Source organism: Rattus norvegicus, chromosome 14 (assembly GCF_036323735.1).
Source record: "Rattus norvegicus strain BN/NHsdMcwi chromosome 14, GRCr8, whole genome shotgun sequence".
NCBI classification, from domain to species: Eukaryota; Metazoa; Chordata; class Mammalia; order Rodentia; family Muridae; genus Rattus; species Rattus norvegicus.
The window spans coordinates 4,230,757-4,302,092 of record NC_086032.1 but is presented as its reverse complement, the minus strand read 5'-3'; the positions used below and the strand labels follow the sequence as shown (position 1 = coordinate 4,302,092).

The 71,336-nt window shown below is 44.4% G+C and overlaps 1 protein-coding gene across 5 annotated transcripts; it reads left to right on the top strand.

Moving 5' to 3' along the window:
* Positions 1 to 15,287: 15,287 nt before the first annotated feature.
* Positions 15,288 to 56,012, top strand: Zfp326 (zinc finger protein 326). Of its 5 annotated transcripts, XM_039092633.2 has the most exons (12): positions 16,835 to 16,999; positions 19,028 to 19,072; positions 25,651 to 25,686; positions 25,781 to 25,892; positions 27,925 to 28,330; positions 30,671 to 30,869; positions 35,160 to 35,271; positions 45,595 to 45,742; positions 46,874 to 46,973; positions 50,187 to 50,317; positions 51,442 to 51,537; positions 54,819 to 56,012. In XM_039092633.2, exons 1-12 carry the CDS (start codon positions 16,984 to 16,986, stop codon positions 55,212 to 55,214), a joined length of 1,797 nt encoding a protein of 598 aa, XP_038948561.1. In that variant the 5' UTR covers positions 16,835 to 16,983; the 3' UTR covers positions 55,215 to 56,012. The 5 variants fall into 5 exon arrangements, with proteins under 5 accessions (XP_063129802.1, XP_038948562.1, XP_038948561.1 ...); XM_039092634.2 differs by lacking the exon at positions 19,028 to 19,072 and having other exon boundaries at positions 16,834 to 16,999; XM_039092635.2 differs by lacking the exons at positions 50,187 to 50,317; positions 51,442 to 51,537 and having other exon boundaries at positions 16,836 to 16,999; positions 54,819 to 54,890.
* Positions 56,013 to 71,336: the final 15,324 nt, after the last annotated feature.

Sequence of the window (71,336 nt, the reverse complement as noted above, 5' to 3'; positions counted from 1 at the left end):
CACAGCTCTCGGATTAAGAGGGAAGTGAGAGCAGCAAGCAGAACAGAACTCTGTAACACGTGGTCCTCAGGGCTGTGTCACACTGAGACTCACCCGTGTGGCTGTGGTAACCCTTGGGCCGGAATCCATTTTGTCCCTCCTCCTGCGTGGCCCTCAGCAGAAGCCGTAGGCTGGAGAAGCAATGCTACCGACACCTTAACCAAGGTTCAGTACCCAGAAGAGAGAACCCACGGTGCGATCCACCCAGAATTTGGCACTTTGTCATGGAGCCCTGGGAGTCTGCTATGCCTTCCCTTCTCTCCTCGTGGCTTTTTTTACTTTTATTTTTTTTTAAATTAGGGCTCCTGGGACTAAATCCCATCTAAGTTTCTTTAATTCCCCCATCCTTTCTCAAATCCTTTTAGGAAAATCCCAAAACCTCGGTCTATAAGGATCACAGCGAGGAGGGAAAGAGTGAGCGCGTATTGAAAAATCTTGGCTCGGGGCTGGAGAGATGGCTCAGTGGTTAAGAGCTCTGACTGCTCTTCCAGAGGTCCTGAGTTCAAATCCCAGCAACCACATGGTGGCTCACAGCCATCTGTAATGAAATCTGATGCCCTCTTCTGGTGTGTCTGAAGACAGCTACAGTGTACTTATATATAATAAATAAATCTTAAGAAAAAAAAAAGAAAAATCTTGGCTCACACGGTGACTTGAGCCGCTGTCGTCACAGTGGCTTATTAGTGATTATCTATACAGATTAGGAAAATGAGGGCCAGGGGTTACACGTCGGCGAAAGTGATCAAGGCACTCAGCAAATGCTCATTAACCATCTACCAGGTTCACAGAGAGCCTGGTGGCTGGCACACGTCGTAATTCCAGCTCTCTGGGGGCAGACACCGAGATCATTACACATTCAAGGGAAGCCTGGTTTACAGAGCAAGTTCTGGGCCAGCCAGGGCTACACAGTAAGACCCTGTCTTCAAACAAGCAAACAAATAAAATAAAGTAAGAATCTTCCATGTCTAATAGGAAAAGAAGACATCGAGCAGCCCACAGATTAGAGAGGCTAGGAGAGGGTTACCTTTAGGCTTTTTGTAGGCGCTCTAAGCAAAGGCTCCTGTAGTCAGTGTGTCAAGTCAAGCAGGGGGCCAGGAGAAACCACCACGAATGCTAAACTGGACCTGGAAGAATCCCGTAGCAGGGAGCCAGGCAGAGGCGTGGAGGCCTTGCCCAGCCAGTGAGGCCCCCTCTTGTCTCGTAGGCTAAGCCTACAGTCCCGATCTTAGAGGGAGACTAGGCCATTTCTCATCCACTGTCCGTCAGCGGCACACACTGGCTTTAGATTACCAAAGCCCATTGTCTTTGTTTTCTAATGTACTTTTACTTCTGTGTTTGCCTCGAGTTTTCACGCAAGCATATCTTATATATATGAGGATCGTTTTTTCTTACCTGTCTTCTGCCCCAGAAGCCAGCACGTTCAAATGTTGGGAGAGGTTAGTACATCCCTCACTCTCAGGTCTCCCAGACTCTCGTTTATTTGTAATTGAACACATTCCTCACTGGGTTCCTTCATGGACCCACCTCCCTAGGGACAAACAGAAGCCAAAGCACTAAAACCCAGGGCTTGAACCATCGCACAGAGTGTTGGACAACTGTAGCTGCTGTCTGTCCTGGGTCCTCCTCTCTCTTGTTTTGTTTTGTCTCTGAGATGGGGTCTTGCTCAGATTAGCCTAGAACTCACTACATAGCTGAGGTTGGACTGGAACATGTAATCTCGTGCCTTGTCTTCCCGGTGTTGGACTGACGTAGTACACTACCACACCTCTCTCCCTTCTGGTTTGTGCTAAGCTGGTTGGAAGCCTCCAGGCTGTACTGCAAGATCAGGCTGAATCATGTTTGTAGACTCTCTATGTTTGGGATCACAGAGCCAGCAGCCTTTTGAAGAGCCCTAATTTAAACTCCCCCGGGGGCCGTCCTGTTGATGCTTCTTGTTAAAACAGGTAGAAAGTATTCAAGATGGCTTCTCCCCAGAGTCTAAACACAATAGAAATGACACAGATGAGCTTAAAACCTATGGCTGAAGCGGAGATTGGAAAAAGAGAGGAGGGGAGTTGACCACGTCTTTTTTGTGAGGCTTAGGAGAGCGGAAGGTACAGCCTCCTGAAGAAAACCTCTCTGACTTCCTCCTCCTGTAAAGCTTTAGTCCCACAGAGGTGTTTATGAAACAGATTTGCTCGCCCTGCAAGGTCTGTGTCCTCCTACTGTGAGAGGCTGCTCTGTCGTTTGCCCTTGGAGCATGCTCTGGGGGCTTTGTAGACCAAAACTACATATTTGCCTTATTATAAAAAAAATTTCTCTGAGTTGGACATTTTGATCTTCATAAAGCTGAGCCTCAAAAGGGCCAGATAAGTGCCCCCTAGGCTCAGTAGCCTGGGTGTCAGTTGCCTGGCCAGTGGACCTGGAGACATTTCAGGAAGCTAGACTGGCTGGCTTGGCCAAAGTCTCTCTGCCCAACTGGCCCCAGGTGGAGCACGGTGAGCTTTTTGGACTTGAGAACGGGAGGCTGAGTGAGAGAGCTTCACTTGGCTGCACGGTTGCAGCTGGGAAGTTCCTCAGGGCTGGACGGAGACAGCCGTAGGGAAGGCTCTGTCTCTCTCATGGTCAGTATAAAGCCTTTTTGGTCATCTCTCTGCCTTTCTCTGTCATACGTCTGCTTATTATTACGGCTTATTTTTATTAGCAGACTAATGTAATAGTTCCTTGGTCTGCATCCAGAGAGAGAGCCAGTGGGGATGACTTTGCTCTTTGAGTAGATCTTTCTGCACAAAGCCTCTTTATGAGCCGTCAGCAGGCCTGCCTCAGACTCGGTGCACACCTTTGACCCAGTCCCTAGTCGTGCTGGTCAACTTGCGCAGGCATGCGCCCATGTGACTCCTCTGAGCCTGGGGGCTGTGGATTTGGCTCTTCCTATTGGAAGCATCCGTAGCATAGCATGGTCCCTGGGACTTCTGGCCGGCCAGCGGGTGCCTCATTTGCCTGAGTAGTATCACTCCTTATCTATAATAAAGGACCACAGTTCAGTTTCTTTCACGGGACTGCAATGAATCTTAAGCGGAGTAAAGGCACAGGCACAGGCACAGGCGCCTTTAACCTGTCAAACATTTTACCAACGATAACGTTATCGAAAGGGATCGCCTCTGGAGCCATTTCTATCTGTTCCTCTTTGTACAGAGGTTGCCTGCACATCTAAGGAGGGAACAATGGCAGGTAACAATGGTAGGTGCTTGGAAAGGGGGTCTCCTGTCTACTAAGGAAGGGCAGTCACATGACTGGCCAGGAGCTCTGTGCTCGGGTTCTCACGTGGTCCAAGTACTTGGGATAATGTGTGCGGGTGTCAAATTAGTGACCCAGAACTGAAGGGCCTGTTCCATGTTGTCTTTCTCCCCTCTCCTCGTGCCTGCACTTTGCTAGTAACGCCCCTACCTCGCCCCCAAATGTTTATAAAGACAGGGAGAAAAGGCACGCAGGAAATACAATGAGCTCTGAGAAGGGAGCGGCCACAGTGAGCCGGCTGAAGTAAGGAGACACTGGATGTGAGTTCCAAGAAGGGCTGGGCCGTTCGGCCCACACAAACGAGCTGCTCCGGAATTTTGGCTTAAAGCTAAACATCCTGTAGCTGCCAGGAAATGTCAGGCCCTTTGCATGGAAAGTGCCTCTGACCTTGGGCAAAGCTGCAATTGGACGCCCCTGGATCCCCTGACTCACTCCTTGAGGGAGCCACTGAGGTCAGAGCCTTGATAAGTACAGTGTGTTTGCTATTAACTTTACCAGGTTCCTCCTCACTGAGAAGAGAAGGTAACTACACAGATACAACTTTAATGATCCCTTACCCCAAACTCAAACCCGGATCCGGACCCGGACCTGGACCCAGATCCCGAAGATAAGGTGTTCAAAGCTAACCTCTGCTACATAGTTGAGTCTGAAACCAGCCTGGGGTTCCACGGAAGCTGGTCTTTAAAAGCCTAAACAAGCAGCAGCAAACCAGGGTCCTGCCTGAATGGGCTCAAGTTGCTTACATTCAATTAAACTGTGACCGTTCCTAATTTATCCGTAAAGGCAAATGTTCAAAAGTACACGATGATCTAAAATGTCTTGGTCCGGCACAGTCTCTACTAAATTCTGACGGCTAAAATGGGCCTGGGTGGTGGCGTGTGGGATGGGAAGATTGAATGAGGGACAGCACAAGCGGAAGCGAACTTTTGACATCTTCCTTCACAAAGGATACCGGAAGGCCAGTGGAGGGGAGAAAGGGAAGGGAGGAAGAAGATGAATCTCCCTCCTTGTTCTAGGCTACTTTCCTGTGGGCTTTGGCAGATATCAGTGCTTGGGGGTCCTGGCTTTCTTCACCAAGAATTTTGAGTTCTCTGCTAATTAGGGCATTGGAGAAATCACCATGATAATTATAGCGTCTAGTCTTGGGGAGCTTCAGAAGGCAGTAAGAGAATATTTAATTGCAGAGCTAAGAAGCATGAGAAGATGACAGGATTTTGAGTCTTCCTTGAGAACAATGCTGTGCCGAATCGTGCTTCTCAGAATTATCCAGATGCTGTCTGTACCGTCAAGGGGAGTCTGGGGTATTTTGTCTGAGCGTTCGGGACTGTCAGAGTTCTCATCCTGCTGGAATTTGACAGAATGACCGTGAAAGGTCCCCGGATCCGATGGTTAGCCCTGTATCCGATGGTTAGTGCTACGAACAGGACACAGGCCGGGAGTACAGGTCAGCTGCAGAGTGCTGGCATGGTATGCAGGAGCTCTGGGCTGGATATCCGGCACCGAGTAAAATGGAGATTCGCTCCTGTCATCCAAATACCTGGGATGCAGGAGGACCAGAAATTCAAAGTCATCCTCAACTCCACAGCAAATTTAAGGCCTATGATGGATGATACACAATCTTAAAAGAACAAAGCCTTTGCCCACTGTGGTGTGGCAAGCCTTTAGGCCCAGCCCTGGGGAGGCAGAGGCAGGAGGATTTCTGTGAGTTCGAGGCCAGCTTGGTCTACAAAGCAAGTTCCAGAACAACCAGGGAGGGGTGTTACCCAGAGAAACACAGTCAAACCAAAAAACACAAACCCCAAACAACAATGTCAAAAACAAAACATAAACTGAAGCCTTCATCTCTTCAATGCTTTCCAAGGGTCTGCAGAGAAAGCTGTGGCCTGCCACCATGGTCTCCATCACGTTCCCCTGTGGCCTGCCACCATGGTCTCCATCACGTTCTCCTGTGGCGTGTCATCGTAAAGGGTGTGGGGCCAGACACTCCGGGGCTTTCACTTCTAATTCGTTTTCTTTTGAGGCAGGGTTATCTGTAGACCAGGCTGACATCAAACTCACTATGTGGCTGAGGAAGATCCTGACCTTCCCATCCTCCTGCCTCTACGTCCCAAGTGCTGGAATCGCAGGCCACCAAACTCGGTTTTATGTTTCTTTCATATTAAGCAGACAACCAACTAAGCCAGCTAAACCGTTCTGTTTCCTGCCCAGATTAAAAAGACATTGGCCGGGTCTTTTATATGAGAAAAGTGAAGAGGCAAGGAGAGCTCCTGTCGTACCAGACTTGGTCGCCATGTTTCCTCTTTCTCAATGAAATCACCCGTGTTTCTTTTTTCTTTTTCTTTTTTTTTTTTTAAAGATTTTTATTTATTTTATGTATGTGAGTACAGTGTTGGCTGTCTTCAGACACACCGGAAGAGGTCATCAGATCTCATTACAGATGGTTGTGAGCCACCATGTGGTTGCTGGGAATTGAACTCAGGACCTCTGGAAGAGCAGTCAGTGCTCTTAACCACTGAGCCATCTCTCCAAGCCCAACCCCTTATTTTTGATTTTTTTTTTACGTGCACTGGTGTTTTGCCTGCCTGTGTGTCTGTGCGAGGGCGTCGGCTCTCCTGGAACTGAAGTTAGGGTTGAGAGCTGCCAAGCGAGTGTTGAGACTTGAACTTAGATCCCAGCGAAGAGAGAACTGCTGAGCCGTCTCTCCATGCCCTACCTTAACATCCTAACCACTTCCATGACTTCACTTTTTTAAAAGATACACTTTAGCTTCAAAAATCAGCTTTATTGAAAATATATCCCAGGGTTGGGGATTTAGCTCAGCGGTAGAGGGCTTGCCTATCAGGCGCAAGGCCCTGGGTTCGATCCCCAGCTCCGGAAAAAACTAAAAAAAAAAAAAAAGAAAAAAAAAAAGAAAATATATCCCGTGTGTGACAAAGTAAAACCAATAAATATAAGCAGCGTGGATTCTTGTCTTCTTTTCTCCTCTGCTTCCAGGAAGCCATGGAGTGAGCCGTTTCTGCTCACTCCTGCGCTTCCTGCTGTGATGTTTTGCTCACCGTGGGTCCAGAGCTTAAAGACCTGAAATCATGAACCAAAGACTGAAGAGCAAACACGCCCAGTGCCTCAGGAAGAGGAGGAGGAGGTGCTGGTACTGATGCGTCCTCTGCAAGCCCACCATGGAGCAGGTGGAGGGAGTTGATATATATATTATTCCATGGATGTGCTTCCTGACCGGCTGAAAGACAATGACTACTTGCTACGTACCACTCGTGCCTTCCGATTGGGCTGGCTTCAAAAGCATCTTCGCACCCACATAGAAAAGGTAGCATGTCAGATATCCTGCCGACCAGATATTTATATTACAATTCGTATAAGTAACACAATTACAGTTATGGAGTAGCAATGGATGATTTTATGGTTGGGGTTGCCACAACACAAGGAACTGCATCAAGAAGTTGCAGCATGGGGGAGGCCGAAGAACCACTGGGCTAGGGCCCTCTACTTGGTTTCATGCGATTTCTCTCTTTGGGAATCTTGAGCATGCTCAGAGCAAATGCGTACTTGAGGGCTCTCCCACAGGAGAAAGTGATTTCGGGGATGTTCTTTCTGGGCGCAGGACTCTGCCTCAGCTTCTCCTAGGTCTTCCGCAAAGTCACTTTGACTTTTTCCAAGCTGGGCTATTCCAGGATCTCTCTCTACTAGATAAATAGAAGTTCCGTCTCCTGTCTATCCCCCCTTCGGCTGCCCCCTGATCCCCACACTGCCCACACCGGCTCCGCTGCATCTCCATCATGTGTCCTGGGCATTTCCGCCTTCACTGTGGCAAAGTGGGTGGGTTTGCCAATCCTAAGAATTAGCAGACGGGGTTGGGGATTTAGCTCAGTGGTAGACCGCTTGCCTAGCAAGTGCAAGGCCCTGGGTTCGGTCCCCAGCTCCGAAGAAAAAAATAAATAAATAAATAAAAGAATTAGCAGACAAGAGAAGGCACGCTTCTGGGACTCGGCTTGAGTGGTGCGGTGCCCAGCATGCACTTTACAACCGCTGAGGACTTTGTCAAGGCCACCACAGTGGGTCAGGTGGGCTGGCGTTTCCTCATCTAGCTGTGATGTATATCGCGGAGCCCGCCTTTATGCCGCTCGGATTCCTAAGCGCTTCTTTCTTGGAAAACTGAACATGGTTCCAGTCTCGTCAGATTTCCGTGTCCCATTGTGATAGCAGCTTTTGCCCAGTTCCATGGAGTCTCCAACTGTCAGGAATCCCACAGTGGCTTCGAAGGTGCTTCTAACGACCCCCTCTCTGAGCGCACCATCGGAGGGGTGGAAAGGAATTTCCCAAGTGTTTTCAAAACCAACTTCTTTGCTGAAGCAAGAGGAAGAGTCTAAGCTCTCTGTTTCTAGAAGGATCCTCCCTCTTAGAGAACTGAGTTCCTGTCAAGCTTCCGCTCACTGGCACAGCCAGCCAGCAGTTAACTTCACTTTTCCGTTCCCGGGCGGCAGGGCCGTCCCTGCTGGATTTAAACTCATGTCGATATTCTGCCCATTCCTCCAGCCATTTGGGGGAAAATTACCAACTGGGATTCTTCAGAAATTACGTTTTGTCTTTTCCTGAAATGTCCGTCTCATGTGTAAGCTGGTTGCTAACAGGCCACTCATTTCTATAGCACACTTTTCAAAAACAATGATAATCTGGTCTCATCTTTCTAGATCTGCTTATAGGGGAGGACAAGGAAAGCTGCTGCCTTGCTCTCCCCCAACTAATGACGGAAGTGTGTCCCAGCTCCAAGTAACTTGAGTTTAACAACATTTCTGCCTTGACAAAGTAATGTAAAATTTAAATGGGGGAAGGCATTTAATATTTAATACTAAGCTTTAAAAAGAAACCTGCTGCTAGCATGGTGGCACACGCCTTTGATCCCAGCACTCAGGAGGCATAGGCAGGTAGATCTCTGAGTTTAAGGCCAGCCTGGTCTACAAAGTGAATTCCAGGATAGCCACCGCTATACAGAGAAATCCTGTCTCAGAAAAGAAAGAAATTAAGAAAGAAAGAAACCCCTGCTACCATTGCAATGGGCCTTGACACAGAAACTATGATGATGATAATATTTTAAAAGGTGCAGATAAAAAAATCTCAAAAACAAAAACAAAACAATAAAAAAAATAGTGTAGACTGGTATCCATTTTCTCTTGGACCACCTAGTCTGTCCCTCTTTTGGGCGATACCTGACCCAGACTTCATAAAAAACAAAACAAAACAAAACAAAAACCAACTAACCAACCAACCAAACAAAAAACCCAGTAAAACCTGGCATTTTGTTGAAGCAAGAACTCCACTTCTGAAGTCATGAAAGAGGTAATTGTCTTAGGTCTTTGATTGGTAGGAGCACCATTAGAAACTCCTTTTGTTTTCCTCAGATGAAAGGTTGGAGAGATGTCAGTCGCAAAAGAGAAACTGGCTACGGGATGCATCAAATTGTCTGTGGCTGAGAAATATGGCCAAGAAACGCAAATCCTTTGTGCTTTTCCTGGACTTAGCATTTATACAACATATTTTGTGGTTAAAAGCCCTTTACTATAGTTACTAATTACCTCCCAAGGGCTTCGGGGCAGTTAGGAAAACCCTGGCACAGAGCCAGTATTCAGAGCTGTTGGAGGCACGGGTCTGTACCGGTTTTGACTCCTGGGCTTGCTATAGTTTCCCAGCACTGGGTCCCGTGTGCTTAGTCTCTACAAACTTTCCTTTTTCCCAGAGGACATTTCCTCAAATACAAGTTATGGAAACACAAAATAACAATTCTTTCAACCTTTAAAGGCTGGTGACAGGTTTAGGTTTGTCCTCAAGCCAGAGTCCCCGGAGAGACAGTTCGTACTGACTTCTAAAAATGCACAGACAAATCCAGAGCAGACCCGCTGTAAATAGCCAAGAGCCGCCTGCCTTTCATTGTATTTCCAGAGACACACAGAGAGCATTTGATTGAAGTAAGCTTCCCCTAAATATTGATAGGAGTAACATTGCGTCTTGTGTCAGATACATGTACATTCTGTCAGAGTGTACACCAAGTGTGCACAGTGTGCCCGTGCTTAATGAGAAGCCAGTACAAAAGCAGCCATTAGTCATACATTGGATCTTTCCTGTCTTATTCTGCGCTTTGGGGTTTCGAATGGTTTGTTAACAAGTAATTATCAAATCCCATGTGAAGTTTCACATCCTGAACTTCGAAGTTGTCACTTTAATATAGTTCGCAGGGTTGCAATTTATTTTTCTTAATACACTCTAAAAAATAGCATCTGACGAACTGCGGCATCTGTAATGCTTATGTCTCTGAGCACACTGAAAGAGAAAGGTTGTGGGAACACAGCCCACTGGACCAGTCTCTACCTGGTGGGTGTGGTGTTCTTGTGGTTTGCAGGAACCGGTGCTCCAAAACACAGCGCCTACGTTCACTACATCTGGTGTGTGGTGCCCTCTGCTGGCCACTATAGGGTAGTGCCTTTTCCTGTTCCTTGTATATTTTTAGGTGCTGTCTGTGTTTCTGTACTTACATTTCTGAGGGTGGCCTTAATGTATATTGAGGGCTGTGTGGATATAGAAACTGGTCCCGGGTCCCTTTTCGACTTGTTCAATACAAATATTACTCTCTCAAGAAGCCAAATATATCACCGTGGAACTGGAGATAGCAGGGAGCAATTTCCACTTCCAAGGGTCTCAGTGACAGAGCAAGGGGTAACCTCCTCGACAGGACTCGGACAATAGAGCAAATAAGTTGATTAGTTGGAGAGCCTCATCTATTCTTATCGTCACCGGGTTGACAGACATCACAGTTAATTTGCTACCAATTTGCCTGGTAAAAATCTGTGATGGAACGTCACATATCCGGAAGACAAAAAATGAGGGTATTCTTTAAAAAGAGGGTACCCGGGAACCTCTCTCACTCTCTGGGGGGCTTTGTTACTTGACTTTGCTATGTTTGTTTTGCTAAAGAGACAGATGGTACAGTTTTAGCTGATCCCCTAGTGAAAAACAAATATAATCTCTACCCAAGGAAGGGATCCTAATTCGAGGTCATCTTGGCTCTGTGAATTTTCAAGGGAGTGGAGCCACCAGTACTCCTGCCCGGCTGCAATGCCAATGAACTACAGCGACGGCCTGGCAACCTTAAAGCTGCAGCAGGGGCATGCGTATCTTGGCAGTAATCACCACTGGTCTATTCAGCCTGGTCAATCACAGTCAGTGTGATTGGCTCACTCACTAGGAGGGAAATCATGGTTGGTGTGGGAGACCTCACCAACCACCTGGGGCTAGTGAGGTTATGCAGCTTAGAGAAGAAGAATATTTACCACCTCTCTATTTTAAACCGGCATACATTTCTAACCGCATTTTACATATCTACCCTTATAACTGCAGACAGGTGTTACCCTGAGAGGCCACATCTTTTAAGTTCAGACTCCATTTTAGAGAACCTGACCTGAGCTTGAACTCAGGTAAACTAACAGGCTGGTACTTGACACTAGTTTCCAAGTAGCCCCCAACAAAACCAGAGCCTAGCTCTAGTCTCTAGGCTAAACCCCAACAAACCTGCACCCTTAGGGTACAAGGCCTCCCCCTGCCTAATGAGCACCAGCGCACAGAGAAACAGAGATTAAGTTTATGATGTGACTCCCAGCCCCAGCCATTATGTTAAAGACCACAGTGGCTTTCCAATCAGATGCTTGCACACTTACCCTCCCACCCCCATCACTGCTACTTATTATAAAGCTTTGCCCTGATGGATATTTGGGGCTCCCAGCAACCACCAAAACCATCCTGTGTGATGGTGGTGTGTTGCGTGTTGTGGGGGAGAGGGGAACTAGCTCGAATAGAATAAAGGCCTTGCTCTGAGTTGCATCAGATCGGCTCCTGTCTGGTTTTGGAACATCAAACACTCCTTGGCACTACACTCTATGTCAAAGCTGCTTCCCTTTGCTATGGGAGATCAGTTCAGAAATACACAGCGGGTCAAATGCAGAGGACAAGTGATTGTGTGTGTGTGTGTGGTGGGGGTTCCAACTTCACTGACAAATCTGTAACGTAATTCCTGTACTTAAAGCTCAGGGAACATTTGGAAGGTGAGGGGGCGGAGAGATTGTTAGAGCCAGAGGAACAGGAAGGCTGCTGTGAGAATGTGTCTCCTGGGAATAGCAGGGGAGCTTCACTCATGGTACCCGGACACGAAGCCTAAACAGGTCCTGAAGGAGTAGAAGACCTCCAGACATGTCATCACGGGAGGAGGAGATCTCACAGGCCCCAGCCACAGACAACGAACGAGCCTCCGCAACCGGGGGATTCCAAGAGTCAGAGAAATCGTCTTCCCCGGGGGAGGGGGTCATGATTTCGAGAGGGAGCAAGGAGCAGGGCACAGGAGCACAGTAGGCACTTTACAATGCTAGGCAGACAAGGGGCCAGGGTGACTGAGTCTGCCTGCCTGCCTTGTTAGCCGTGCATCCTGTGCAAGGAAGGTTACCTCGTCTGTAAATTGGGGGTGATGGAAGCACACATTGTCACAGGTAGAGAACACACGCAAAGGGCTTTGCATACTCATTATCGTTTATTATTCTTTTATTAATCATTATTCCTTTCAGCTTTTGGAGATGCCTTCGTCCTTTTAAAGTCCTAAATCAAAATCAGGGAGAAACTTCACGTAAGTCTCAGGAGTACAAGACGTTCCAGTTTGGCTGGAGAGATGAATCAGCAGTTAAGAGTGCTTACTGCTCTTCCAAAGGACCCAGGTTTCGTTCCCAACACCAACATGAGTTGACTCACGACCATCTCTAACACCAGTTGTGGGGATCCAACGTCCTTGTCTTTGTAGGCAGATAATCTCCTTCCCCGCCAGCATTCACAGTGACAACCAGGGCAATTGTCTTAGTTAGGGTTTTACTGCTGTGAACAGACACCATGACCAAGGCAAGCCTTACAAAGGCCAACATTTAATCGGGGCTGGCTTACAGGTTCAGAGGTTCAGCCTATTATCATCAAGATGGGAGCATGGCAGCATCCAGGCAGGCATGGTGCAGGAGGAGCTGAGAGTCGTACATCCTCATCTGAAGGCTGCTAGCAGAATACTGGCTTCCAGGCAGCTAGGATGAGGAAGACCTTCCAACTCACAGTGACGCACCTATGCCAACAAGGCCACACCCACTCTGACAGGGCCACACCTCCTAATAGTGCCACCCCCTGGGCCAAGTATACACAAACCATCACAGAAATCTAAGAAAAAAAAGTATGAACGAGGTGTCAGGCCAAACTATAATAAACTCATTCATAAGTGATCACGAAAACCCTGCTGTGAAACTGGATGTGTTTACATAGAACGGGGTTCAGATGCAGTCCTTAGATGTTCAGAAAGAGGAGATGTTCATCGTGAACTTGAAGAATAGAGATGGACGAGAGGAAGTGCAGAGAGGTAGTCAGCATCGGGGTCATGTGAAAGTGCCGGTTTGTTTATGGCAATGGCAAATTTTCCATGCTGATGCTGTGGCAACGGAGGGTTAGCAGCTGCGGAACAAAGGACTCTGGGTCATCAGTGAGTTCAGACACCTGACTCTTCTTGGGTTCAAGGTTGTAGCTTCTCCGATGTCACTCCCTTAAGAACAGGTCCTAGGTATAACCTCTCTTTCCTTCTTGTCCCTGTAGCCCGTGCCTCACTTCAATCCCCACGTCTTTTGACATAAAACATCCAACCCCCGTATCTCTTTAAACTTTTTTTTTTTTTTTTTGGTTCTTTTTTTTCCGGAGCTGGGGACCGAACCCAGGGCCTTGAGCTTCCTAGGCAAGCGCTCTACCACTGAGCTAAATCCCCAACCCCCTCATTAAACTTTTAATAGAGTTGTTGGTCTGGGATTCATTAACCTGTTGTCTGCTGTAAAATATACAGAAGATGAAATAATGCGTGGCTTTGTGTACAAACGATTGGGCCCTCAGGGTACGGAGCTGCGTCCAACAAAGATGAACCTAGCTGGAGTCTAGTGATAACAATGACGTAAGATGGGTGCCTGGCACATGCTAGGTGTCAGAGTTGGTTGAATAAGTAAACGTGGGGCAGGCTGATGACTTCTCATGTAGTATAGGACGAAGTGGTTTGAATGAGAACAGCTCTGTAGGCTCGTGATTGAGTGTTTGGTTCCCAGTTGGGCTGTTTAGGAAGGATGATCAGATGTGGGCTTGTTAGAGGAGGGGTGTGACTGGGCTTTGAGGTTCCAGTATCTCTGCCTCCTGCCTAGGGGTCAGATGTAAGTCTCCGGCTACTCCTCCAGTCACATGCCTCCCGCTGCCAGGCTCCCACCATGATGGCTGTGGGCCCACCTTCTGGACTTGTAGTAAGCCCTCAATTAAATCCTCTTGAAACCAAGTTGCCGTGGCCATGGTGTCTCTTCACAGCAATAGGACAGTAACTGAGACAGACACAGGGTGGCTCTGTATGGCCACTTCCTCAGTAGAAATGCTTCCTGTTCGGAAAAGAGGGAGGGAGGGGAAGAGGGGTGTTTTTGTGTGTGTGTGTGTGTGTGTGTGTGTGTGTGTGTGTGTGTGTGTGGTGTGGTGTGTGGTGTGTGTGTGTGTGTGGTGTGTATGGTGTGTGGTGTGTGTGTGTGTGTGTGTGTTAGCACTCAGTATACCGGCTTCTGCATTAGCTGCTCCTTGACTGGCCATTTTTTCCTCCAGGGGAGGGAAGGGAAGGTGAAGGAAGGGGATGTGGTCTCTCTCTCTCTCTCTCTCTCTCTCTCTCTCTCTCTCTCACTCACACACACACACACACACACACGTGAGAGGGAGAGAGAAATGTGTGTGTGTGTGTGTGTGTGTGTGTGTGTGTGAATATAGTGACCAATGTTCACCCCCTTTCAGTCATGCTCAGGTCTTAGGACCTTAGGTTATAAAATCATTCCTTTGCCAGAAGGTAAACAGGAAAGCAAAGAATTAAAATCCACTAGGGAAGAGTTTGACTTGGTAAACAAATTCTCTTGACAGCAAGGGGACAAAGGGGACCTTATGGTGGCAAAGAGCTTTGAATGAAGAGGGCTCAAAGCCAAGTCTGTGGGTGAGAGGGCTTGCTTCTTAGGGTGTGGCTTACCAGCAGCTGTTGCCCCTGGAGGTTTGTAGGAATGGCCGTTCTTGGCCTCCAGCCAGCATGACTGTCTGTGACCCTGTTTTAATGAGACTTTGAATCATGTAGACCTGGGAAATGCAAGCTTAGGACATGGGAGTGAGACCTGAGAATGGTTTTTATAAAAGTAGGTCAGAGTTACGTTTGGAGGGTGCATCCGGTTGCAGATGTGACAAAGCAAAGGGCTGTTTGGAGAGGCAGGAGTCTGAAACTGATAACCAAGCTGGGGAGAGTGGGCTGGAGACAGGGCTCGGTGTGAAGAGTGCTTGCTGCTCTTTCAGAGAACCTGAGTTCAGTTTCTAACACCCAAGTCCTGCAGCTCTTGGCCACCAATAATTTCAGCTGCAGAGGATCGGACGCCCTCTCCTGGCCTCTACGGGCGCCTGCGCTTGTGCACATGTGCACACAGAGACAATGCACACTCATAACTGGACTGGACACTTAAGGGTTCTTTGGAAAGTTGGTTGGGTGGCAAAGGCACGTTTAGCTAAAGTGGACAGGGGTGGGAGATGAAGGCAGAGAATGTTTGGCTGAAGCAGACGCAGGTGAACGCATGTTCTGTTAAAGCACCGATGTGGAAGGACGCCGCCGGGTTGGTGTATCCCTGAAGTGTTTGTGGGTGAATGGAGCTGCCGTTTGTGACCTGTGAATTGAACTGCCGATTTCCAGACAACACAGAAAGGGAGTGGCTCCAAAGAATCTTTCTAAACAGCTCCCCTCCTCCCCACCCCTGTCCTTTCTGCTGGTGGTGGTGGTGGGCTAAAAAGGAGGTTAAAAGAGTTCAAGAACCATCATTAAAAATAGGTTTTGAAAAAATTAAAGTTACACATAATTTTTAAAAAGTCTTTATAAAGGAGACACACACACACGGGGGGGGGAGGGGGGAGAACAGGGAGAGGGGGAGAGAGATACCGGGAGAAGGCAAGGGTCAGGCAGTATTTCCACCTTTTGTTTGTGCTCTGTCAGATCTACTTCTGGTTGTGTGGGAACTACATGACCAGATTTGCATCTTGATCACTTGGGCCCGAGTGAGGCTGAAGGGCAGAGAAATCAAGAGTTTTGCAGGGAGGCAGTGAGTGTCCTAGCTCAGGTAGTGGCCGCGCAAATGGAAAAGGCAGGGGCGGACTTAAGATATTTTAGGTGGCAATATGATGATCAAAGGCTCCATTTGTGTGTGGATTGGAAGTGGGAGGCTGGAGGAGCAGTATTAGTGGGCGGTTGCGCGTGGTGAACTGCCGGAAGAATCCGAGAATAAGCAGGTCTGAGAAGGGAAATTGTGAGTTCGGTTTTCAACACGTTCAGCCCAGGTGAACAGAAAACGTGTGGGAGGGGAGAAGAGAAGGAATCAGGGAAAGGGTGGAGAACCGGATGAGTCAAGGAGGGTGGAGGAGGAAGACGATGAGCAGGACACAAGGCCGTGCCCAGATTTCCGTGCCCAGATTTGGGGCTACTGTGGTACACCTTGCTGTGCTTCCCGTTTTATTTCCTGCTTCCTCCGAACGGGATTTAGCAAATGGGTTGAACCCCGAAAAAGTGCTTAGAATTTGACTTCTGGCTTCCTATCTGGTAACCAATTTGTTGTCACCGCCATTTGCTCTGTGAAAACAGAAAGAAAATTAAGTTATTTAAAACTGTGGTTCAAGACCAAAATAGTCTTCCCATAGTGTTCCTGAGTGAATACCTTTGTGTCTGCTCCAACACGATTTTTTTTTTCTTTTTTTTCGGAGCTGGGGACCGAACCCAGGGCCTGCAAGCGCTCTACCACTGAGCTAAATCCCCCAACCCCTCCAACACATTTTTTAAAGTGGAATAATCTCTGTCTCTCTGTCTGTCTCCCTCTCTCTTTCACTGTCCTTGGAGCTGTGGACTACTTTCTTCCTGCCAAATCTTTCCCATCTGCGAACTTTCACAGCTGTTTTACACCTTAAACCCCAGCAGTGGCTAGCAGCCTGTCTGGGGATAGTCTCATGATCGTTTCGTATTTGGCAATCTGGGCTCCTGTGCACGCCCCACACTTCTGTGTGTGTCAGAGGAAGGAACTCCATAAGAACTTGGAATCTCTCCTCCACACTCCTCCAGCCAACAGAAGCCAAAGGTCGCCATGTGATTTGGTGAGTTCGTGCAAGAGAAAGAAAAGTACTCCCTCCTGGACCCCGTCGCTCTTGCCAGGCTCCAACATGGCCGGCCAAACGGAGTCCTTCCAGAACATCCCTCTCCAGCCTTCCGCGCTCCCGTTTCACCTTCCGTCCGCCGCGCTCCCCAGGGTCAGGACCCAGGAGCCAGACAACCGCCTCGCTTCCCGACCCCCACGCGAGACCCGCCCACCGCCTCGCGTCCGCCAATCGAAGGCCGTTCTGAGGCGACTGGCAGGCCCGTCCGGCCCCGCCCCCAGCCTCGCTGTGGCCTGCGGCTTCCCGGCCAGTAGCGCCGCTGTCGGTCGCGCGGGCCGATCGTGTGGACACCGTCGTGTCGCGGGCGCTTGCCTCGGGCCACAGCGCAGCGCCGGGACCGTCATCCCCGCGGCGTCGAGCATGGACTTCGAGGACGGTGAGCGGCGCGCGGGGCGGGCCGCCGCGGCGGGCGGGCGGGAGGGCGGCGGGCGGCCTGCGCCGGGGGTCTGTTTACCGCCTCAAGATGGCCGTGTGGCTTTGTTCTGTGGGCCGCGCGGCGGCCGCGGGCCGGGGCGGGAGCCCCGTGGTCCCGGAGCCGCACGCGAGGGTGCGGCCGACGGGAGCCTTGCTCCCTAGGGGGTCGGCCTCTCTGCGAGCCCCGCGGCCTCGCCCGCGGCCGCCTGCAACTTCCCGGCCTGGCCGAGCGGTGACCCAGCTCACGGGGCCCTCGGGGCAGCGACCCGGTGGCGGGTGGAGCCGGTCCTCACCGCGTTGCCCCGGGCTCTGGAATCTTGCTCGACACAGGCTGCCTCGGGCTCATGCGGTGCTTCTCTGTGAGGCGAGTAAAAAGGGCGTCCCTAAGCTTAGTTCCATCGAGGTGGGCTTCGCTTCCCTCAGAAGCAAAATCTGCAAGTTATTACCACGTAGCAGACCGGGCTGTTTGATATCTCACCTGCTTTACCTGCTTGTGAATACCTCATCTGAAACAGTTCCTTGACAGTAGTGCATCTTTATTTAAAGGATGGCGGTGGTGGGGCTTGTGTATGGATGCTGCCTAAGTTAGAATTCTGGCACGGCGAGCCCCAGATGCCCTTCACGTTCAGCTAGATCGGTGCACAGCACTCCTAGTTGGACTTGCTGATTAAATAAACCGATTTGTAAGGTTGCTTTTCAGACCTCTCTGCACTAGTTCTTACAGCCGTTCTGCCCAGGGCGGTGAAGTACAGTTAATTTGACATCTTCAGACCTTGCTCAACTTTTATAGGAATCAGTGTCACGATAAAGCGATCTATAGTAGTGACAGTGTTAGGAGACAGTTTAGGATTAAACTGGGTGTAATCTCCAGGAACTAGGTATTTCTAAATAAAACCGGTCCATTTCTTGTTATGGAAGCCTCTGCCTCCACCAGAAATGGACTTTGACACTGAATAAGGTGTGATTTTAGCATATGTTGTATTGCATGAACTTCTGATTTTTGATTTGCTACAAGAAGTTAAGGTTGTTAAGTGTAAGTATAGGAGAAAGAATCACCCCTTTCGGAGTACTTTTCAGTCGCTTTGAAGTAGTTTAGCTCTTCGGAATAGCTTGTGCTTTTAGTACTGGACTGTGACTCATTCTGATGTAGGTGACTCTAAATTACAACTCTTTGCAATAGCCAGAGTTGACATTGAAAAGAAAAAGTATGTTTTAGACCAAAGTTTGATGACACTACCAACGTATGTGGTGTGCCAGAAGTTAACCTTGTAGTGTGTGTGCAGAGTGAGGGGAGTCAGTCAGTGAGGAAATCCATTTTCTGTAGAGAATTGAAAAAATAGCTGTCAAATTTGGAGTGTTTGCTTTCACTATAATGATAACAAAAATAACAATGTTAGTGATAATCTCTTAACTGCCCATCCCTAGCCACCACTGCTGCAGTTGGGCTGTAGATTTGAGTATGTCTGAGTCTGAACCTGTCGTGTGCCAGGATTTGGTTATATCTAGAAACTCTATTAAATTCTGTTCTTTCAGTCTTTATTTGTTGAGTTAAATAAAGGCTTTACCATTATGCCTGGATGGATACAGCCCACACACTCATACATATATGCATATGTGTTTTTACACAAGCTTCTGAAGTATTTAGAGAGAACAGATGACGTGGTAAAACAAATGCTGACCTTGACACATTTGTATCCCACAAGATCAGTTTCCACATCCATCACCCTCTTTGAAAGTTTGTTTTACCTTTACTTGATGTAAATTAAATTAATACTGGGTCTCCTCTTTTGGCAGTTACAAATATGGACATAAACTAGTTTTTATATTGCCAGTAGGCAGGGAAGGAGTAATATGTTTCCCCACGTGCATATTTGTAGTTATTCGAACCCCAGTTTTTTTTGTAATTGATTTAATGACTGAGTAGATGAGTATGCAGATCTGGGCTTTGCTCACAGCACACTAATTCCTTGCTGTTTCTGTGTCTTCGTAGATTATGTGCACTCTACGTGCAGGAGTGCTTACCAGGACTTCAACGGTGAGTGTCCTCTCCCGTCTCCTTTTAACCTTGCTGAGCCGATATAGCTTGGCTTTTCTCCTCATATCCATGGAGACACAAATGTTAATGCAGGAAGCCCGTGCCACTTTGTTTCAGATGTTCTTTTGACTTTTGATTTATAAATCTCAGTGTTAATGTCAGACTAAATATAGCGTTTGTTTTTCTGGTGTGTGTGTGCGTGTGTGTGTGTGTGTGTGTGTGTGTGTGTGCGTGCGTGCGTGCGAGAGAGAGAGAGAGAGAGAGAGAGAGAGAGAGAGAGATTGTGAACATGTACACTTGCTAGAGTCTGAAGAAGCCATCCGGGTCTTCTGCCACACTGATGTCTCCAGTTCTGTGTACAGTGTTTGAACTTGGGATCAGAAGAAGAAGTTAGGTTACTTGGACTTTGCATCTGTTTTATTTTACATAGGATTCTTTACTTCTTACTACTTTCTCAGTGATAGATTTGCAGGAAACTGGCTGAATGACTTTTGTTGACAAGACATTGGTGTTGAGTTACATAGATTAAGTGGATTTCTATCTTGGTTCTAGGCAACTTTTGTTGTAATACATGTTGGCTTTGTTTTCGAGGCCATTTTCCCTGAGCAAATGTGTGATAGAAAGCTGTCCAGAGGAAACCGTAACGAGGCCTGGTTACTTGTTAACAAAGCCTGATGCTGGCTTGTGGTTAGCTGCAGCCGTAGGAGACAATGCAGAATGCCATGCATATTGTTTTGATAGTTAATATCGTTAAGACCCAAGATGATAACAGAAAAAGGAAGCACAGAATAATTTGGAGGTTAAACAAAACAAAACATTACATGAAACACACGGGGGAGTGGTAGATATGTTAAACTACCAGAGAAATGCAAAATCTAGCTGTCATATCAAATATCTATTCATGAAACCAAAGCAGATGGACTAGTAAAGTCTATACCATTAAAAATGTTTATGTGTGAGTGAGCCTGCTTTTCTGTGTGTATGCCATGTGTGCACAATGCTGTTGAACTCCAGAAGAAGGCATTGGGTCCCTGGAACTGGGTTACATGTGATTGCATGCAGCTTGATGTGGTGCTGGGAATCAAACCTGGGTCTCCTGTGAGAGCAGCAGGTGCTCTTGTCCTTACCTGCTGAGCCATCTTTCCAGGCCTGTTCTTATGGATATAGTTAATTTTTAGCATCTCTAAAAATTAAGAGGTACTTCAGATTTGAGAAAGGCTATTGTCATATAGAAAGTATTATGTATTTAATGAGTGCTGAAGAATCTATTTTTGAAGACAGCGATGTAGTAAAATTAACAGTTTAATTTTGTGTCAACATTAGGACAGATTAGAGGATGGAAAATTGGCTAAAGAAAATCTTAGTACATTTGTATGTATGGAAATGATGGTGCTCAGTTTAAAAAATGTTAAGGTGTTTCAGCAATTAGCTGAATGTAGAGGCTACTCATAGCGAGTAGAGAGCGGTTAAATGAAAGTGAGTCCACAATTCTAAAGTCGTAAGGTCAGTGGGTTTCTGAAACGACAGAAAGCTTTGCTGGAGAGTTAGTTGAGTTCTATAAAGGTAGTCCTCGGAATTCAGCATCACATAGGCCAAGTTTATTTCATTACTAATGTTAAAAAACTCCTTCGTGGGGTTGGGGATTAGCTCAGTGGTAGAGCGCTTGCTAAGGCCCTGGGTTCGTTCCCCAGCTCCGAAAAAAAAAGAAAAGGTCCTTCGTATTGCATCTTTTATATATATTTTAATATAACTCCAGGAGGGATTCGCCTCTGAAGATACTGTCATAGTACCATAGACACAAACGCTGCCTGCCACATGAGGATTGTTCAGGCTGTAGCCTAGACCTCTTGGTGCTTAATTCTAGGCAAAGGTCCCTAACTGTGGGCAGAGCACTCTGAATGAAAGATGTTGCTCTTACCTCTGGCTAATGTTCCCTACTTGAAAGTTCTTGGAGAGTGGGTTGGGGATTTAGCTCAGTGGTAGAGCGCTTGCCTAGCAAATGCAAGGCCCTAGGTTCGGTCCCCAGCTCCGAAAAATAGAAAAAAATAGAAAAAAGAAAGTACTTGGAGGTCTTAGTTGTTTGCATTTTATAAATGAGAAACTTCATTTCAGGGGTTTGGTTTGACTTCATTTAACAATACCTTTTTAGTACTTGTGTGTGTGTATCTGGGTAATGTTCTGAGTCTTGGGACTTACCTGTGAACAGAGTGGACAGATCCTTCCACCTCTGTGGAACTCATTTCCAGTCTGAAGGGATCAAACACACAGAATACAGTTTTAAAATAATGTATGTTAGAAGATAACAATTTTGAGGGAAAGGCCCAAGAAACAGATGACATCTGAGCATAGACTGAGAGGAGGTGAGTGGGGCTGCCGTCTGAAGAAAGACTGTAGCAGACTGTAGGAAACACGAACAGAGTTGTGTTGGCTCCACATGAAGCCAATAGTGTATGCTTAGCCTGGGGTTGGCTATCTTTCTACTGAAATAAAATAGAAGGCATGATACAGATTTCTCCACAGCGGGTTTTAGAAGAATTTTTATTTCTAGTCCTCCATGCTTTCCTTACTTCATACCTGTCTTATGTACATAGCAGATGGGAGAGAGAACATTCTTGGTAGAGGGAAACGGATGAACAAAGGTAGGACTGAATGAACGTCAGACAGGAAGAAGACTGGTTTGACCAGAATAGACTATTTTTGCTGAGCAATTCGAAGACAAGACTAGAGAGTCGAGGTATAGCCAAAAGGCATTGAAAAATCAAGGGCAATCTGCTTATACTCAAGAATCAACAGAAGACAAGTCCTGGAAGTGGTATATTAGTGAGCACCACAGATACAGGCATTCTTGGTAGAGGGAGCAGTGAGCGGAAACATGGGTCTATATCTGCTGTGTTCTGGAAACAGCAAGGAGCCCTTTGTAAGCTGAGTGGAACAAATGTTGTAAGGTAGTCCTTGGGGTTAAGAGGTGATGGGGCAGTGCATACATGGTTTCTCAACCTAGGCATTGCTGACATTTTGGATTCGCTGACAGTTTATAGGCTCATGTGTGCACCCTCATTTCGTGCAGTCACTGCAGACTGTTAAGTGCAGCATTCTTGGTCCCTGTGTGGTAGATGTCAGTACTGACACACCGAGTGTGAGAACTAGAAGTGTTTGTAGACATCCCCTGTGCTCCTTTGCAACTGTGAGAGGAAGGGAGGGGTGTGGCAGAGTTGCTTCTGGTTAGAAATACAAGCATGAGGACCTGAGTATGAATCCCACCACCCAAGTCAACAGTCGATATAGGAGCACTGTGACTTAGCCAAGGTTCAGCGAGAGACTATCTCAAGGGAATGAAACAAAGACAGTACAGCAAAACACTTGACGTTGTCCTCCGGTGTACACACACACACACACACACACACACACACACACACACACACACAGGTGCGGGGGAGGGAGAGAGAGTGATTGATTATAGGATTATACAGGTTATTTTAAGGCTTTGCCTTTTTTTTTTAAGTATTTATTTATTATATATAAAGATGGCTCTTAACTCCTGAGCCATCTCTCTAGCCATCTCTCTTTGCCTTTTAAATTGGCATAAAGTGGGAAACCATTATTGGACATGACTTATCTTATATTGTAACAATCGTTCTGGCTTTTATCTTTAGAATAAACAGAAGGGGAGTAAAAAGGAAGTAGGGGACTGGAGAGATGGCTCAGTGGTTAAGAGCACTGACTGCTTTTCTAGAGGTCCTGAGTTCAATTTCCAGCAACCACATGGTGGCTCACAACCATCTGTAGTAGAATCTGATGCCCTCTTCTGGTGTGTGTGAAGACAGATATATATATATATATATATATATATATATATATATATATATATATATATATAAAATCTTTTTAAAAAAATGGAAGTAGGAAAACCAGTTGGAAGACTTCGTGGTAATGTAGGTGAAGGTTAGAGTATTTGGCAGTATTATACAGGAGCAGGAAAGGCGTTCCAGTCAAGACCTAATATTACACAGCTAGTTCTTTTGATCATTCTTTAGTTTTGCTGGATATTCCACAACTCAGCATAGTATTTATATAATAGTGATTCAAGTAAATAGAATACATTTGATTCAAATTACTAGGGCAAATTTGTTTTTCTGGATAAATTACTTTCTCATTTAATGGTAAAGAGATAAAAGTCCTAATAGTTACATTTTGAAAATGGTTTTAAAATATATTTTGGTAAGCTGTGGGAAAAGTTATTTACAGGATTTCTTTCTCTATTAGTACACTGATTGTGTGTGATAGAAAGACTCCACCTTTAACTAATTACAGTATGTGAACAGTGAGTGAGAACTGCAGTGGTTAAGGAGCTCTCTGGGTATTCTGCACAGTGCCTGACCTGTAAGGGCTCAAAACATTAGTCATTCAGGGACCGTGCAGTGAAATAAACACAGAGATTGAAAAGTAAAAGCTAAGGTAGCCACTACTAACTCAGAAACAAGCAGAAGTAACTAACTTCCTGCCTTCTCTGTCCGGCTAAAGTTCACATTTAGGTTATTTTTTATGTTGAGGCCTTGCAAGAAATTTAATATTGATAATGCTATTTTCATCTTAAAATTGTCCTCTGTATGAGAGGTACAGGCATGTGACTTTCCAAATAGTGACAGGCTTTAGTATACAATATAAAAATCATATTAATATTTCCAAGTACTTAGGAAACTTTTAAGTGTTTGGTAGCTGTCAGGTTGGCAATGGTTGATACAAATTTTGAGTTTTTTCAGTTTAAAATTTGAATTATGTCATTAGCAGCAAATTGTTTTTTCTCTTTATAAGCAACAGTTTTATTGCATTTGTGAGAAAATGTCTGCTAAATGCCCATGTCTGAAATGCATGGGTTATAAAATGTGATTTATTCTTTGACAATTTCCTCAGCCTACTTCATGCACCCCTCTCCAGTCCATGATAGAGTCCTGACAAGTAACCACAGCTCCTGAGTTAGGAGGCCAGCGGCCGTGTCCCGTGCAGTAGCTAGCGTTGCACAGCACTCCTGATTCTGTGGCTCTTACCTTCTTTCTGCCCTGTCTTCAGGGTGCTGCCGAGCCTTGCAGGGGAGTACACTAATGTGCACATAGGGTTGTGTGCTCTGTACCTGATCGTTAATCTCTCCATTACCTACTGCCCACTATAAAAAGGAGCTTCTCTGACCAAGGATGTAGGAGCAGCACCATCCTGTGGGTATAAATGTAAATGTTAGAAGGCGTTTGCACCAATGCCATTCAATGAAACCACAGTAAGGAATAGGCTCCTACGGCCTGTTACTCAGTTATGGGCCTTTGGCCAGTTTAGAGTATCATGAAAACCGTAATTTCTCCTTCCATTCTTCCTACTGAAAAGTATCCTTTATAAAAACTACTTAATGCTACCCGGCTTTTCTTTTTTTTTTTTTTTTTCTTTTTTCTGTTTTTCGGAGCTGGGGACCGAACCCAGGGCCTTGCGCTAGCTAGGCAAGCGCTCTACCGCTGAGCTAAATCCCCAACCCCCTACCCGGCTTTTCTTGGAGAGAGCTGGTACTTTGGTGTGTAGCACAATTGCTTCAAGTGCATTTCCTGTTTGATTACATTGAGTAACAAAAGATACAATTAAATCACAATTAACAATCATTCCATCAAGGGCATTTTCAAGCAAAGGTGATGTAAAACTTGGTTGTTTTTCGTGTGTGTGTGTGTGTGTGTGTGTGTGTGTGTGTGTGTGTGTGTGTGAGAGAGAGAGAGAGAGAGAGAGTTTTTCGTGTGTGTGTGTGTGTGTGTGTGTGTGTGTGTGTGTGTGTGTGTGTGTGAGAGAGAGAGAGAGAGAGAGAGAGAGATATTTAACGGGCTGCTAGATTAGCCTGGTGCTTCATACTTCCTTGATTGGTACTGAAACACCAGTTACCTACAGTGTTTATATACTTTTTAATGCAAATGCTATAAAAAGGCAAATAATAGTTTTGGCCTCATGGATTCCTGGAAAGGGTCTCAGGAACACTGGTCAGCAGGCTCTTCTATGGCAACTGCTCCTCTTTTTTTTTTTTTTTTTTCCGGAGCTGGGGACGGAACCCAGGGCCTTGAGCTTGCTAGGCAAGTGCTCTACCACTGAGCTAAATCCCCAACCCCGCAACTGCTCCTCTAAGATGCTTTAAGAATTAGAAAGTTTCTGGTTATCTGTGATGATGTGTGTTTTTAGTCCCAACACTCCAGAGGCAGAAGCAGGCAGATCTACTTGAGTTTGAGGCCAGCCTGGTCTACAAAGTGGGCTTCAGGAAGGACAGCCAGGGCTACAACGAGAAACCCTGTCTTGAAAAAAAAAATTATGGGCTGGCAGCATGTCTCAGCTCACTTGCTGCCAAGCTTGTCCGTTTGAATTTGTGGCACATGCGCGTGCACACACACACACACACACATACACACACACCCCACAAATAACAATTAGAAGTGAGGATGAGGCCACAACAGCAGACTGTTGTGGTACTGTATAAAACCTATAAGAATTTTTGTGTTTAATGAAACATTTTGTGGAGAAAATGCTGTATTTTACTAATAGTCTCTTGTTGACTCTTTCAGGAATGGATCGTGATTATGGCCCTGGATCTTATGGAGGTCTGGCATTCAAGGATATTTATCTAAAAATTCTTCTTTTGAGTGCCAGTAAAGGTGAGCAGCATTTAATTTTTTTCTTTTTAAACTCTTATAGGGCTGGATCGTGACTATGGCCATGGATCCTATGGGGGTCAAAGATCCATGGATTCCTACCTAAACCAGTCCTATGGCATGGACAATCACAGTGGTGGTGGTGGGGGTAGCAGGTAATAAATTGCTTAATCACTTGGCCAAATAATTAGACAGCTATAAGATTCTGGATGTGTTAAGTATATTCCTTAGGCGTTTATGATACTTGAATTTTGTTGGTATTGAATACTCACCTTAAATATTTAAAGATGCTAATTAATGGGCATATGATTTTCCTCAGTCTCACTGGCAGACATTTTAGGAGGATAGCATTATTCTTTATTTCAGCAGACTAGAGTAATGCATTCCTTAGTAGTGGACACTTTAAAAAGAACTTCTTCTTTTAATTCCTTATCAGTCAAAATGTCTTGATGAAACGATACAAAATATTATTGGAAATATTTATGTGTGAATTATTGTTTTTAATTGTTAAAAAAAGATTTTTGGTTTGTTTTTTGTTTTTGTTTTTGTTTTTTTCTGATGTGGGCATTGTGTAACAGTAAAATTGCCTGCCTAGAGTGGCTTTACCTGAACCACTATAGTAGCTTTCAGTTTCTAAGAAATATTTAATTTTAATTTTAAAGCAAGTTTGAAGAGCATATTGTGGTAATAGAACGTGATTGTTAAATCACGTTGTTACAGGCAACTACTGGTTACATTTGGAACGCTTGTGCTTAAAAATGAGGGGTGTTGTATTTCAGCCTTGGACACCGTACCTTAACTACAGTCTAGACTGTGTTTCAGTGCTGACACTCTGTGGGGGTTAAGTCAGACAGCCACAGGCTTAGGGTTGCTCATATTTCTGTAACTTTAAAGGGGTCTGGTTTTTGAGATACAAAACTTGCTCCTAAATACAAACTAGTTGGACATCTGAGATCATCGTCCTTCATAAACTGAAGGTCAGGAGTCCTTAATGACGGGCTTGAGGGGTGCTTGCTTCTCTTTGTGCCTCAGGTGTGCCCCTGGGGTTTATAGCAGAGTAAAATGAAGAAGACAGTTAACTACTGTCCTTTGTAATGTTTGAAATGTGAGGTTGGAAAGTGAAGTAGTAGTTATGTGGCTACCAGGGTTCAGAATTAAATATAGCTTCAACTGAATGACCAATGTAACCTCATTTAAATGTTTTAGTGTATCAGTTATTGCCCTCTTACATTGTAAGTGTACTGTGCATAAAGTATTTCTGTAGCTGTTATTCATTTCCTGTGTAATTGTGAACTTTGAAAAAACTTTTAAGATAATAAGCAACTTCTGTAATCCTTGTTTTGGATTGTGATAAGTAAAATGATTTGCTTTTTTCTGTTGAGACAGTGTGCTTACCTTTTAGAGTAGTTTTATGCGATAGTTTTCTGATAGGAAATACTTTTCAAGTAATTGCAGGCATTATAAAATGTATTCTTTCTCATCTGCTTTGAAAAGTCACATGTAGAGGGTACACGTTAGTGGCCTCACTTTTACGTTTTACGTTCAGTCTTCTAGATTTGTTAGATATGCTGGTTATATCAGAGTGTTTAAGTGTATATTAGATATGCTGTCTCTATCAGAGTGCTTAAGGACTGGCCCTGACTTTATACCTGAGCTAATTCCTCAGCTTTGGCTATTCCAGTCAGCATGAGGCAGTTTTGTGATACGGATTATTGAGGTGCAAAGGATCAGTGTCACAAAGACTCCCTACCCCATTTATGCAGTCTTCAGTTTGTGTCCCTATGAAAAGCCAAAATATTGTAAATGTTTTGTAAGTTTCAGAATTAGGGAAGGATTCAAAGAAAGTTTAATTAGTTTGTGAACTTTAGCAAATAATCTTTTCTAAGACTAGGGCTGGGCTTTAATTGTTAGACAGACGAATCTTATTAAAACGAAGCTGCTAAAAGGCAGAGTCTAAAACCAAGGTTAACTGAGCTCAGTTCTATTTAGGAACGGACTCAAGGCTTTCTGTCTGTCTCGTGGTGGACTGCCCAGCCCTAATCAGCTGTGAGCAAAAGTAGGACTATGAACCACTATGCTATATAAATGAATTTTAGTTGATAAATGTCGTCTGATAACTTGTCTTTTGAATTGTCTAACATTAGTAAGCTTACTTTTGTTTTTTCCCTCACTGTGCAACTTTTCCAGGTTTGGACCTTATGAGTCTTACGACTCCAGGTCTTCTCTGGGTGGGCGAGATCTGTACAGATCTGGCTATGGTTTTAATGAACCCGAACAAACCCGCTTCGGAGGTAGTTATGGTGGTCGATTTGAGAGCTCCTACCGGAATAGCCTTGACTCTTTCGGAGGTAGAAACCAGGGCGGGTCTAGCTGGGAAGCACCTTACTCCCGTTCAAAATTGAGGCCTGGGTTTATGGAGGACAGAGGAAGAGAGAATTACTCTTCCTACAGCAGTTTTTCTTCACCCCATATGAAGCCTGCACCTGTAGGCTCTCGGGGGAGAGGAACGCCTGCTTATCCTGAAAGTCCGTTTGGAAGCAGAAACTATGATGCTTTTGGAGGACCATCAACAGGCAGAGGCCGAGGCCGAGGAGTAAGTACAACAGAGTCTTTTCAGATTCTTTTCAATAGTCACTCTTTTAAACCCTTTCCAGACCATGGTTCTCAACAAGAGCAAACACTGTTTGTCCCAGTGTGTCTTAACTAGAAGCTGAGTCACAACATTTTAGGTTGACTGCAAGTTTTCCACACCTCAGAAAATAAGTTGCAGTGAGATGATTATTCATGGCGCTATCTCAAATCTCCCTTTATGTAAAAGGTGAGGACATTAGGCTTGTGGTCTAAAAGGGGTTAAAAGGAGTTGCATTTTTTCTTGTAAACACTAGCAGTTTTGCTAGTGAGATAGTTGCTGGATTGCTGTAAAAGGTACCTACCCTTTCTGAGCTTCTGAGTAGGTTAAAGGTGCAATGTATGATACACTCTCTGTCCTTCCTAACTAAACTCTAGCAAATGGAATCCCTTCAAGGTTCCGTGTTTCCTGTTAAACACCTGAGATCAAAGGTCAGTGATAGATGAGGAAAGCTTAACTATGGTTTCATGGTGAAGAAGCTGAAGTGTATTCTAGATGGCAGGATGATTCCAGTCAATACTGTTTTGCTAACTTGCTCTCTTACTGTATGTCCTATTGGCCACTGTTTAATTTCCCCTAGCTCTATTGAGAAAGACTCTTACTTGTATATACATTTATGGTACCTTCCTAGGAAGTAATATTTTGCAAGTTATTGCCTAACTGGATAAATACACTAGCTTATAGGTGTTTAATTTCAGAATATAGTGTAACAATTACACTTTGTGGTCTTGGGTAACTTGGTGATAAATTTTTACCTATTTAGGGTGTATAGATTATGGGATTATGTAGTTTGGTCATACAAATACTATTGTATACTTATATTTTCATAGTGTAAGATGTTTATCAAAGTCAGTTGTGTTTATTCTTGCAGAAGAAAGTGTCTTGAGAACAGCTGTAGTAGGGCACTGACTGTTGGTTCTGACTGTTTTAGCCTTTGATCATCACTGTAGTTTGTCTTGTAGGAATTTTGCATTTTTAACAGTTACTCTGTACTTACATAAAATGCATTGCACCTTTAATGTTTGCACTAAAGGTTTTCTGATGTGACCATATAAATGACATGAGACATTTATGTAACTCTCGCAGGTTAGATAGATATTTCTAATCATGTTACTATGGAAGCAGCAGCGTTAGTGCTCCATACGTGATGATTTGTAGGTCAGTTCAAAGTAGTTGGAATAGTAGGCTTTGGGTTTTGAAATTGAAAATACATTCTAGTTTGAAAATTTGGAAAAATATTTATTATCTTGTGTGCTGTATAATTTTAGGCAAAGGATTTTTTCTTAATGAAGACTCAGGCATCTATTCTGTTTCTTTGATGGGGAAACTGAGCACTTTGTATTTACCGTCCTCGTCTGAGTGGACTTCTCTCTCCTTCCTTCTATTAGCCAAGTGTATGAGCTCGCAGGATCTTCCTCTTAACTCACTCGTACGGTTCCCATTGGGACCTTCTCTTTAGATTACTCCACAGGCTTTCCCTTCGGAAAGTAAGACTAGCAGAATAAATGTCTGTGCACATGGCCTCTTGGTCTAGTGGAGTTGATAATGGTAAGAGCAGAGGAAGGGGGCAGAGTCGTGTGTGGTATGACTTTGTAAACTTCTGTGTCTTGGGCTGCTGGGGTCAGGGAAGACTGACTGGGCGTCAGTCAGATGCAGTCTCAGGGAAGACTGACTGGGCGTCAGTCAGATGCAGTCTCAGGGAAGACTGACTGGGCGTCAGTCAGATGCAGTCTCACGAAGGGTCTTGGGGGCTGATGCTTGCCCTGCCTTAACCCTCCTCCTTGGGAGCTGATGCTTGCCCTGCCTTAACCCTCCTCCTTCCTGCTGAGGTTCCATCTCGTCTTCTCACTCCCGTTTGCAGCAGGGAGGAATCCTAAATGACTCTTTATTTCAAACTACAAATATGATCATCTCTGGGTATGTTAGTTTTAAGCAGGTTTTAGTAAAATAAAGCTTTCTTCTTTGATGGGAACTCTGAAGAAGAGTTGTCAGAGAGTTGTACAGGTGATGACCTTCTGACAGGCACACGGTGTTTATGATCTCAAATAACTCTGAACTGCAAAAATTAAAAGCAATAGGACACACCCACCAATGCAATACTGGACATTCTAATTCATTGGAATTAAGTTCATGTAATAATTTTTAAAATTCGTATATGTGCTTTCTCAGAGTGGACATGTAAATTCAGTTACGTTCCACAGAACGTTCAGGTGAAAACTAGAAAATAGACGACTAACGAATTATGTTAATTCATATTTTAGCCACTGACATTATGCTAATGTTTCTTGATTTCACAAATTGCAGCACATGGGTGATTTTGGAAGCTTCCATAGACCTGGAATTATTGTTGACTATCAGAACAAACCTGCCAATGTGACGATTGCTACTGCAAGAGGAATAAAAAGGAAAATGATGCAAATATTTATTAAGCCCGGGGGAGCCTTTATCAAGAAACCCAAGCTAGCAAAGCCGATGGATAAGATGAACCTCAGCAAATCACCTAGTAAGTGAGAACCGCTGCCCAGGGCGCGTGACGTTGTCAGCGCTCACTCCGTGGTGATGGCCAGTGTCCTGTAGGAAAGTGCCCAGGAGTTACCACTGGGAATGGGCCTGCGAGTCCCCTTATGTAGTTATTATCCAGTTGTTACTGTTCAAATGTATGTTTGATTGTTCTTTATGTATGTATGTACATGGGAATGTGCCTCCCACAGCATGCATGTGGAGGGCAGACTACACCCTGCAGGAGTTACTTCTGTTATTCCACTGTAGAGGTCCCAGGAATTGACCTCAGGTTGTCAGGCATGGTGACAGGAGCCGTTCCTGGCTCATCCATTGTCAGCCCTCAAATGTACCTTTAAAATTAACATGCACTGGTCAATTTATTTTTCTCTGAGCCTTAGTTACCCTCCTACCCCTTGCTCTCTCTTTTTTTTTTTGGTTCTTTTTTTCGGAGCTGGGGACCGAACCCAGGCCTTGCGCTTCCTAGGTAAGCGCTCTACCACTGAGCTAAATCCCCAGCCCCCTTTCTCTCTTTCTTGAGACAAGGTCTTACTATATAGTTCTGGATGGCCTAGAACTTGACATGTAGACCAGGCTGGCCTTGAACTCACAGAGATTCACTTGTCTCTGCCTTCTGAGTGGTAGGATTAAAGGAATGTACCATTACACCCAGCATCATGTATTTTTTAAAAGGCTTTGCCGATGACTTAGATTCAGACTCCTTTCTTGGGATGTTATATTTATTGTTGGAGGAGTATGTGTCATAATGTACAGAACTCTGTCAGGACAAAGGGAAGAAAAATTCCCTTGTCCTTGGCATTAGGTCATAGGTTTCCTCTAGAAAATTAGTTTGCTGTTAGTCTTCTGGAGATGGTATCTCTTAGAGATAATCATATTTCTGTTACTACAAAGTTGGAAAATTCAAGCCCATATGAAGATGGGAATAAGAGAATTTATACTAGTGCCAAGGGGTGTGACAACCTAGCAATAAGCTGAAAATGAAAAAAATTTACACTTTACAATTCGCAGTTTTAATTCAAACAAAGAGCTACTGGCCCAAGGACTGATACATATGGATCTGTGGGAGAGAGGGAGCATGTATATGACCCACCGGTTTTAACAAGGCTGTGGGGACTGACTATTGAGAGCAGGAGAGAGCAGTCTTTGTGTCGAGTGGTTGAACTGGCTGACATGCCTTACACAAATGCTAACATGAAAGAACCGCTTCCAAGAACAGGCTTCAAAACCTCTTAGCAGAAAGTGTAGTAAGTATTCATGATTCTGTATTTAACAAGAAATTTTTATACAGGACACCAAAAGCATGAGCAACAAATAAAAACAGAAACTAAATTTCATCAAAATTAAAACCTTTGTGCTTCAAAAGCCATCATGAGAAATTGCGTGTGGTGGTGTACACTTGTCATCTCAGGGGTTGGGAGCCTGAGTCAGAAAGATTGTGAGTTTGAAGTCATGTTGAGTACATAAGACTTTGTATCTTTCTTTTCTACTCTCTGCTGAGCCGTTTCACTACCTCCTTCTCCCTCTCTTTTGATTATGTTCTGTAGTCCTGGCTGGCTCAGTCCTGGCCTGTAGAATCTGAGAGGGTTTCCATTGCAAGGTGGTCAAGTTAGCTTTGGCCACACATAGACCAGCTCAGGGTAATCCTCCCGCACTGGGTCCTGATCCTTGGAATTATGGCCATTCATCAGTGTGCTTGGTAGTTGTGGAGAAATGTCTACACTGCTGTAAAAAGGTGAACAGTGAGGCCTGCACTTTGCAAAAGAGCCTGGCATCTGTCCCTGAGGTAGGAAGCTGATTGTACAACTCAGCAGTCCATCCTAGAGCTCTACCCAGGAACCGAGCGGGCAAGCAGGCCACACTAAAGCACGCACAGCTGTGTGCTATGCAGTGCTTTGACCAATGATGGACTGGATATACACAGAGTTGAACTGTAAAAATTAAAAACAGTAGGACACAATGTAATACTGGAGATTCTAATTCATTAGAATTAAGTTCATCTAATAATTTTTTTTTCTTTTTCTTTTTTTTCGGAGTTGGGGACCAAACCCAGGGCCTTGCGGTTGCTAGGCAAGCGTTCTACCACTGAGCTAAATCCCCAACCCCAAGTTCATGTAATAATTTTTAAAATTCGTATATGTGCTTTCTCAGAGTGGACAGGTAAATTCAGTTACGTTCCACAGAACGTTCAGGTGAAAACTAGAAAATAGACGACAAACGAATACAGAATAAGTTTTTGGCAGTATAAACAATACCATATTTTTCAAACTTGTTTGGAGAAAACTATAAATTTTTTAACCAAAACAACTTTAAAATCTGAACTTCTTATTGAGTAGTTTCACTGAAGGAATTGTTTTAAACAACAGTGATGCTAGTAAGAGTTCCTCCTAAAAGGAGAAAGGGAGCAGTCAACCCCAGAATAGTTTCTAATTAAATACATTTTAATTTAAAAGTAGGTGCTTATTATAATTTTGAAATACTGACAGTTTATTTGTTGTTTAATGTCTTATCTCCACTTAAATTAAGGATTAGTAAGTGTATACAATTTGATAAAAGCATGTTTTTAAATTTTTTTCTTTGTGGGGGTGCTTTTCCAGATTGATTTATATTTTATGGAACTGGAGTTAGGGTTAGCTGTGCGTGCGCTCTTAGGAGTGCTACGAATTGACGCCAGGCTCTTTGGAAGAAGACTCAGTGCTCTTAACTGTCTAGTGTCTCTCCAGCCAGCTCCAGATTGTAAGTGTTAGAGGTAACGTGGTATTTATTGAATGCTTCCTCACATGGCACTAGTTAGAGAGTGGACACACATTACTTGGTGTATTTTTAAGCCAAACTGAGGAGGGATAGGTATGTGTGTCGTGCTCTCCAGAGGACACATAGGTGATCGGCTTCCCGGGTCAGGCAGCCCTGGGACCTAGGCCTCTGCACCTGGACTTCCTTTCAGCTGTAGCAGACTTGCTTCATATTGTTTCCATCATTTATTTTCAGTTTGTTTAATTAGTTTGAATGTATTTATCCCATGCCTTGAACTTACTTTGTAGTGGAGGAGGAAGTTAAAGTCTACATGCTCCTGCCTCTGCCTCCGAGGTGCTTGGAATTATAGGCACAGGACACTGGACCTGATTGATTTATGTTTCGTGCTATGCATTTATGTATGTGTTGAGATGGTGAGAGGTACATGGCTCACATATGTGGAGACCAAGGGTCCACATCGGGCGTCTTCCTTAGTTTGTTTATTTGAAGCATGGTTTCCCACTGAACCTGGAACTTAGCAGTTTTGGTTGGTTGTTTGGCCAGCAAGCTCCAAAGATCCTTTTATGTCTGCCTCTCCAGTCCTGGAGTGACAAGTGTCTGCCACCTGCCCAGCTGTTTAACTGGGTGTCAGGGATCTGGACCCAGGCCTTTATGCCTGTGTGTGGCAGACATGGTACCTGCTGAGCTCCAGCTCCACAGCACCTCCCCTCCCCATCCCTCCGTGTGTGTGTGTGTGTGTGTGTGTGTGTGCGTCTGCGTCTGCGCACGTGCGTGTGCTGGATGCACGTGTGGTTACCAGTATCTGTGTGCATACGCAGAGAGCAGAGGATAGCTTTGGGTTTCTTGCTGTACCATTCTCTATCTTACGTCCTTGAGACAAACGCCTTCAGTGAGTCAGAAGTTAGACTGGTAGACCGTAAAGCCCACTCTCCTTTCCTCTTACCCCAAAGTGTTGTTGGGGTGTCAGGCACAGATGTGACCACCACCTGCTCTTTACACGAGTGCAGGAGGTAGACCCTCCACGCTTGTGCAGCAAGCGCTCTTACCCATCTCCTCAGCTTCCTTTTAATTGTAAAGAAGTTTTCTCAGGGTTGGAGAAATGGCTCAGTGGTCAGACTTCCTTCTGCAGAGGACGCAGTTGTGGTTCACAGCACCCACATGGCAGCCAGCCACTGTATAGAACTCCAGTTGCAGGTTCTGGCCTCCATGGACACTGCGTGTACATTATACATGTGGTCTATTTACATACGTGCAAACAAAAATACTCATACATAAAATAAAAATAATTGAAAAACTTTTTTCTAATTATAGACATTTTAACCTTATCATTAAAAATAGGAAATACAGTATTAGACCCTTTCTCTAGATTTATTGAATATAAAACACAAGAATAAGCAAAAAAAAGCAGATTTAAACAAAAATATGTAGTAAATGTCACATAGAAATGAAGCAGATATAGAAAATCACTCACTATGTATTAAAATGAAGGTTTTTTTTTCTCTTCTTTTTCCCCTAATCTTAGCAAAAACTGATCCTAAAAATGAAGAAGAAGAAAAGCGGCGAATTGAGGCTCGACGAGAGAAGCAAAGACGTAGACGAGAGAAAAACAGTGAGAAATACGGGGATGGATACAGGTTTGTGTCACTAAGTCAAAAGTGAGGCTTATTAAAAGGTGGATTGTTTTAAGCTAGATGCCTTTCCTAAGCATAGTGTCACATGCTGTAACCTCTGCTTACAACGCTATGCAGGCGCTTTGTTGATTTAGTGCGGACTGGATGGCACGCTGAGACCCCATCTCAAGACATTTCCTAAAATTGGCAGATATGTTTTATAGAATATGAAAAAGTTCAAATCAGCAGAGATTTGACTAAATTAAAGGGGTGGGGCTAGGGCTGCTGTAGAGTGTTTGCCTCTAGTACACAAAGCCTTGATGAAGTACTCAGTACTCAGTACTCAGTACTCAGTACTGCAGGAGCCGAGTACACCAGCGTAACTATAATCCCAGCACTTGAGTGGTGGATTTGACAGCAGCAACACTGTGACGCTCTTGACTAGGGCAGCTTGAGTTTTATTAGTGTGTGTCATTTCCAGTAGAGATGCCAGAGAAAATTCTGAAAGAGTGAGGAAAGAGTACGCACTGGTATCTTTAGATCTGGCACATGGGAAGGTCATGCTGTGGGCCTGGAGGCGGGTTGCTGGGTAAGAGTGTGTGCTGCACAGCACGAGACCCGCGGGAGACCCCATAACCTACAGAGTGGGTGTAGCAAGCGTGCCGTCAGCAGTGGGGGCGGGGCTGCTGAGCTTGCTGACTGCCTGCTCAGTTCATAGGAGATTTCCCTATGAGTTGTCCATGAACCCACAGGTACACAGATGTGTAAAGGACCCAGACAAGCACACTGATGAGTGCCCGCTCAGGGATGCCCAGCAGTGAACACAGTTGTGATGAGCAGACTGCGGTTACAGTAGCATGCAATTTAAAGATTTGATTAAACAACTAGTTTTAGAGTCAGTTTAGATCCTCGTATCCTATGTAGAGAAATTATAAATTTAAAAAAAAATGCAAAAGAAGAGTAAAACAAAGGATTTTCTTCTCTGTAACTTTTTTTTTCCAGGCTTAAGGTCAGTTGTATGAGAGAAATGATGAGGGCTGGGAAGGTGACTCATCAGTAAAAAGAATGTACTGCTTTTCTAAACCCACGTTTAGGTCCTAGCATGTTGTGAGGCACAGATCTGCCTGTTACTTCAGCCTCAGGGGATTCAGTGGCCTCTTCTGAATAAATAAATGAACCCCACACCTAAATAAAAGTAAATGAATTTTAGAAAAAGATGAATAGATTTGACTATGGACTCAGAACCTTTTTTTTTTTTAAACAAACAATTGATTTATATTTCATGATATGGATCTTTGCTTGCATGTATTCATATGCACTATCTGTGTGCAGTGGCTGCAGAAGTCCGAGGGCATAGGATCTTCTAGAACTGGAGTTAGGATTGTGAGCCACCCTGTGGGTGCTGAGAACTGAACTGGGTCCTCTGCAAGAACAACAAGTGCTCTAATCACTGAGCCTTTTCTTCAGCCTTAGGACTCACAACTGGGAGGGACAGCAAGTGGTCTTAGAAAATATAATTGTAAGAAATGTGTGATGTCTCATTTAAACATTAACCTTGATACAGGTTACCCACTTACTTTGAAAGAAAGAAAACTAAGCTGTATGATGTGTACTTTAGTGAAGGAACACCTCGAGGGAACATGTGAGACAGTAACATAAACCAAACGAAAAGTGAGCAGATTTACTCAGTTAGTGGGTAGTTGTGTAATGTTAGAACTATTAGAAATCAAATGTCAGGTTAAAAAAGTTAAACAACTTTGTATCTATTGATTTTTACCAAGTAAATAACCTAAAAACACAATCTATAGAAATTATCATTACAACATGATTACATTAAATCCTAATGGGAATTAAATATCAGTTTAGAGAATGATGAAGTTGATAAAGTTTTGACTCATTACCTTTCGAGCTTTTGTTAAAAATGAAGATTACTATGGAGAAAAGGGTAAAAGTAGAAAAATACATACTTAAAATGTAAATTATGTATTAGGAAAAAGACGGAACAGGGTCTCCCTCTGTATCATGCTGGCCTTGACTTTGTGAGCCTCCTTCCTTAGCCTCCCAGTTGCTGAGATTACAGGCATGTGCCAATCTGTCTGTCAGGACAGTTTCTTTTTAATTTTATTTTTCTTGAATATTTTATGTATTTACATTTCAAATGTTATCCCCTTTCCCCCCTCTCCTAAATCCCCTCCCCACACTTCTATGAGGATACTCCTACCCATCCACTCCCACCTCAACGCCCTGGCATTTCCCTACACTGGGGAAACAAGCCTTCATAGGACCAAGGGCTTCTCCTATGGATGCCACACAAGGCCATCCTCTGCTACACATGTGGCTGGAGCCACGGGTCCCTCCATGTGTACTCTTTGGTTGGTGGTTTATTCCCTGAGAACTCTGGAGTCTGGTTGGTTGATACTGCTCTTCCTCTGGGGTTGCAAACCTGTTCAGTTCCTTCAGTCCTTCCCTTATCTCCTCTATTGGAGTCCCCGTGCTCGCATCCGCATCTGTATTGTAGGGCTCTGGCAGAGCCCCTCAGGGAACACCCATATCTGACTCCACCAGGAAATTTTTTTTTAAAGATTTGTTTGTTTGTTTGTTTGTTTGTTTATTTATTTATTTATTTATTTTTATGCATGTGAGTCCACTGTCGCTGTCTTCAGACCCACCAGAAGAGGGCACCAGATCCCATTACAGATGGTTGTGAGCCACCATGTGGTTGCTGGGAATTGAACTCAGGACCTCTGGAAGAGCAGATGGTGCTCTAACCTCTGAGCCATCTCTCCAGCCCCACCAGGAAATTTTTAAGAAGACTCCTTATGTTAGGAAAATAAAGAATATAAAGTTTCCAAAGTACGAATACAAAATCTTGTATCTAGCTTTAATAATCTGGTCTTTTTCTGGTTTATTGTTCCTAATTTACAAGTATTTGAGAAAGAGTAGAATTAAACGTAATAAGAATTATTCTATAAAGAGTTATAATTTGTTTTTCTATAAAATTTTCTTATTTTTGAGATTATAATATAATTATGTTATTTCCTCCTTTCCTTTCTCCCTGCAGACTCTCCCATATCCGCCCCCTTCTTCTTTTTGAAAAGAGCCTCATGGGCTCTTTTTTTTTTTTTTTTTTTTATTAACTTTTACTTGCATGCATGTGTATGTACCTGTGTATATGTTCCAAAATATGAGTTGGTGTGGTGTTACTTGCATGTGTGTTTTCAGGGCTGACTGTTTGTGCTCTGCCCTGGGGAAGACTATTTTTCCTAGTTTCAGCCTTCTTCAGTTGTCGATAATTCACGTTGTAGAGACCTTGTAGAGACTTTGGCAGGTCCTTGTTCAGCTCATGTTTAGGTAGTCATGTTGGTGAGTTTTTATGGTGTAGCTTCTAAGATTACTAGGAGACACATTTTACAACAAATTCCCTGATCCTTTGTCTCTTAGTCTTTCCCCTTCTTCCACAGTGTTTCCGAGAGTGAGGTCTGGGAGGTGTTTGGGGACTAGGTTCCACATGTCCACATTTTGATTGGTTGTAGTTTTCTTTTACAGTCTTTGTTTGTTGCAAAGACAAGTTTCCTTTATGAGAGGTAAAGAGCGCACTTATCCATGACTGCATTTAGTGTACTTGGGCATTATGTTGGTTTGCTAAGTGGTTGTAGCTTGTTCCTCAGATCCATGACCTCACTAGCCTTGTTGGCTAGGTCTCCAGGGTCCACCATGATTTCCCTCTAGTTGAGTAGGTCGTAAGTCCAATCAGAGCTCTTGGTTACTGCCAGGGTATGGATGCCACTGTTGCACTTAGAGAGAACATGCTACATTTGCCTTTCTAGGTCTGGGGTAACTCACTCAGTACTTTTTTTTTAAACTTTTTTCTTTTTTCTTGCAGCTGAATAGTACTTCCCAGTGTACATGCACCATATTTTTGTTATCCATTTGCTAGTTGAAGGCCATTGAGGCTGTTTGTATCTCCCAGCTGCTGTGAAAGAGCAGTGAAGGAGTGGGGTAGTGGGGTCCTGTGGTGGGTTTGTTCTTAGCCTTTGGAGTTCCTCACACTGATGTCCACAGTAGCTGCGCTAGTTTGCAATCCCCTCAGCAGTGAATGGCGGCTCCTTTTCCCCTGCAGCCCCTCTAGCATTTGCTGTTGGTCGTTTTGTTAATTTTTGCCATTCTGATGGAGGTAGGATGAAATCTCAAAGTTGTTTTGGTTTGCTTTTTTTCTTTTGGTAGGGATGATGAACGTTTTCTGAGATTTTTCTTAGCCCTTCCCCCCTTCATTCAAGACCACTCTGTTCAGGTCCCAGGCCATATTTTGACTGGGCCTTTTTTTCTTTTTTCTTTTTTTTTTTTTAGTTCTTTATATAGCCTGGATATTAATCCTCTGTCAGATGTGTAGCTGGCTGAGATTCTCTCCCATTCTCTGGGTTTCCCCTTTTGGATTGTTTCTCTAGCTGTGGAGGCAATTTTAATTTTATGAAGTCCATGCGTCAGATGTTAGCTTTAATTCTTGGACAAATGAAGTCTTATTTAGGAAGTTATTTCCTACTCTGTATCGTGTAGGATATTACCTGTTTTCTTCTAGCCTTTTCGGGTTTCACTTTTAGGTGTTTGATCCATTTGGAATTAGTTTTGTACAAGGTGACAGATGTGGGTCTGTTTTCATTCTTCCGGATGTGGAAGCCAGTTTGGTTAGCACACTGTCTGTTGAAGATACTTTCTTTTGATTGGGATTGCTTTGAATCTGTATATTCCTAATGTTAATTCTTCCAGTCCCTGAGCATGGGCTGTCTTTCCATTTTCTACTGTCTTTTTCTATCTCTTTCATCAGAGGCTTAAAGTCTTCTTTTTTTTGAGGTCCTTCACCTCCTTGGTTGAGTTTATTCAGAGATACTTACTTTTCTTTGAGGCTATTGTGAGTGGGAATGTGTCCACCATCTTGGTTCTGTATGTTTGTTGTTGGTGTATAGAAAAGCTATTGATTCATGCAAGTTGATTCTGTATATTGCCACATTGCTTACTTTTTCATTTATAAAAACTTCTTGGTCTAACATCTGGGGTCTGTATAGTTACCATGTCATCTGCAGTAGGGATAGTCTGATTTCTTTCCTATTTGTATCTCTGTAGTTTCCTTCTCTTGCCTTATTGCTGTGGCTAGTACTTCAAGCACAGTATTGAAAAGGAGTGGGGAGAGTAGACATCCTGTCTTGTTCCTGACCTCAGTGGGATTGCTTCAACCTTTTCTCCACCTATGATGTTGGTTGTGAGTGTCTTGTACATAGGTAGCGCTTACCATGTTGTTATGTCTTCTCTAAGCCCTTGGGGCATGGTGGATCTTGTCATTTTCCGCATCTGGTTTTTGTTTTTTAAGTTTATGTATGTGAGTTCTGCATCATTGACTTGGGCATGTTGAACTATCGCTGCACTCAGGGGTAAAGCCAGCGTGGTTATGTGGGACAGTCTTTCTAATGTCCGTCTGCATTCTGTTTGCAGGTGTTGTACTGAGTATGTTTGAGTCTCGTGTTGGGGGATATTGCCCTGCAGTTATTATTTTTGAAGGGGGTAGGAGCTGTCTGCCTGGCTTTAGTCTTAGAGTGATAACTGGCTTCATAGGAGTTTGGAGGTGCTCCTCCTGTCTCTATTTTTTGAAGTGGTTGGAGGGGAGTTTGCGCTAGTATTTCAGTGTTTGGTCTTTTGCTTTTTAACCCGGAAAGCTTTAGGTTGCTCACTGCTTGCTTTAATTTTGGCAGTTTTGCAGAATCTAGAAATCCATCCATTTCTTTTAGGTTTTTCAGCTTAATGGAGTACAAGTTTTTAAAATATTTCCTTATAATATTCTGAATTTCTTTGGTGTCTGTTGTAGTGTTTCCTTGTTCATTTCTGACTGTTATTTTGACTCCTCTTGCTTGCCTGCCTTCCTTTCTTTTTGGGGGTGTTTGTTGAGCGGTGGGTGTGTCAATCTTGCTCATCTTCTCAAACAGCTCTGAGATCCAGTGATTGTTTGTGCAGTTTTTGTTGTTTCTGTTTCATTGATTTCCTTGATTTTTATTCTTTTTTGCCATTGATTGGGTGTGGGTTGGGTTTGTTCCTCCCGTCTTTGGCTGGCATCACCGTCATTTGCGTGAGCTCTTTAACACCTGAGCTGCAGACCTGAGCTCCATATGGGGCTGCGCTTAGTGTCCCAAAGGCTTTGCAGTGTTTGCATTTCATTTAACTCCAGGAAACTTTTCCTTCTCGTTTCATTTTCAGCAACATATTCTTCAGTCTCCATGGGTTTTGTATTTACTAGAAATGCGTTTGCTGTCAGCTTTAAATTTTATTGCATAGTGGTCAGGTAGGATACAAAGAGTGATCTTAGTCCTTTTGAATTTGTAAACATTTGTTTTGGTTCCCAGGATATGGTTCATTTCAGCGAAGCTTCAGTGCTGCTTTATAGAATGTATATTCTTTGTGTTTATGTGAATATTTTGTAAATATCTGTTAAGTCCATTTGATGTATGATGCTAATAAGTCTGATGTTTCTCTATTTTTGTTTTAGATGACCTGTTTATTGGGAAAAAGTGAGGTATTGAAATCCCCTGATTTTGGTTTTGGTTTTGGTTTTGGAGACAAGGCTTCTCTGTGTAGTCCTGGCTGTCCTGGAACCCAAATCTGTAGACCAGACTGGCCTCAAACTCAGTGAGACCTACCTGTCTCTGCCTCTTGAGTACTGGCATTAAAGGCTTGTGCCACCATGGCCCTTTTGAATCCCCTACTACTAATGGATTGATATTAATCCGTGTCATTAAATCCAGTAGTGTTTTTTGTTTTGGATTTAAATTAAATAGCATGCTGCAGAATTTGGTGCATATGTTTGGGATGGTGATGTCTGTTGGTTAACTGTCCGTTTTATTAGAATGAAGTATCCCTCGGTATCTTTTCTGTTTGGTTCTAGTTTGAAGTCTGTTTAGTTAGGTATTAGGACTGAGGAGCCTGCTAGCTTTCTGATCCCATTTTATTGGAGTTCCTTTGTCCGTCCTTGTATTTTAAGGCAGTGCCTATATTTAAAGATATGATGTGTTGCTTCTTGTAGACAACAGACAAACAGATTTTGTTTTTTGTCCAGTATGTGTATGTTGATTAAAGAATCGAGGCCACTGATATTTAAAGTTACTATTGAAATGTACTTGTTAGTTACAGTCATCATAGTGTTGATTCTTGGTGTTTGGTTCTCAGTGGTACTATGTGTTTTAATAATTATGGCTTCATATTTTTTTCATAGTCTATGCTATTCTCAGTTTCTCTCTTCAGCCCAAATTATTGCTTCCTGTATTTTCCTTAGGTTTGGTTTTTGTATATGTTTTTGTGCTGCTTATATTATGGAAAGGTTTTCTCTCTTCTTCAATCATGGTAGATAGATAGTTTTGCTGTGTGTATTAGTCTAGGCTGGCTGTCATAGTCTTAGGGCCTGGGCTGCATTGCTCCAGGATCCTTTGACTTTCAACATTTTCTTTGAGAAATCAGCTGTTAATCCCCATAGCTGTTTACATGTGACTTGTGTGTTCTTTTTCTCTTGCAAGTTCAACTCACTTTGTATGTATATATACTCAGTGTTTTAGTTATGCTATGGCAATGGGGAGCGTCTTTCCTTGTCTAGTGTTTTTGATGTTCTGTGTACTTCTATCTGTCTGAGTGTGACTGACTTCCCATAGTTTAGGGAACTTGTTGAACATCTGGTCTATACCATTAACTTGGGATTCTTTTCCTTCATCTGTGCCTATAATTTGAGGATTTGATTAGTTCATGGTGTCTGTCCCCTGGGCCTGTCTTCATCATTTCCTTCAACCTGGTTCATGTTCTCTCAGACATCACTTAGGAATCTATTCTCCTTCAGTTCTGTCTCCTTACTTTCATTGAGTTTTTTTTGTGTTTTTAAACTTCTTGAATTCTTTGGTAAAGTTTATGGTTTTCCTTTTAAATTCTATGTTCTTGGTTTCATTTAGGTAGTTTTTATTGGGAAGCATTTCTACAGAACTGGTAGGATTGACGAGAAGGCCCTGCCTTGTTCTTTCATCTTGTTTGTATGTTTTGGTGAGGTCTGTCTCGTGGAGGTGTTTTGTTAGCTCTCAGTCTGATATAAGCAGGTTAGGGCAGAAGAGAGGATGTGCAGGTTGGAACTAAAGGGTGGACATGGCTTGTGTAATGAAGTGAGTGGATTGGGGCGGTGGATAGGATTCTGATCCAAGCCTGAAATGTGGGCATCAGATCAGGCTCGGTGTGAGGTTGGATGTAGCATGGGAGGACTGTGTGGACTGACAGGTAGGTAGACAGGATTCTGGCAGAAACCTAGGCCAGGGTATTAGGTGTGGCCTGGGATAGAGCTGAAGGACTGGGGAGAAAGGGTGAGTGGGTGAGATCAGAGACTCACTGAGCTAGACCTGGAGAAGGAAGTAGGTGGTCTAGCTGGGTGGTGCAGTGGGAGTTTTAACAGGACCATTTGTTCTGTGTTTCTTTCCTGCTCCATATTTCTTTAAATTCCATTGGCATAAATAATAGTTATAGTGTAGTGTGGAAATTAAAGAGTTTGTGTTAAATATATAGGAGCCTAAGTATGATTATTTATTATAAGATTAAATTTTGTATTTAATTATTCTGGGTACTTTTTCCATTAAAATTTGAAAATAGATCTGAGTTTGATAACTGTTAGTAGAATAAACTTTGCAATTAGGAAAAAATTAAAGACGCATATATTTATTTTTTCCTCCATAGCTTTAAGCCTGACAATTCAACTGAATTAATCATTTTATAGAATATGAATCTTTTAAAAAATTCTCTAGTGTTTTAGGCTTTAAAAACAATACTCATGATTAAACCAGGACCTAACACATATTGCAGATGTGCAGTACTCGTACGTTACATCTACAGCCTTATGTACTGTTATTTTATTACGCAGAGTAATTTTACTTTGTTAGGAAGATGTGAGGTTGATGGTAAGTGACTGGTTTTGGATGGGCTTCTTCATATTTGAATGCTTTCACTGTGATGAAGCGGGAGCTGTGTGTACTACTTAGGGAACCTGGCATGAGACACAGCAGTATGTGGTGAAAAAGTGCCAGAAGAGAAATATGAAGTAGTCAGTGTTATTAGCAATAATTTTTGAATCACTGGCAGCATGATGAGGGTGTTACTTGAACTGATCTAAGAATGCTAGAGTTGTGAGAGACAATCCAGGTGTGCTTGCCTTAAGGTAAAAGCAAACAAGTAAGCGTTTTATTGATAATACAGAGTAGAAAACTGGGTTGGGAGGAAGTGATGATTTAAAAGTATAACATAATTAAAATGTTTATTAAAGACACAGTATGTTCTGTGTACTGCCAAGGAGAGAGTAGCAGTTCAAGGCATTTTGAAGTTGTTTTTTTTAAGGTTTATTTATTTTATATATGTGAATACACTGTAGCTGTCTTCAGACACACCAGAAGATGGCATCAGATCCCATTACAGATGGTTGTGAGCCACCATGTGGTTGCTGGGAATTGAACTCAGGACCTCTGGAAGAGCAGTCAGTGCTCTAACCACTGAGCCATCTCTCCATCTCTCACCCTGCCTTCTGAGTATTAAGGAGTCAGTGATGCATTTAAGCTGTAACCTGTTGTAGAAAGGAGCACTAATTAACTGAATAATGACTATTACAGGAGCCATCTTAAGGGGTTCATGTGTCACCTCTGTGAAGACTAAGGCCAGAGAAATAACTTGCCCAAGATTACAAATAGAGAGCTGAGCAGTTAGCTCCTGAACTTATTAACTCAGGAAATGAATGTAATAGCAGTGCCAAAAGATCCCAATCAGGAGACTGTTGTCATAATTTAAGGAAAAAGAAATGACGGCTTACATAGAATGTCGGAAAGCCGTGGAGGGTTCACTTTGGGTGGACTTTCATCTTTAAATAATGTCTATGTGTGCATTCGAGGCCTGTTTGTCCTCCTGACTTACTGTGGGGGACTGTAGACCCCAGAGCCTTGTGGAATTGAGTAATTGCTGCTTCTATCTGGCTTTAGAAGTTTAATGGTTTAGAGACCTGCGGGTGGGCCAGAATGTGAAATTTGTTGTGGAGGTTTTGGAACTCGATGGTTCTTTATATTTATTGTAGCTTTTGAATGGCCCATGCTGGAGGTTATCACCTTTTTGGTCCTTATATTTTTTATACCAGAAGCTTAAAATGCAGAGTTACTTCAGTGACTGCTGTCTGAATGGGAACTTAAATACTGTCCCCTCTACCTTAATTTCAGAATTCTAAAATAGAGTAACTGCAGCTAATACCCATCTTTAGAAGCTCTAAATGAATAAGGTGATATTCAAAGGGGTTTCTTTTCCTTACAGAATGGCATTCACATGTTCATTTTGTAAGTTTCGAACCTTTGAAGAAAAAGACATTGAACTGCATCTGGAAAGTTCTTCACACCAAGAAACATTAGATCACATTCAGAAACAAACCAAATTTGATAAAGTAGTTATGGAGTTTTTACATGTAAGTAGGTTTTCTTGAAGTGGGAAATATTTTATTTGATCTCTGTTTATAATTTCTCTCTCACCTGTTTATGTTTCTGAAAAACTGATAATTACTCATTTAAGGAAACTTGTTAAAATTAGTTAGATGTGAATTTCATATTAGAATTTGGATTTTTAACTTGAGAACTCATTTCTCATAGTTATTTCTGAAAAAGTTGTCAGGAAAAAGAATTCCTTTAGCTATTCGTTGATTCAGCTTCATCTGTCACTCCCGTAGAATCCACTGGATTCCAGAATCCAGCCCGGAAATATGCTGGTACATTAGTCTTCATTTCAGATGAACTCGTGTCCATAGAAGCTAAATGACTTTGCCACTAGACGTCAGTGCCAGGGAGGACGGACGGACAGGCGTCTGTCTGTCTGCCTGTGTCTTCCATGTGGTTGTCATTTTAGTAGATTACTTTGAAGACATTAGCATTTCTCTTAGTGAGCCAACTATAATTGGAATAAAACCTGTTCATAGGTGCACAGATAGTTTTTTTTTTTTTTTTTTTTTTTTTTTTTGGTCTTTTTTTTCGGAGCTGGGGACCGAACCCAGGGCCTTGCGCTTCCTAGGCAAGCGCTCTACCACTGAGCTAAATCCCCCAACCCCACAGATAGTTTTATTTAGGTGGAAATGCCGAGACTGCAGGAATACTGTAGGGATTTAAGAAAGTAAACAATACTTTTAGTCAGAAATGCTAAGAGAGGAGGCCTGAGCTGGACTGCTAATTGCACAAAACTAATTTGGGCTGGTAGAAAGTTAAAAATACAGTGTTCACTCAGACCTCTATATCTAGCAGAATCGTGTCCTTTGATTAGATTAAAATTTGTTCCTGTCCTTTTCCCATAATGGGTTTCTATCCATCAGTTATGATTCACCTCTTACCTGAGAAAGTCACCATCTGGCCTCTGATTTCTTACTCTAGATGCCTAGAAGACATTGTGAACAGAGAAGCCATTTTTTGGTGTTTCATAATAGTCTATTCAAGTAAATCGTGGGTTTCTTGTTGTTACAGAGCAGCAATCCCTGTTAGTGATGGTGTTTCTCATAGGATGAGCATACAGTAGGTGCTCCTTGGAAACAGTCTGTATCCTTTTTATTTTCTAGGAATGTATGGTGAATAAATTTAAAAAAGCATCTATTCGTAAGCAACAAACACTTAATCACCCAGAAGCTTACAAGATAATTGAAAAAGATATTATGGAAGGTGAGTATTTAGGAAAGTCATTTTTATAAATGTATGTTTATATTTTGTGTATCATAATCTGAAGACCTCAAGATGGATACCTTTTACAGTCACACTTGCTGTAGTGTGTCAGACGTAGACTTCCTGGCTTCCTGTTTCTCTGTGTTTATTATGGTTACCTTTTCTCTTCAGTATAAAGGTTCTCAACCTCCGGGTTTTGACTTTGGCAAACCTCTCTCTCCAAAAATATTTATATTAACAGGAGCAAAATTATAGTTATGAAATAGCATGAAATAATTTTACAGTTGGGAGTCACCACAGCATGAGGAACTGTCACAGTGTTAGGAAGGTTGGGAACCAGTTGGTTGCTACTTCATAACTGTAATTTTGCTATTGTTATGAATTGTAATGTAAATATCTGATATGTAGGATATCTGATGTGCAACCCCCAAAGGGATCCTGACCCACAGTTTGAGAAACGCTGCATTAGATGAAGGATGTCTCTTTTTTTTTTTTTTTTTTAAAGATTTTATTTATTGTATATGAGTACACTGTAGCTGTCTTCAGACACACCAGAAGAGGCATCAGATCTCATTACAGATGGTTGTGAGCCACCATGTGGTTGCTGGGATTTGAACTCAGGACCTTTGGAAGAGCAGTCGGTGCTCTTAACCACTGAGCCATCTCTCCAGCCCGAAGGATGTCTCTTTAATTTTCCTGCTGGTTTTCTTAACTTTCTTCAGTTGTTTTTAGAGTTAAATGATTTTTTTAAAATTTAAAATTACATGTGTAGGAAGAGTACTGTTCATGATGCAGTCCCCAAAGAGGCTGGAAGAGGCTTCCTCTACCCTGGACCCGGAGTCACTCCAAGCCCCCTTGTGGATTCTTAAGATCAGACTCAGATCCCCTGCAAGAGCACTTCTGATTCTTAATCTCTGAGCCTTCTCTCCAGTTCTGTTATTTCTCTCTGAAATTCAGTTCATTAACTCTTTTTTCAGTCTTTCCTTCTTTTTTGATTCTATCACTGAAGCCTATATAAGCCTGTTCTTATTTAAAAAATAAAAACAAAGAACAAAAAGGTAACTACTGTAGCCAGCCATTCTGCAGGCACCAGCCCCATGCTGAGCGTGGTCTATTTCTAACCCCTGACCATGCTGTTTTCACCCTCATCCACCCGACACCTCGTCATTTAGCTCTCATAGCCACACCTAATAAACAAACAGCGTCCACTCTCATTAGCCCGCTGAGTCTGCTCACGCAGAATGCGGGCCCTTATTTTGTTTTGAGATACAGTCTTATTATGTAGCCCCTGGCCTTGAACTTGCAGCATTCTGCCTCCTGTGCGCCAGGATTACAGGTGTGAGCCCCACCCCGAGTGATCGACGTTTAAGTCCTCTTCAGTGAATGCGCATTCCCACCCACTCGGTTGCCTGTGATTGTAGGTTTCCCAGCCTCTCCTGTCCCAGTGCTCTCCTGGTCCCCTTGCTCTGCCTTCGGTCTTTGCTCTTCTCCAGTCATTACTTCGTTATTCTCTTCCTTTATATTTCTTTCAGGTGCGCTCATTTACACACCGAGTTTAAATGAACATGTCTATGGGAATTGTATCTGCAGGTCTAGCACAGATCTGTTCTCTGAAACCTTGTTTCGTGCATTCAGTTGCCCGCCGCTATCTTTTCAGGAGTCATAAAACGAACATTGGGGCTGGACAGATGACCAAGGTTAGGAGCGTGCAGTGTCGCCTGGGAGCCTCGATTGGAGTGCACTGCTACCTGTGACTCCAGCTCCAGGAGGGCCTGACGTTCTGGTCTCAGTACCAGGACTGCCCACACAGACACAGATGCAAAAAGTTAACAGATAATACAAATAAATCTGAATAACATAGCATATCTCCAAAATCTGTCATTTCCTTTGCTATTCTTTAAATAAGGAAACAAAAACTCAAAATATTTTTCTTGAAAAGTAGCTCTACCATCCAGCAAAGCCTAAGGAAGGAGTTAGCCGTGGAGCTTCCATCCAGTGCAGCATGGCCCCTGTAGGTGCAGTCTGACATGCTGAATAAACGTGTTATTTACTTCCTAGAGCTTGCATTGGGAGCTGGAGACGTGTTAGTCTCGCGAGGACCCAGGTTTGACTACGAGGACCAACATGGCCACTCCGAATATTCATGCTCTCATTCTGGGGAGTCTAGCACCCTCTGATGACCTCCAGTGGCACCAAACACGTTACATATGCATCTGTGCGAAATAAATCTAAAAACATACTGCATTTGTTCAAATCCTCACATGTTCTCTGAAGAGTACATAGTAGCTTTTTTTCTAATTTACTTTCAGTTTCTCTCTCTCTCTCTCTCTCTCTCTCTCTCTCTCTCTGAATTTTACTCTGTGATCACATAATATCAGGAAATTAATGAATGGCCCTTCCTCTTGTACCATGTAAGGCTAAAATGCCTTGGCATGGTACATACAGAGTGTGGCCAGGAGAGGGAGGAGGCTGAGAGCACACACTTGTGCCACAAACACAAGCAGGAGACTGGACTGCACGCGGGTGAGGCTGTAAGCACTGCAGACCACGCCCACCAGTGCACTGCGGCTCACCAGGCAGTGCCTCCCCAGACAGCACCACCACTCTGCTTCGCACCAGGAGCCAGGCGGTGCTCCACCAGTGAGCTGCACACTCAGCCCAAGACTCCTTAGAGCGGGCATTCTGTAGACTGAGGATAGAGTTTTTGTTCCTTATGGCATCTCTTTTGCTTTTCCTGCCCACTCATGTACATAATAATGGAAATCTTATTTTACTAAAATAACATCCATTAAGCCGTGTTTTTTGAGGAGGTGGACTAAAAGCTACGAGTGACTTACCGGATAAGAGAGGGACCGGCTGGAGAGGTGGCTCAGTGGTTAAGAAAATGTACATCAGGGGTTGGGGATTTAGCTCAGTGGTAGAGCGCTTGCTAGCGCAAGGCCCTGGGTTCGGTCCCCAGCTCCGGAAAAAAAAAAAAAAAAAGAAAATGTACATCAGTTAAGGTACAGCCACCTTCACCTCCACTTCTAGGAGGCTCTGACAAAGCCCCAAACCCCCTATGTCTGTAGACAGGAGAGGTGCAGAACTTGACACACGCCTACATGCTCTGATCCTTTGTTGAAAGGAATAAAAATGATGACAGAAGCTAGTGAGAACTTGATCTGTCAGGAGTAAGGATGTGGGCGTTTCTTCCCTAAATACACGTGTTTGTAGGTGTCACTGCTGATGACCACATGATGAAAGTGGAGACCGTTCACTGTAGTGCTTGTAGCATGTACATCCCTGCTTTGCACAGCTCAGTTCAGCTGCACCTCAAGTCTCCTGACCATGGCAAAGGGAAGCAGGTAAGGCTGGGATCTTTGTACAGTTCTTGAATTTTCTACCAGCTTTTTACAATTTCCTTTGGCCATTGTTTAAGACACTCTGTCCTATATCTTCAGTGAACAGCCAGCTGTGTGCCAGCTTAGAGGCAGAGTCATATCATAGTGAGACCATGGACTTGGAGCAAGGCTTTCTGGGATAGAATCCTCGTGGTAAAGAAGTTCCTCATCTGACTTTGCTCATCTGTTAGATGAAGCTGGAGTCATTCTTTTGTGTGTGTTTAAGGGGTCAGCTAACTAACATGTAATACGTAGTAAAATGGGGCCTCTAATAGTGAGCATTCAGGAACTCACACCTGAAGAGCAGTTTTTGTTTTTACTCTTTTTTATTTTTAAGTTGCTACAAAATGATTTTGTGAATATATATGTGTTAGAACAAAAAGGAAAGAAAAACTTTATTATGACTGGCCTGTTTTTTGTTTGGGAAAGCACATTTAAAATTAGTATTTGCATTTACTATGTCTTGTGGCTTCTGAACAGGATACCCTTCGACAGCATACAGGCTGCTTGTTCATGGGACATGCTGTTTCTCCTTTATACTGGGCTTTACCGAGTGGGCTCTACTTCAGAAAACATGGGGACTTATAGTGTGAAAAGTGAGATCTTTTGGAAAAATGGATTTGAAGATTTAAAAATTAGTGACTAAAAAGAGGAGGCTTGAGTCTGCATTTTGTCAGATGTGAATTTCACTTCATACTCCTTTGCTGTCCGGCGGAAGATGCCTCATATCATTACCTTGTCTCTATTGTGTAGTATGTTTTGTGATAACTTCTTAGAAGCCTTGAGGAAGACTGATTATGTTGGATGTTTTGATAAGTGTGGAGTAAAAGACTTACACTTGGAAGTGCTGTGTTATTGTGTTGTGTTGTGTTTTGTGTTGTTGTGTTGTGTTGTGTTGTGTTGGTTTATGAGAATTTATGGTCTCAGTCCATGAATGGTTAGATTACAAGCACAATGGCTATAGCCACTTATAACTTAATTTGTTGTAAAAGTGATTTAAATATAGAAATTAGTGTAACATACCACTTTAAATCTCTAAGCTTCCCATGCCATGGCTGTCCAGAGCCTCACTGTGTTGTTCTCCACAGGCTTATAAGGAACAGATAAAAAGGGAAAGTGTGCTGACTGCTACAAGCATCTTAAACAACCCCATCGTGAAGGCGCGGTATGAGCGCTTCGTTAAGGTGAGGCTTTGGACAAAAGCTTTTTAGAATGTCTTGTATAGTTCTAGGTGTTAGAGTTGTGACATGACACGGAAACAGGCACAGGCATTTAAGGGGAATGTTGGATCAGGGGGGAGAGGGGGCAGTCATTTCCTGTCTCCTCCCCCTTCTAGCTCTAAATCAGTGTGTGTTAGAGGGTCAGGATGTTAGTTTCAGTCACATGTGGTAAGTGTGTACATGCTTCCTCTGTGTGTGTGTATGTGCGTGTGTGTGCACGTGCGTGTGTGTGCGCATGTGCGCAGACTGGAGGGACCTCTGAGTATGCCATCTCTGGAGCTTTGCACCTTGCTTTTGACACTGGGTCTGATTGGCCTGGGGCCTGCATATTTAGTGAAGCTGCTGGCCACCCAGTTGTTTCTGTCTCCCCAACTCTGGGATAACAGGCTTGTGCCACCAGGCCTGGCTTTTAATTTGGGCTTTGAGACTCACACTATAGTTTCTCACTTATAGCAAGTGCTTTATTACTGAGTTTTTTCCCCAGGCCTTTGGTTGACTTATGTCTTCCATAATTACTGCTTCAAGTTGTTCCCTCTTCACATGGCCGAGAGTTCATCCTTGCTCTCCCCACTCCCCACATCACTAGGAGGATAGAGAGCTGCTCCCTCAGATCTGTGTGTAGTCCTTACTTGGTCACTGTCTTCTCCTCATCCATGTCTGTTTCATCATCCTCACATCCTTATTTGGATCTGATACCCTGGCCATATCAGTGTCCTCTCGACAGACAATTCTCACCCTTTCCCTAAAGAGTGACCTGATCGTTTCTGGACTCTGGATCTCCCCTTTTTACGGCCTTTTCTTACCATACTTCAGAAGATAGCTTGCCCCTGTGAGGTTCTACACCTCCTGTTATTTGCTGTAACTGAAGACTTCTCACCTGGAAGAATAGAATCAGGATCTTTTGTAAAGGTTAAATAAGCAACTGTCCAAGCCTTATGCAGACCTCTGGGTTAGTATTCTGAAGTGTTTTCTATTCTTCCCTCCCTCCCTCCTTCCCTCCCTCCTTCCCTCCCTCCCTCCCTCTCTTTCTCCCTTCCAAGTTAGGGTTTCTCTGTGTAGCCCTGGCTGTCCCAGAACTAGCTTTGTAAACCAGACTGCTGTTAAGCTCACAGAGATCCACCTGCCTCTGCCTCCTTAGGGCTGAGATCGAAGGGTACCCTACCACTCCCTGCCCCTGAAGTGTTTCTTATTAGGCTTCTTTCTGATAGTTTTGATTCAGACTGTCTGAGGTTGATTAGAAGTTAGTATTTTAGGAAAGGGCTTCAGGACTTGACAACTTTTACATGTGCTTTTGTGAACTTAGAGGAGATTCATTATAAAGACATGCTCTTGGACAACTGCTATTGCTCTACTCCCACTTCTATCATACTTTACAAACTGTTGTTAAGATGTTGGTGATCCGATTGTCACATTTAGTGCTTTAAGAATTAACATCCTGGCACTTGAGAGTTAGCTCACTTGGTAAACAACTTGTGCAAATGTAAGGACCTGCGTGTGACCTCAGAACCCACTTAAGAGGAACTTGGACATGGGCTGCGTGTTTGTCATGTTGGTGCTGTGGGGCAGAGATAGGAGCATCCTTGAGGCTCTGTGCTGAGCTAGCCTAGCCTAACTGGCCTCACAAATCATGGGGCACAGCTTGAGGAATGGCATCAGGAGCTGTCCTCTGACTTCCACATACATGGACATTCTTGCAGTCACATGCAAACACACAAAAATTATGATACTCTTATTTAAAACTTGTAAAACGAACCCTCAGCCTTCCTCATTCGTCTTTGCCAGTGATGGACACTGATGATTTTCCAGTCCCCCTTTAGCTTGTGTCTGAATTGCTTGACGCTGGTCATTTATAACCTAACTTTAAGCTTCCACTGTTGCTCTGAGCATTTCTCCTCACCCCTGCCCATGTGCAGGCTGCTTCTCAGCTTTCACCCCAGGCCTGACTCACTCCTGTCATCATGTGGGACTTTTTTTTTTTTTTTTTTTTTTGGTTCTTTTTTTCGGAGCTGGGGACCGAACCCAGGGCCTTGTGCTTCCTAGGTAAGTGCTCTACCACTGAGCTAAATCCCCAACCCCTCCATCATGTGGGACTCTTTGTTAGCTCAGTGCTGACTTCCATGTACATCTATTCTGTAAACACTTTGCTCTGGCCACTCTTCTCTATGGGGTGAAGAAACATTTGTACACCTCACTTCTAATTGTATGTAGCATGCCCCACCACTTCTTTCTCCCTCCCCATGGTAACATACATACTCTGTCCTGATGCCCCACATCGATGGTTCACAGTCTTCTTCTTACCAGAGGCTATAATGAAGAGTCGTCTTCATCGGGGTCCGCCTCCCCTTTTCTTCTGTATGAAAATGGAACACTGGGCCTTCTAAGCCCATTCTGAATCATTACCCTGCACTACCCAGACATTTATTATTACACTTGATCCTACAGGTTTCTCTCTGGTCCATCTTACAATGTAGCACCAGCCTTAGCAGATTGTTAATAGGCCTTACTCCCTCTTGGTTTCACATGTTAATATAGTCTCCAGTATGTCTATTTTATATGAGACTTAATCCAGATAAATAATTGCTAAGATAAAAAGTACCGGCCTGCTGATGTGGCTCAGCCACATAAAGGCACTGACCCCAGGGACCACATAAAGGCACTTGCCATTAGCCTTAGTGACCAGAATTGAATTCTTGGGTTCTAGAAGGGGAAGACAGATAGCTGATGGTTATCTGACCTCCACATGTAAGAGGTGCACATGCATATGCACATACAGGGTAAAAGTAATAAAAGGACAAAATTGTACCTTTGAATGTTTGCCAAAAATGTTTCTCTAATTTTTGCAAGTGTTAAGTATAAGGCATGGTGTCTAGTGGTAAAGCAAGGTACATACAGTTTTCCTTGAGCTCTTATGAGACCCAGAACAGAAGCACAGTGAGTAGCTGCGTTAGTAAGTAGATCATCTGCCACTGCTGGTTTGCTTGTATCAAAAACATATTTCTACTTGTATTTTGTATAGGAGTTTAGAAATTCAGTTGAAGTCTTTGGCTTTTTAAAAAGTGCTCTAATTTAAGGAATATAAAATAACTAATCATATACTCAATTGGAATGAAGTAGATACTTAAAATATTTAATAGATTTGTCATAAGCAAAATGAACTTCAAATACTATTTTTTTCTTAAGATACAGCAAATCTTGGTCATGGAGAAGCAAATGTGCTGAGTGTAAAAGCCGTTTGTCTTGTTTAGGGAGAGAATCCTTTTGAAGTTCAAGATCCTGCTCAGGGCCAGCACATGGAAGGGGATGAAGAGGACGAAGGGGATGAAGAGGACGAAGAAGAGAAGATCGATGGACCCATCGAGGAGGAAGAGGAGGAGGGGGAGGAAGAGGAGGGGGAGGAAGAGGAGGGGGAGGAGGAGGAGGGGGAAGGGGGGGAAGCTGGATCTGTGGAGGAAGAAGGGGATGTGGAGGGAGAGGAGGGCGCAACAGCAGTAGCAGGGGAAGCTGATACAGTGGGAGAGGCTGAGGAAGCGGAGGAGGAGGAGGAGGAGGAGGTGGAGGAAGAGGAGGAGGAGGAGGAGGGGGCAGAGGATTTTGCCTCCCAGGCCTGTGGTACTGAGCAGTGTGAGCACAGTCAGGTGTAGGCTCCACGCTTCGCTGGCTGCAACCGCAGGACGTGGAGGATGCTGAGTAGCTTAGGACATGAGCTGACACCATGTTGCATGCATTCCACACATTAAAGTTTGTTTTATATAATTTCTAAATGTTTGACACTTGTTTAATAAAATGAAGTTAAGATGATTTCAGTTTAGTTTTTATAGAAACCAAACTTAGATATGATAAATTGTTTGTATGATTTTTAAGCTTAGGTTTTATTACCTTACTGGTGTTGAGGATTCCTGGTGTGTGTTGCTCCTCTGCCTGTTGTAATCATTTGAACGTAAATGCTGCTCTCAGAGTGAACCTTAAAGTGTGCGTTCAGGTTTGAACACTTCCTCTAGATTGATTGGACAAGTATTTTGTCCTGATTGGAGTTTTTTTTTTTTTTTTACATTGAATAGCAGTTAGCATTAAGATGGCTTCAAGGATTTTGTGTACAGTTCCCTTTGTAGCAATAAAATGTTCTCTCTTTTTTTTTTAAACAAGAACTTTCTCCTTTGATTGCAGTTTAAACATTTCATCAATTAAATGAGTATTTAAAAATCAATATCTGCCTTAATGTATGAGTTTAGCTCACAAGTATTTCAAGTGATTGAGAAGACTTGAATTAAAACATTTTTCCTCAGTCATATTTTTAAAAAGTGTGACTACTGTATATTTTCTAACATATTTCAGAGGTCAGTCTGTAACTGACCTTGTTTATACTAGCTTTAGTTTGTTCTTTTCTCTGTGCCTATGTCAAACCTTGTAATCTTCCTGAAAATACAATTTAATACAAATAATTTGTGTTCTTTTGTCATGTCTGTTTTGCCTGGAGAACCAAAAATCAACCCTTCGGTTTTTTAAAAAAAAAATAGTTGTTTCTCTTTCACTCTTTCATATTTTCCTTTAAAAAACAAAACTACCTACATATTAACCAAGAGGACGTGAGACTGGCCTGTTTCAAGTCATTCTTACAAGGTGGTCTGTGCCCCTGAAAAGCAGGGCTGTGCAGTCACCAGCCTGGTGAGCACCAGGAGTTGTACTTCTTACATCTCAGGGTGCCAACCTTTTCTAAGGAAACTGACCTCGGCAATTGGAGGCATTGGGTGGATAGCCTGTGTGATAAAGCACTACGTCAGCGAGTGCGTGGGCATCTGTAGGAGTGTGCATGTGAGGATTACACCGGTGTGCTCAGGTGTCTGGGCACTGTGGACGTGGGTGCAGATGTCTGGAGGATGCTGTGCCCTGCTCTATCGTGATTTACCTTATTCCCGTGAGAGGGTCCCTTATGAAGCTGGAACTAGGCTGGTAGCCTGCAAGCCCCGGACATCCTGTCTCCATGCCCTGTAAACGTAACTCTTCGTCTGCAGTAAATGTTGTCTTGAAGGCCTGTGAAGGCCTACTGCTGATCAGCTCACCCTTTCTAGTTCTCAGCTCTGGCTGGCTGGTTAAACCCAGCTCTTCTGGCTCAAACTCCTCTCAGCTTCTGACTAAATTGCTCTGCTTGGCCTCAAACGAACTCTGGCAATCTGTTTTAATCTGGTTCCTTCTTGTTCCCTAGCTCGTTCTATCTCCACCTCTATGTGGCCTGTTCTCTCTGCAACCTGTCTGTGTAAAACTGTGTAAAAACTGCCCCTGAACACCCTGAACTGAGCTGCCAGTAACTGCTCCTGTGTCGCCTCTCAGCTCCCACTGACTCAGCCCCCTGCACTGATGCACTGAGCGCAGCGCCTCTCTGTGCTGCTCTTAATAATTTCTCTTTGCAGTGCTGTTCTCGTGAGAGTTGGACGCGTCCTATCTCTGACTCCTTCTGTCAAACCTTTCTCTGATTCCTAACTCTGTCTGCCTCTCAGTTAAACTTCACTCTCAGACAGCTTTTTCTTCCTTCTAATCTCACCTTGTTTGGGATTACGTGTGTGTCCTAAGGGCAAGTCAGTGTTGCAGCCAGAGGGATTAAAGGTGTGGCTAAGGCTGAGCCTCACCACAGGCAGTCAGCAGCACAGTCTTGGCATTCACAGTGTGGTAAGATGCCGGCAGCAGGTTTTCTCCTCCTGCCATGCGGGTCCTGGGAATCTAACTCAGTTGCTGAATTTGGAAGGGGTGCTTCCCACTGAGCCGTCTTGCCCTAAATTGGAAGTTTTTAATAGAATATCTCTGGACGTCTGAGATTTGAAGGAAGAGTCATGCATACACATGTAAGTACATACATACATACAACCTCTGCAGCCACTTTGAAGAGGTATTTTAGAATGAGAGAAGAGCCTTGGTGTAGTAATAAGCTTATATAAATGGGCTTGTTTGTAAGATGGTGTTAAGGTATGTTTTCAGACATTCAAATGAATTTTCCATTTGCTGGCTTGCAGGTTTGCGGTGCAGTTAACTTTTGCAGTCCTTACTGTCTCTGCCTTCCTTGCTGTAACAAGGACCCCTGAGCATTTGTCTTCCCAGTTGTCCTGTCACCAGCGCTTGTCTGAGCAGCTGTGCAGGGTGTGCCCCTTTTCTCCTTCAGTGCATTAGAGTCTGAGCCAGTGCTGTCTCTGAGTCTTAGAGGCTCCTCCACCTGAGCTGCCAGTGCCAGTTTATGGCACGTCATCGTTGGGACCATGCCATGCCATAGGAAGACCCCACATGGCTGCCTTTTAATTAAGGCAGTTCCTTGTCACCTGCATATGGCTGTCAGTTTCTTGGCTTTCTTTTTTTTTTTTTTCCCCCTTTTCTTTTTTTTTGGAGCTGGGGACCGAACCCAGGGCCTTGCGCTTGCTAGGCAAGTGCTCTACCACTGAGCTAAATCCCCAACCTGTTTCTTGGCTTTCTTAAGTACACCAGAACCTGACTCCTTGTTTTCTAGTTTCCTGCAGACATCTCGTAGCATCCTTGTTTTCTTGTGTGACGATATTTGTGGCTCTTTAGTCAGCGCGTTTCTTCTGTACCTGTAATGGAACTTCAGGAAATTGCTTGAATCCATGCCATGTTGGTCTGGAGCTCTCCTAACATAGACTCATCCGATAACTAAGCTGTGCATAGTTTCCTTCTGCACCCCATACGATCTTTACATCTGTTATCATCACAGAGGTCTCTCTCAGCATCAGCAACACAATACGTGTGACTGTTTAGTAATACACTACATACTTGGGATCTATTGGGATGCAAACACCACCTGCAAAGCCAGTGGCTGGGTGAACGCAGTTGGCCCTAGCAACCCTGCAGTTGGCCCTAGCAACCCTGCGGGCTCCTCCGAAGCATCCATTCTCACATCTTCCCACTTTCTCTTCCTTTAGTCTTCAGTTCTAGAGTTTTTGTCTTTAATAGCAAATAGGATTTTTTTCCACTGAATCCAACATAACCCATTTAACTCAGCCTGAACAATTAGTTACTGGGGCATTGAGTGGGAAACAGACACAGGTTGTCTTGGTAGATGCCAGGATGTTTTAAGTTACTGTCGAGCTAAGAACAGACAGAAACAGACACCCAAAAAAGATTTCTTATTGTTTGCCTATGAGTGTTTTCTATGTCTGTATACCATGTGCGTGCAGTGCCACTGGAGGCCAGAAGAGGGCATCAGATTTCCTGGAACTGGAGTTACAAATGGCTGTCTTTTCATGGGGTTGCTATGTCCGACGACTGCTACCGGAAACCTTCAGCAAGCATTCAGGCTCAAGTTACAGTCCTGACGGTGCTGCTGAGACTCGCCTAACTCTGAGAAATGTCAGGAAAGGACACTGTGGACACTTCAGGCAGGTGATTGATTCTGGAGACAACATCCCAAAGTATCAGCTGGAAAGCCATCACTGATAGCTGGTTTCCAGTCGTTCCCTCATGGGAACCTGTAACTTTCTACTAGCGTTGGCCAGTGGGAATTTTACAATTCAATCCACAACAGAAACCTGAAGTATACGGTACAGAAATGAGCTGAGGTAAGGGATAGCCACATGAAAGAAACTACATATTTTAGTGAAGAATGTGAAATACTTGGGTAAACAAACCTATATTCTCGTCTATTAAAAGTTGATGGTCTCTATGTCAGTTTGTTTCAAGTGGATTATTCAGTGTATATTTTAATTGTTTTAATATTGACTATGGGTAAAAGTTAAAAATAACAGCTATGGGAGGCTGAAGTGTCTCAGGAATTAAGAGCACTTGCTGTTCTTGAAGAGGACCTGCGGTCTGCTGCCAGCACCCACCATGCGGCTCACAGCCGCTGGTAACTCCAGTTTCAAGGGAACCACGCGTTACTTGGCCTCTGGGCACCGAGCACACAAACCACAGACACACATGCACGCAGATTCACACAGAAAACTCAGTCCTAAGGAAGCCTTGAGTAGCCAATGTGTGGTAGATGGGCACATCCATGTGTCAAAGACTGAGCCTCCTTATTCTGCATCCTAAAAACCTGGACTCCCGTTATCCAGTGAAGAGGGAGAAGAGGAAGGAGGAAGACCTCACCTGTGTCTTAGCGGTCCTCAGGAACTGCTCTGCCAGTCTTGTTTAAAGGAGCCATACGAACTTCCTGGTAGCTGCCAGGAAGAGTAAGGCTTCAGGTGGAAGGAAGGTCAGGCAGGGGTTCTGTTGTGTCACTGCCTGGGGAGATGAATGACCACCACAGAAGGCACCCAAGACGTCAAGTCTAGTGAACCAGTGAGCTTATCGGGGTCACTCACCAGAGCATAACTCAAAGGTAGCTGCATCGCCAGAAAGCCCACCCCAGCATGAGTAATCACTCAAGAACTCCGCATCCCCGGAGCTGCCTGCACTGCTTGTTGGCAGTGTGGTCCTGCCATTGCTCAGATAGCCCTGGGGCCTCCTGAATGTGAGACCCTGAGCCTCTTGGATTTCCTCTCAGGAGGAAGGGATGCTTCAACCTGGGGGCAATAGCTACACAAAGGTTCTGTAGGAAAGGTAGACATCACCCTTTACATGCCTGCCGCTGCAACTGGCTCAGAAATCCGTGTGCAAAGACAGCTTATAAAGCAGAAACTAGGAACTGGATACTAGAGAACAGTACAGTAAGACCTTAGACGTTCATCATTTGTGGAAGGTAACCTAGGAAGGAGCTAGAGACACTGGGGAAAAGACACGCCGGTAGCGCGCAGTGCACATACATTTCAAGTACACCGAGGAGGCAGACAACAGCATTAAAATCAGGTTTAAAAAAGCCTCCTGGGTTTGGAATAAAGAATCTTAAGATGCATATCCCAGAGGTCTTAAACAGTGACATATTTGATACATAAAAACAAGTAAAAAAAAGAAAAAGTCCTGAGGAAGGGCCACAGCTGCAAACCTAGCATTTTGGGATGCTGAGGCAGAAGGAATACGAGTGGGAGCCTAGTCTCTGAGTGGGAGTTTAGCCAAGGTTTTTGGGGGTTGGAGACACAGGAGGGTGAGAGAAGCCATAGCAAATGGAAGGGTAACATGGGACGTGCGTAAATGCGTGCTCGTGACTGAGGTGCAGTACATCAATAACTCCGGTTAACCCAAAGATTTGCCGTGGCCTCTGTTGGTGAAGAAATGTCCTTCCTAAGATGCAGGGGGCGATTTGGATATTCACGGCGAAACCTAAGGTATATACTCACCAACCGGCAGTTGTGTCTTTAAAAGAGCCACGCATCTGTCGAAATGGTAATGTCCGAAGAGCTAGTGGAAGCGAAGCACTTGTACTGCGCGGCTGGAGTGAAGCAAATGCCGTTTTTATCCTTTCAGGAAGATGCCGCAAAGATTTTCATAAAGCAAATTACCTCATGATCAGTGGCCAGATGCTTCCCAGCATCGGAAATGACCAAGTGTGGGGGGAACTGCTTTGGTCTGGGGGCTGCTGAAGTGGGGTCTATGAGTCTGGCCTTCACAGCATTCCTGGTGGTGGCAAAAATATTGGGAAGAACCTGTGTACTTGTCAGTAAGAGTGATCTTTACATTGTGGGACAGGTATCACGAGTGCCTGCTCTCTAGCCATCGTAAACGGTCTGCACTTGGGAAAGGAAAAGCAAGTTACATTTATTGCACATTAGAATCCCATTTGGCAAAGTCTCTATCAGTGTATAAACACACAAAGTCCGGGCTATTTGTCTGTCAGCCTGTAAAGATAGTTTATTCACAGCAAAGGTGTCTGAACGGATAAGTAAATGGTGTGGACTTCTAAGGAGGGAATGTACATTTGGATGGGGGAGTTTTTTTTTTTTTTTTTCCCTCCAAATCTATTATTTTTGGTTTTATTTAGAAAGGGAATGTACTGGCTGGTTTTGTGTGTCAACTTGACACGAGCTAGAGTCACCAGGGAAGAAGGAGCCTCAGTTAAGGAGATGCTCCCATGAGATCCAGCTATAGGATATTTGTTCAATCAGTGATTGATGGTGGAGGAGGGCCCATTGTAGGCGGGGCCATCCTTTGGCTGTGGTCCTGGGCTCTGTAAGAAGCAGCTGAACAAGCCATGGGGTGTAAGCCAGTGAGCAGCACCCTCCATGGCCTCTGCATCAGCTCCCGCCTCCAGGTTCCTGCCCTGCCTGAGTTCCTGTCCTGACTTCCTTCAGTGATGAACAGCCGGATGGAAGTGTAAGTCAAATAAACCCTTTCCTCACCAGCTCGCTTTTGCTCCTAGTGTTTCTCCACAGCAGTAGAAACCTTAACTAAGACAGGATATAATATTGTGCTACTGTGTAAATGTTTAAAAGTATTGAAAACAGAAATATAATGTGTAAAATAGAAACAGAATTCCGCGACTTAGATATGACATTTCTTCTCCTCACGTGACCCCTTATATATTTGTTGATCATTTCTGTATTGATACAGTCCCTTGAGGTTAGAGAAACAGAATTGAAGGGTTAGGAGGAAGATGCTAAATTACTTTGGGAGCCTGTAAAGTTGGCTTTGCCCCTGGGATGGTGTCATTGAGTGCGCGGTCAGACACGTGTTCCTCCTGGTGCTTGAGGAGTGCATGATCGGCAGTAGCCGTCCTTCTCTTGGAAGTGGCAACTGGACCTTTTATGATGGCACCGAGTGACGGTTTATTGGCCTTGGGATTCGCAGATCTTCCATTCCTGGCTATACCTGGCTTTGCCAGTGTATGGTTCTCTCTCAGCTCAGGAAAGACCTTTAAGCAAACGCCTTAATTTCTCATCCGTGAGGTGAAGGTAACATTGGCTTCCCTCACGAGATTGCTCCACAGGATGAGTGCTCTCGCTCGAAGCCCTGCTGCTTCGCTTCTCCTACCGTTACTGAAGTCAGGATTACTTGTTTGTTTATTTGGTTTTTTTTTTTTTTTAATCAGTGAGTGAAGTAAATCACATGTTGGCCTGGTAAATCCGTATGTAGAGTTAATATTGACGTTTGGGTTTAAATATTTCTTACTTTGAATTAGCATTTAAAATGTTTTCGTGGCATACCTTAATTGTACACGGGGAAGGGTTTCACTATGGTGGTTTATACTTGCATTATAACTTATCTCAATCCTATGCATCCAGTTACCCTTTCATTTCTCCTCCACCCCAAAGTCCCTTCCTCTTTCCAGACAGTCGCCCTCCCACCTCTCCCCTTTCATGTTGCCTGCCCTCTGTGGGCCTTACAGCTTCCTCTGGTTCTTTACAGGGGCACGGGCATCTCACTTGTGGCTGCACTGCTGAAGAAAATCCACTTAGTCTTGAGTTCTACTTTGATGATTATTTTGTATGTTCTTTCTTCCCAAGGTTTGTGTAGGCTTTCGGTCCAAACTAACAAAATCAGGGCGTCATTTAATGTTAGTTATTGCTCCTTCTCCTGTGGCGTCAAAGATCTTCACCTGACAGGTATATCAATAACTGCTAATGGCAGCTTGACTGCCCACGAAGGGTTAAATCACTCTTCTCAGCTGGGGCTTGAATTGCTTGTCAGTCTGAGGTCATTGTCACTATTGAAAAAAAAAAATGACACGTTTTCCTGAAAAATCCCAGTATCCCTTCTGGTGGCATAAAGTTCAATGCTTGCAACCGCGGGGGCAGAGTTCCCTAATAATCATTAAATTTATTCTTCAGAGATTTGCAGAGATGCCCTATTGCTTCTGGGGAACCCCCTTGGCACCTCAGTCTGCGTTTTCCTTTTGCATAATGCCTCTGGTGTAGAGTCACCAGGCCCCCCGCTGCGTGGCTTCTGCATCCGAAAAGCCCATAAATTCCTCTCTTCTCCCTTAGCTTCCTGCAACAGCTGGGGTTCAGCAGTCATGTCCCTGTTCCGTGATTCCAGACAGCCCTGGGGCGAAGAGACAAACCAATCCAAAACCACCACGTCAGATAAAGCGATGCTGTCTGCACAACTCAGCATCCTCAAGAGGGAATCATGGAATGCTCCCAATTTGTATTCTGCATAAAACTCCTCTTACAAGTCGTAAACTTCCTATGGGGAGCACACGTATCCCGCTGAAGGCCACAGAACATATGATTAGTGTAATTGTCGACTCAGAAGGATGGGACAAACCTTTTCTTGTTACCAGCCGAAATATATTAAAAAAAAAAAACAAAACCTCAAAACACCTCATAGTTTATAGTTAAGTATGGTGTCTTTCAGTTTGGAATGCTAATTAAGTAATGTTTTCCTGAGACCCTGGACCTGAAATGTAATATATGACTGATTAATGTATTTGAAGTATATGTGTAAAACTTCACTTGTAGTCATTATAAGTTGTATTTGCATTTCATTGATCTACAGTTGAGGCGCTTAATTGAATGATTACTGTGTCCTATTAATTGCATTAGAGATACCTTGAGTAAACAGTGTGTTTGTGTGGTACTTTCTGACTTAGAATAATGTGTGCTGTGCTCTGTGTGTGTGTGTGTGTGTGTGTGTGTGTGTGTGTGTGTGTGTGTGTGTCTGAGATGAAGTTACCCAAAAGGGCCAGAAGAGGGCATTGAGTTCCGGGATTGTGTGAGCAGCCACCTTAGGCCCTGGGACTTGAACTTGGGTCCTCTGCAAGAGCAGAATGAAGTCCTAACCACTGAGCCTTCTCTCTCTGGTTCCTCGTTCTGGAGCATGGGTTCTTAGTCTTGGCACCATGGACATTTAGACTGGACAGTTCTTTGTTGTGAGGTCCTGCCCTGGGCACCGTAGGCTCTCTAGCAGCAATCTCGGGTCTACCTAACCGTGTCCTGGAGTGGAGAGTCAGTCACAACAATCGGGAATAGATCCAGACCCTGCCGTGCACCTAGGAGGCAGAATCCCTCCTAGCTGAGAACCACTGGTCTAGAAAATACAAACAGTATAGAATTTGAGCGTTGTCTGTATGAAGGTGTTATGATTGCCTAATGCACAAACCGAATGAAGAAACGTCCCTGACTCAAATTGTTCAGAATGAGCATCTTGGGGTTCCCCAACCTCTTCCTCTTGCAGGGACTCCTGAGGCCCATGCCCTTGGTTGGCTTGTCAGCAAGCACAGAAATGCATCAGAGCAGGCACAAACGTGTGGTAGACATTTCCTTATTCACTGACTTTTGCTTGCCCAGAAGGTCTGTATCTGTCCCCTTTTCTGTCCCCAGGGTCTAGCACAGGGAATGCCATGTATAGATACCCCCAAGTAAGCTTGACATTACAGATCCTTTTCTTGGATGTGTGTGTCTATTGTTCCATTGAATTTATTCTGAATGTCCACTATGTGTACGGTGTGTATGGTGTGTATGGAGCTCAGTAGCCAGGGACAATGCAGCCAGTCCTTAAATCTTAAAGACAAGAGGCGATCACGACTCAGGAGCTACCCATGTGTGTCTGGCATTCCACATTACAGCATATTAAAAAACACGTGTCCTGTGGGCTCCATGAGTTTCCCTTTCTCTTCCGAGAACCCAGTTTCTTCCAGCCTTCTTGCTGGGGCCGTCCTTAGGAAAGAGAGAGAGAGAACCTGTCTCCTATAGCTGGTCTCTCCAACCACATGGCTTCAGAGGATCTGAGGACTCACATTGCAGGAAACTGGATTTGAGGTTAGAAAACACAGTGTACCGTAATTCTGCCCCTCAGTTACAAATGTGTCCCTGTTCCATCAGAAACCAACCAAAGACAGGCGGATTCTCCTCTCTAGTGGCCCATTCACTGACTTGCACTGTTTTTTGTTTTTTTGTTTTCCTGAGAAGTTCCCATGTTCCTTCCTCTCTGTGGAGGATGGATATGGCTCCCGTATTTGACTCATGGCTCGTACTGAATGCAGCCAGACAAACACAGGCTCTGCGCGCCTTTCTTTGGTACCACATTTGTTGGTAGTTCAGGTGTGCGCCCTTCGGACCTTGTCCCCTGCGGTGCTTGCCCCTGGTCATGGGGTCACAGCTGTGCAGCCCACCTCCTGCCCCTTTGCCTCGCACCCACTGGATATACAGTGCCCCTCTTGCCAGCCTGGGCACGGCGGGCTCTCAGCTCTGAGCAAGGTTAAGCTGCAGCATGCCCAGGGCTCTCCTGCCTCTGCGGTCACGTGTCACTATCTAGAATTATTTGATATGGTTTATCACCTGTTTCTTTCACCAGAATGTCAGCTCACCAGAGAAGGGACTGCCTTCACTCAGCGTGGGCTTCTCAGCATCAAAATGGACCAAGGTTTGTAGTGGATCAGCATGGTTCACAGTGATTCCTAGTTCGGTTGGAAATCCCCTGTAGACTTCAGAGCCCTCCCCATCCCCGGTCAGTTCCGGTAAGATTTGTATGCGCTTCGAGTTGGCGTTCGATGGTTACTCCTCGGTTCATCTCCCTGGTGTCTGAGTCACATCTTCAATCTTCTGTCCCGTCCCATCCCCCACCCCCATCTCAGTATGCTGTTGCATTTTCTGGTAACATATCTGCTGATGAGACAGGGAAAGGGACACCAGAGAAGGAGAGGCACAGGGCCTATTTCTCTGTTGTTCTCAGGGATTTCCCCACAAGTCTCTGCTTACACCTCTTTGTACAGGGCTTGGTTGCACGACCGTCCCTTGCTGCTTGAAGTGGGAGATGGAAATGGGTCAGGAATCAGGGGCTGACTGGCTGCAGTAGCCAGTCAGTCATATTCCGGGCATAGAAGCAAATCAGAGAACAGTATCGATGTGCTGTGGTTCAAAGGACAAGAGCAGTACCAAGTGGCAGCAACAACATCAGTTTGTGGGACACTGACCCACCAGGTGGACTTTCTGCTTGTAATCCATGGACAGAATCCTGTGCGCTGCAATCCATCTCTAGACTGTTTAGAACACTCAGTTTGATGAAGCTGTTAGACTCTTGTTCAGGGAAAAGCATGAAAAACGTCTACCTGTTCGGTACAGAGTTCTCCAGAGGTTTTCACCACGGTAGGCTGAATCCGTGATACTAGATTCACATATGCGAACCACAGAGGTTGGAACATCATACGTGTCAGACTGATATTCAGGAAGGGATTATGTGTTGTTCTTTCCCGGAGTGACTGCAGAGAAAACATGCCAACTGCATTAGGGAAGGCTATGTGGGAAGGTGGTATGTGTGCCTGTGTGTGCATGCATGTGTGCTCGTGTGTGCATGTGAGTGTGTGTTTGTGGTGCATTGGGAGATGTAGTGATTTTGTCTGCCCTACCTATGCAGTATTTTATAGTGGCCAGCAGGGGGCAGCAGAGCCATTCTTTTCAAAGGTGATGCCTCGAGCACCGCCCCCATCCCCAAATCCTATTGTTTAGGAAAATACCTCCTTTTTTAAAGTCGGAGAGAATAATTTAGTACTCAAATTTCTGTCGTGGGGCATGTGTATCTGAAACTTCACTTGGGAGAACATGTCTCTGACCTGTATATGGTGGCTTCAACTAAGAAAGGATTAAGAACCTGCCTACCAATCTGAAATAATCGTGGTGGAGTTAGAACTCCAGGAGGAAACTTTTAGGCCCAGGGGCTAACTCCACCTAATGATTGGTGTTTATCTGAAGAAAAGAAATACGTGGAGTTAGTCTCGAGGACTAAAGTTCACCACACGTCCCTTGGAGGAAGCCGTCCTCGGTCCCCGCTGCTGCAGTTCTTGAGTATCTTAAGTCTCAGACTGCATGAAGGCTGAGAGGTGAAACGGCGGCTTTCATAGCTCACAGTCACTTAGATCTCTTGGGGTTTATACACAACCCACCATTGAAGGACCCTAGTTCTTTCCAGTCTTCCTTCAATGATGCCAGGGGAGACCGAGACCTCGGGTGCGAGAGAGAAGTGCTTTTCTTTAGAGTCTAGTATTTCTAACGGGTGAGGGTGGGGTTAAGGGGCTGTGGGCAGGACTCTGAAGAATCCATAGCATTGTCAGTCTCAGAAGAAGGAAACAAGTCAAAATACGACTTCCAGGAAGCCTTCGTTCCTTCACCTTACTCTCTCTGCTTCTGACAGGGTCCTAAGTCTGGCCAGGCAGAGAGGGAAGGCAGGCTGAGGGCTGCTTTGGTAGTGGTGATCCAGCAGAGGAAACCTCACTGCCCATGCCATGACCTTCCCCAGAGGCGACTTAAGCTGAGAACCTTTAGAAGTGAAATTTTTCCTTTCTCCTAGACTTTTCCATATTTGATTTAGGACAATTTTTTTTATGCTGTCAAATGACGCAAACACACATCTTTCCCCCCTGGGTGCTATGTTAACTCTTACTATGTTTGACCTTCTGATAGTCCTATTGGTAGGGACTCTTATTTTCCCGTTTGCATGTACAACAGCTAACGTTGAGAGTTTAGCATTGTCTGGGTTTCTAAGCCAGTTAGAAGTAGCATGATTTGAACACACGGTTTTACCCTTGTCTTCAGTAGGCTCACTTCCCTCGAGAATAGGTCTTGTCAGGGTTCACACTCCTGTGACGGCTCAGGGCTGGTAGTTCACAGTCCGGCCCAAAGAATGTGTTTCTGCTTTCAATCTTTTGTTTTTAACTGTGTACATGTACGTGAGTGTGGAGTGTGTGCAGGGTGTGTGTGTGTGTGTGTGTGTGTGTGTGTGTGTGTGTTTATGTATGAATGTGTGGATGTGCATGTGTGTGAATGTGCGTATGTATGTGCATGAATGTGTGCATGAATGTATGAGTATGCATGTATGTGCAGGGTGTGTGTGTGTGCATGAATGTGTGCGTGCGTGTGCAGGGTGTGTGCACATGTGTGGTGCATACATGTATATGTGAAAGTATGTGTGCATGCATGTGTGTGTATGTATGTGAGTCATGTGTGTGTGTGTGATTGTGACTATGTGTGACCATGTGTGCACGTGTACAGATTTACTTTGCTGTCAGTTTCAGAAGGTTCAGTTCATCATGGCAGGGATGATGTTGACTTGCATCATGGTGGCTGAGAAGCACAGGGGGGTGACAGGAAAGGTACTCTGTACCCCAAGGGCACACCACACTCATCCTCCACACTCACCCTCCCCGTGGCTGTACCCAGTAGACCTCAGTCCCTGAGGTTTTCAGCATCTTCCAAAGCATTGCCACCACCTGGGCGTTAGCCCCTAACAGTGAGCCTTTTGGGGGGGGGGACACAGCTGGCCAGACCTGAACACACACTTTGCCTATCCAGTCAGTCAGAACGTGTTTGTATTCATGTCTGCAGACTCCTTTGGCTAATCTTTATGGAACAAAGACTTTTCCTCTCAGTGTGCTCCTGCTACGCTTTCCCTCGAAAACAGAGTCCAGATGACGATGCAGCTTGAATCGGACAGCTGCCGGGGAGTGAGGGGCTTCCAGGCCCACCACGCTGGGTCACCTCGGAGGGTGAAGCAAGTTACGGAAGGAGGAGCTCCAGCGCCCGGTGTAAAAGCTCAGGTTTGGATTCTTGTTTAGGGTTCTTGTTGCTCTCACTCTAAAGTTTGCGTTAGTAACCTTGACGTGTGTGATGACTGGGACCTTCCAGGGTACTTCATAAGCCCCTCACAGTCACCCGGTCATTTGGATCTCACAACTGCACCAGGAGGGTGAAGCTCAGTTGTAGATGCTTGCTCTGGAATGAAGGCAGAAGAAAAAAAACAGCTGGACTCTGGGGCTGGGTTTTTGTTTTTTCCTTCATAAGCCCAGGCCTTGGGTACCTGATTGAGAAGTATGCTGGCATCACCTGTCTTAGTCAGGGTTTCTGTTCCTGCACAAACATCATGACAGAGAAGCAAGTTGGAGGGGACAGGGTTTATTCAGCTTACACTTCCACATGGCAGTTCATCACCAAAGGAAGTCAGGACTGGAACTCAAGCAGGTCAGGAAGCAGGAGCTGATGCAGAGGCCATGGAGGGATGTTACTTACTGGCTTGCTTCCCTGGTTTGCTTAGTTTGCTCTCTTATAGAACCCAAGACTACCAGCCTAGGGATGACACCACCCACAATGGGCTGGGCCCTCCCACCTTGATCACTAATTGAGAAAATGCCTTACAGCTGGGTCTCGTGGAGGCATTTCCTCAACTGAGGCTCCTTTCTCTGTGATAACTCCAGCCTGTGTCAAGTTGACACACAAAAGCAGCCAGTTCACCAACTTAGACACTTAAAACAGCCGAAACAGCAGATCAGCTGTTACTGTCTATTCTGGAACCACAGACTCCAAGGCATAGAGAGTTTAAGCAGGTAAATTACCAAAATCGAACGGTATGGTCAGATCTCAAAACTAGGAATTTTGATAGGAGGTGCTGTGCACACGTTTCTCGATTTTCTCATCTGCGTCTTTCGGACCGTTGAGAACCACCTTAGAAGCTCCCTTGAATACAGAGAACACTGTCTTGGCTATAGTACTTAATCCTGAAATGCCTCGGAGGGAAGCCACACTCTGGACCTCGGGTGTGTATCTGAACATGCCCGCCTTTGTGCGGACGCTGCCTTTTCCCTCCCAGAAGATTATATTTTATTTTATTTTATTTTATTTTATTTTATTTTATTTTATTTATTTTTTTCGGAGCTGGGGACCGAACCCAGGGCCTTGCGCTTGCTAGGCAAGCGCTCTACCACTGAGCTAAATCCCCAACCCCAAGATTATATTTTATAATCAAGCGGAAGCATCCCCGAAGTGCCCCCAACCCTCTTGCACTCAACATGGAAGCCGTGAAAGATCCCCGAAGAAGGTTCCTGAGGGCTGGAGGGTTAGCTGGGTGGTGGAGCGCCTGCTTGGAATGCACCGCGCTCCCTCTGTGCTGTGGAGAAGAATACTGAATCTGAGAACAGGCTGTAAAGATTGTGGCAAATCCCAGAGAGGGGGCTGTTGATGAGCCCCCGAGGGGAAGCAGTGGTGGCCAGGGCGAGAGAGGTCTGTGTACAGTTCAAGGAGCAGCGGAGAAAACTTACTAATTCTGCCACTGTCGCACCTCGCTGCCCCGAGCAGCAATTGACTGGTACTGTCTGTCATCAAAGGATGGTTGTAGCAGAGTCCTAATTGGTGGAACCAGGGGAGCGACCTCAGGTTGTACCTGAGACAGGGGGAGCGACCTCAGGTTGTACCTGAGACAGTTGGGAAGGAGGCAGGAGCAGAAAAACACCAGATGTCTTCGTACTGCCCCACACCACAATAGCTTCTGATACTAAAGGGTGGGGGTTGTACTGAGGCGACCTTACCTGGTGCGAGAAACACCTATGGGAAGTGATCAAATCTGGACTGTAATGCTAAGCACTGTCCACTAGATGGCAGTTTCTCTTCCTTCCCTAAACTAAGGGGAGGAAAAGAGGGTCTAGGGTTTTTTGTTTCTCTCTTCGAGGAACGCGAGGAACGGAGCATTTCCCCCCGGGGGGGAAATTTCCTATGGGAAGAAAACACTAGAGAACAGAAAGATTACTCTGCCACAGAAGGAAAATAAAGTCAACAGCGTACACCAGACAGAGAGGAATGATACAACGAAGAGCTAAGTACACACCCGAAGGACCCTCGAGCGAGGGAGGAGTGTGTTGGAGCCATAGAGCACAGAAAAGCTAAGGAGGACTTGTTACAAATGCAGAAAATTAAAACTGTAAAATTAAGAATTTAATAATCGAGTACCAGACTGAGATAGCCGAAGAATGAATCAGTGGAATTTGATTCTAGGACAAGAAACTCTTGTGTGGCTTGAGAGGCATTTCAGCAGTTTACAGTGTGTACTGTTTTTTGCAGAGGACCCAGGTTTGAATCCCACTACCAACACCCGGCAGCTCACAGCCCTGTGTCACACCAGTTCCAGGAGACCTCTAGCTTGGCTGGGCACCTCCACGCTCGTGTACACAGGCAAACACACACTCACAATCAAGG

Bases quoted from the DNA above. Each gene is read 5' to 3' on its own strand.
- Zfp326 (XM_039092633.2), top strand. The intron at 19,073-25,650 runs GTGAGTGTCCTC...TGACTCTTTCAG, and splicing joins TGCTTACCAGGACTTCAACG to GAATGGATCGTGATTATGGC. The intron at 25,893-27,924 runs GTAATAAATTGC...CAACTTTTCCAG, and splicing joins GGTGGTGGTGGGGGTAGCAG to GTTTGGACCTTATGAGTCTT.